The sequence below is a fragment of the Rana temporaria genome, chromosome 9 (genome assembly GCF_905171775.1).
Source record: "Rana temporaria chromosome 9, aRanTem1.1, whole genome shotgun sequence".
Lineage (NCBI taxonomy): Eukaryota > Metazoa > Chordata > Amphibia > Anura > Ranidae > Rana > Rana temporaria.
Window position 1 is genome coordinate 152495648 of NC_053497.1, and position 72089 is coordinate 152567736.

Here is a 72089-nt window from a genome sequence, read left to right on the forward strand (position 1 = left end):
GTAGGGCCCCTGGATGAGGATCAATGGGAGGAGGCCCTGCAGTCGGTTACTATATGCTCCCTTAATGTGACACAGCGGCTGACGCAACTATATACACTCCTAAGAGTATACTACACACCCCACAGATTGTATGATATGGGACTGCGGCCCACACCGACCTGTGCAAGATGTAAAAGGGACCATGGGGACCTGATACATATGCTCTGGCGCTGCCCCAAGTTGCATGCCTATTGGAAGGGGTTGACAGACACACTAAACGCAGTATTCCAGGTTTCAGTCCCATTAGATCCTAAACAATGTCTCCTGAATATTTTAGATGAGCTGGAATGGGAACCTCATATTAAGGAAGCCCTCACTAGGGCCCTTTTTATGGTTAGAAAACTGATTATGCAGCATTGGAAGTCTGAGTCGCCCCCCCCCCCCCCCCCACGGTCAGGGAATGCACCACTGCACTTGGTAATGCACTGAGAACGGAGGTTATATACCAACATAGGGGATGCTCTGGAAAATTTGAAAAACTATTGAACCTGTGGTTGGGAACGCTGGGGCTTGCCCCGGACAACCTAATCATGGACAGACTTTTGAGCTAAATGTGGGTCAAATATTCTGCTTAAGAGGGGCCATCACTGGTGTATGGGGGGCGGGTTGACCTGGCACAGATAGGGGCCAGGGGGTGGTGTGGTGGTTGGCTGCGGCTGTATGACCCCTCAGAATGACGATCCCTGTTTTATTACAGTTCTTGTATTGTTAATGGTCTATTGTTTGCTATACAGGTCCTTCTCAAAAAATTAGCATATTGTGATAAAGTTCATTATTTTCTGTAATGTACTGATAAACATTAGACTTTCATATATTTTAGATTCATTACACACAACTGAAGTAGTTCAAGCATTTTATTGTTTTAATATTGATGATTTTGGCATACAGCTCATGAAAACCCCAAATTCCTAGCTCAAAAAATTAGCATATTTCATCCGACCAATAAAAGAAAAGTGTTTTTAATAAAAAAAAAAGTCAACCTTCAAATAATTATGTTCAGTTATGCACTCAATACTTGGTCGGGAATCCTTTTGCAGAAATTACTGCTTCAATGCGGCGTGGCATGGAGGCAATCAGCCTGTGGCACTGCTGAGGTGTTATGGAGGCCCAGGGTGCTTCGGTAGCGGCCTTAAACTCATCCAGAGTGTTGGGTCTTGCGTCTCTCAACTTTCTCTTCCCAATATCCCACAGATTCTCTATGGGGTTCAGGTCAGGAGAGTTGGCAGGCCAATTGAGCACAGTAATACCATGGTCAGTAAACCATTTACCAGTGGTTTTGGCACTGTGAGCAGGTGCCAGGTCGTGCTGAAAAATGAAATCTTCGGGAGGCGCATGCGCGGCAGCTTCCAAGATGGCCGCCGGCTTCTGAGGCTCCGCTCCACCACGGCCTAATACCGCTCACCGGAGCTAACTGAACGCCCCCTCAGCCGCCTAACCGGACCCACCGTGTGGGGGAACGTCCCCGGTCCCCGCGGATGTCACTCACGCCGGCCAGACGTAACTTAACGGCGCAGATGGCGGCGAATCCCGGCCCCCTCAGCTATGCCAACATGGCGGCGCAACGAGGCCTACATGCAGAGGCGCAGCCTGGGGATTCGATTGCAGACCAGGACCAGCCCTCACCGCCGTCGCCAGGTACTGATTTTCCCCCCTTGGCAGCTGCAGCTTCTCCCTCCTCCACCGAATCCCTGCTAGAACGGATGGGAGCTGGATTCCCCACTACCCCCATGACAGATCCTCACACAGGCATGCTGCTGTCTGTGTGTGCAGTACAAGAGGAGGCCCCTGTCCCCGCTGACTTTCCCTCAATGATGGCTGCTTTCTCCCAAATGCTCTCCAAAAGCCTGGCATTAAATGCAGCACAAATTACATCATCCATCCATGCAGATTTGCTGCAGTTGGGGATGAGGATGGACACTATGGAACAAAAAGCGGATCAGGCAGTGGCGCGTATTAATCAGAATTCCACCAGGTTACAAGAGGTCCAGGATCAATTGGAGACGGCATTTGCTAAGATCGACGACCTCGAGAATCGTTCGAGACGCTATAATTTTAGGGTACGGGGGCTCCCGGAATCGGATAAGGAGGTACAAGTGGCGGTGAAATCCCTAATTAAAAGCCTCATCCCGGATATCGCTGAGCACCGTCTTGAGCTTGACAAAGCACACAGAGCCTTGCAATCCCCCCGATCGGATGGCCTGCCCAGGGATATCATTGTAAAACCGCACTACTATGCTGTCAAAGAGGAGGTGATGAGGAGAGCTAGGAGATCGGATAATCTCACTTTAAACGGCCACAATATCCAAATATTTGCGGATCTGTCACCTTACACAGTGCAGAAGAGGCGCGCACTCAAACCGCTGCTGCAGGTCCTTATGGGAAAATAAATCACTTATAGATGGTCCTTCCCGCTCCGGGTGAATTTTTCCTACAGAAACAAACATTTTATCTTCTCATCATTCCCAGAGGGGGAACGCCTGCTAATTCAATTAGGACTGATTGTTCTGGAACCGCCATCTTCACAGTCCGGCAGGGGGACACCTGGATCCACGAAGAGAACGCCGCGCGCAAGCCCGCTGCAGAAGACTTGGCTGACACAGAACCACAAGCGTTCCAAGGAGAACTCTTTCACATGAGGATCATCATCTGAAGTACTACCAGTCCTGACTGGACCGGACCATTGAAGAATTATCCATCCCGTACTGGGATGGGGGGCCCCTGTTTCCCCCTCGGTCCCAACGATTGCCCTTGTGGGAACTGTTTTCCTATAACACGATCTGGTTGCAATTTTGAGGCCTATCGGAAATCTGATATGCATTTTTGTTCTTTTTTTTTTTATTATAGGGACTGGGGCTATTGTCTGGGACTCTGGGGGGGGGGTACGATTTCGGGAGCTCTGGGGCTCCTGGGGGGGCTATATTCTTCAACATGGTCACTGGGGATTGTTTACTTAAAAGCAACTAAGCCTTGCATAGGAGGCTAGGGGAAAGTAAAGGTCACAGTTATGCCGAGCGAGGGAGGGGGGAATAGTTTTGGCTCTTTTATGGATAACGTACTAATGTAAAAGGGGTGGGTTTTACATAGCCCACTGGCTCCGCAGGCTTGCTCTTATTGTTATTGGTTAAGTCACTTGTTACCGGCCTTGTTTTCTTTTCTCCCTCCTCAGGTTAGGGTTTTTGGGGTCTCAGTTTCATTTTGTGGGCCTTGGCCTGCACGGAAGGGGCGTTCAGTTTTTGGGTATCATAGGCTCCCGGTTAGCCCTAAGTGATAGTTTAGTGATGACGAGGCTGTGGTGGACTCAGTGCACCTCCTTTGGATCAGGATCACCTCTGGTGAAGCCAGATCCGTTCCCGGTCGCCCGGTTTTAGGGTCATACCGGTGCCCTAAAGTTATTGGGGTGGGGGCAGTTTCGCCCACTTCACCCCGGGGTGGGGGGGGGTCTGGGGACCCCCGGAATAAGGTTATGAAATGTTTGCTAGTATGAGATCGAATTTACTCTACGGCAGCTACGTACTAATGTTGTTTTCTCTTCTCCCATCTTTCTCTGTTTCACCTCTTTTACTTCTGACTTCTCCACATTTCTCTAGGAGTGCTCCTCGGTTCCATGGTGGATTCCAGTCCCTCAACCCAGGCCCTACGATGCTACGAGAGCCCGAACTACGTGGGGAATACTCTCGACGGGACACAGGTAGGCTACATTGGTCTAGTAGGGCTCCCACACCTTTGATCCATGGCTGACACACATCCCCCCCCACCAACTCTCAAGATCATCTCCCAATTCTCCCGTTAAACGCAGGAAGCTCCTCCAGTTATACCACTCTATGCACGCAGACGTCCTTCTGCTGCAGGAGACACATTTCCTGTCCACCTACAGACCCACGTTCCTCCATCACCGATATCCCCAATTTTATCTGGCTTCGGCTGATAACAAAACGAAGGGGGTGGCCATATGTTTCGCCAGACACATCAACCTCTCCCTGATGGAATCGATAGTGGACCCACTGGGCCGCTATGTCCTGGTCTCGGGCCATTTCGACGGGGAACTATACACCTTCGTCTCCTATTACACCCCGAATAAGGGTCAAAGACCCTTTTTTGACTCACTGTTACGCAAACTACAACCACACCTGAGGGGCACTGTCTTCCTGGGGGGAGACTCGAACACAGCGTTTGACTTCTCACTGGATAAGTCGGCAAACGGCACATCTAAACCTAAACGCCCTTCCAAACAGAGCTCTAATATAGCCAAGCTCCTCCACTCAGTAGGGTTAATAGATGTTTGGCGAGAAGCGAACCCACGCACAAAAGATTACACCCACTTTTCTGCCCCCCACAACTCCTATGCCAGGATTGACCACATTTTCACCCACGCCACGTCACTTCCGTTACTGTGTAACTCCAGGATTGTAGACACCCCCCTGTCAGACCACTCTATGGTTACCCTGCTTACTAGGAGGCCAACGGGCTCTAGAAATCCGCCTCGCTGGCGCCTGAATGAGTCGCTTTTAAGCGACCCGGTACAATGTTCCCTGTTAGAAGAGGACATTAAGGAATACTTCCTTATCAATGCAACGACCGAAGTTTCCCCTTCCACGGTCTGGGCGGCGCACAAAACGGTCATCAGGGGAAAACTGATACAGGTAGCGGCTAAACTTAAAAGGGAACATAGGGCTGACAATATCAGGCTTACAGAGACCTTTCACATGCTGAAAAAAGCACACAAACGCCAACCCACGGCTGATTCACTTGCCCGACTGGACGAAGCTAGAGCCCTCCTTAACTTATCCCTGACGACTGCGGCCGAGAAGCACCTTAGGTGGTCCGGGGCTAAGTTTTACTCCCAAACTGACAGGATAGGCTCCCGTCTGGCCACCAAACTGAGCCCCAAACAGCGGGCGCTAGCTTTCCCAAAAATCCGGGTTTCCACAGGGGAGCTGACACAGAACCCAACCAAAATAATGGACTCATTCTTACAATTTTATTTGGAGCTATACAAGCCTGCCCAAACACCCCCTTCCCCGGCAGGGAAGGATTTTCTGGACGATCTCCCATTGCCGTCCCTGACTGGGGAACATAGGGACATCATGGAATCCTCTTTCACTCAAGAGGAAGTACTGTCCACAATTAAGGCCCTCAAGCTGGGCTCATCTCCGGGTCCGGATGGCTTCTCGACCGGTTATTATAGGAAATTTGGAACGTGCCTAGCCCCTCACCTGACGCGACTGTTCAACTCTCTCAGGGATGGAGCCCAACTGGGGACAGACCTAAACTCTGCCTATATCTCGGTCATTCCGAAACCAGATAAGGACCCTAGCGAGGTGTGTAATTACCGCCCCATTTCACTCATTAACAACGATATTAAAATCATGACAAAAATACTAGCGAACAGGCTGTCCAGCTTCATATCCTCATATGTACACAAAGACCAGGTGGGCTTCATCCCGGGGAGACAGGGAACAGACCAGATCAGACGGTCTATAGACATCATCTCCCTTCTTAAATCACAGTGGGACGGTGGACCGCGGCAGGAGGGTTTCTTGTTATCTATAGACCTTCATAAGGCCTTTGACTCTATAGACTGGGCGTACTTGACGGGTGTCCTGAAAAGGTGGGGGTTTGGACCCAACTTCCTGAGCCTCATTGGGTCACTCTATTCCAGCCCCTCCGCCCAGGTGCGCCTTATGGGCAGATATTCTGGATCCTTCCCCATTGGCAGAGGGACCAGACAGGGGTGCCCGCTCTCCCCGCTCCTGTTTGCAGTGGCCATCGAAACGCTGGCCGTGGCACTGAGATCGAATCCTAACATCAAGGGGGTATTCTGTGGGCCAAGGGAACACAAATGTGCCCTGTATGCGGATGACCTCCTGCTTTTCGTCACATCTCCCCTTATTTCCACGCCAAATATACTCCAGACTCTACGGGTTTTCAGTGAGGTGTCTGGCTTGCGAGTTAATATGGGCAAATCCCTGGCTATCAATATCTCTGTTCCCCCGGACCTACTCAAACAGCTTTCAGATACCTTCGACTTCCAATGGGCTCCCTCACAAATTACGTATCTAGGCATCAAGCTTACACCCCATATTGATGGCCTCTTTAAAGCAAACTACCCCCCTATGATCAGTAAGTGTAGAGGGGATATCGGGAGGTGGGCCAAATGTGGGCTGTCCTGGCTGGGCCGGGTGAACGTGGTAAAAATGACCCTCTTACCACGTCTGCTATACTTATTTTGCGCTCTCCCGATCTCGGTACCGAAACATTTCCTTAATAAATTCCAAGCAGAGATTATCCGGTTCGTGTGGGGTAAAAAGGGGTATAGGTGTCCCTCAGGGGTTCTCTATCATTTAAAAACACAGGGGGGTATGGGGCTTCCTAATCTGTGGGGATATTATCAAGCGGCCCAACTGACACAACTTTCGACGGTCTTCTTCCAGGGATCGAAACGTGACTGGCTTGCAATGGAAAGACAGGCCATCCCATCTCATACCATTGATTATATCTTGGGGTGTGATTCCAAACGCAGACCAGCCATTTTATCGCCCACGTTATCTCACTCTGTAGCCCTCTGCTCCAAACTATTCTCGCGTCCCGGTCTGATTTCCCCCCTGAAACCCCTCTCACACATATTCCATAACCCAGACTTTCCTCCAGGGATGGATATCAAGGCTTTTCGGTGGTGGACGGATAAGGGCCTGTACAGGATAGGTCACTTTCTCGCCCTGGAGGGCCCACTATCACTGTCTCACTGCAGAAAACATCTGGACATGCCCACCGATGTATTTTTTAGGTTCTCCCAAATTTCCCACTATCTCCACACTATTTGGAAGGACAAGTCGGCCCCTCCCAGGATAACGCCCTATGAAAACTGGTGCGCAAACTCTAGGGATCAGAGGGGTGGGATCTCGTTAATTTATGTGTCCCTGATGTCTAAGACTGATAAGCCTTCTTACGCCTGGGCCTGGGAGGAGGAACTGAACACATCATGGAGCACTGCAGTATGGCACCGAGCGACAGATCGAGCATATAAAAGGTATTCTCAATACATGCCTCATAGAAGCTAGTCTTAAACTAATGTTTAGGTGGTATTACGTCCCCTCCAGACTGGCGAGAATGTTCCCAGGGTCCTCTCCATTATGTTTTGGGATGCGAATTGGAGGTTAACATGTCACATACTTGGTGGTCCTGCCCCGCATTAGATCCTTCTGGAAAAGAGTTTTCCGCAACATGGGTTCCTTGCTAGGGAAAAGGGTACCTCCCCAGCCTAACACGGTGCTGCTAAATCAGTGCATCCCAGGCCTACCTAAACACTCCAGGATTTTATCTTTTTACATATTATTGGGGGCCAGGATTACCATAGCTAAAGCGTGGAAGAAACCCGCAGTTTCTTTCCAGATGTTTAGGAGAAAAGTCTCCTGGATAATGACACAAGAACAAATAGTGGCCAAGTGGGCGGACCAGAGCGACAAATTCAGATCCATATGGGAACCCTGGGCTTCCTTCTGCAACGTGTCTCTCCTACCTGGGGTACCGCCTGGAAACGGGAACACTCCATCCTGATCTTCACTATGTCTCTCTGTCACTTTCATCTTTACCACGTTTCTCTTTCTCTTTCCCTCTCTCCCCCTGTTGGCACCTCCCTTGGTGCTAGGCCCTGCTGTCGGGTATGATATAAAGTTTCAGGTTATGCCCCACTTTGAGGGGTTAACTCGGGAGCAGGCAAACTACCTCCCCCGAGGGGGCAGAGCGAGGCTGATCTATGACGGCCCTGGCCCCTGGCCCTGGTTCTCGGGACGCAGCGTGATCCCTTTTAGGGGCGTCTGAAGTGCCATGGGTTATGGGCCTTGAGCGGTACTAATGTATAAGTAGGAGCTTTGAAATGGCGCTCACACGACTGGTTTTAACATTATTGTTTGCCTGCTCTGGAGGATTTCACTGAATACGTTATGTGGGGATAGGGGAGTTTTTCTCCCGGCTCGGGTATGTTAGATGGAATTGACTCATCTTTTGCATGTACCATTGATCAATGTCATGTTGTTATTTGGAAAATCTTTCAATAAAAACCTTTAAATAAAAAAAAAAAATAAAAAAAAAAATAAACATGATATACTATTAAAAAAAAAAAAAAAAATGAAATCTTCATCTCCATAAGGTATTTCAGCAGATGGAAGCATGAAGTGCTCCAAAATCTCCTGATAGCTAGCTGCATTCACCCTGCCCTTGATAAAACACAGTGGACCATCACCAGCAGCTGACATGGCACCCCAGACCATCACTGACTGTGGGTACTTGACACTGAAATTCAGGCATTTTGGCATTTACCTCTCCCCAGTCTTTCTCCAGACTCTGGCACCTTGATTACCGAATGACATGCAAAATTTGCTTTCATCCGAAAAAAGTACTTTGGACCACTGAGCAACAGTCCAGTGTTGCTTCTCTGTAGCCCAGGTCAGGTCCTTCTGCCGCTGTTTATGGTTCAAAAGTGGCTTGACCTGGGGAATGCGGCACCTGTAGCCCATTTCCTGCACATGCCTGTACACGGTGGCTCTGGATGTTTCTACTCCAGACTCAGTCCACTGCTTCCGCAGGTCCCCCAAGGTCTGGAATCGGTCCTTCTCCACAATCTTCCTCAGGGTCCCGTCACCTCTTCTCGTTGTGCAGCGTTTTCTGCCACACTTTTTCCTTCCCACAGACTTCCCACTGAGGTGCCTTGATACAGCACTCTGGGAACAGCCTATTCCTTCCGAAATTTCTTTCTGTGTCTTACCCTCTTGCTTGAGGGTGTCAATGATGGCCTTCTGGACAGCAGTCAGGTCGGCAGTCTTACCCATGATTGCGGTTTGGAGTAATGAACCAGGCTGGGAGTTTTTAAAAGCCTCAGGAATCTTTTGCAGGTGTTTAGAGTTAATTAGTTGATTCAGATGATTATGTTAAGAGCTCGTTTAGAGAACCTTTTCAGGATATGCTAATTTTTTGAGATAGGAATTTTGGGTTTTCATGAGCTGTATGCCAAAATCATCAATATTAAAACAATAAAAGGCTTGAACTACTTCAGTTGTGTGTAATGAATCTAAAATATATGAAAGTCTAAGGCCGGGTACACACGGACAAACATGTATGGTGAAAGCGGTCCGTCGGACCGTTTTCACCATACATGTCTGCCAGAGGGCTTCTGTACGATGGTTGTACACACCATCGTACAGAAGTCCGCGCGTAAACAATACGCGGGGCGTGTCCGCGGTGTCGCCGCGTCGATGACGCGGTGTCGCCGCGACAATGACGCGGCGACGTGGGCGGCCCGCCTTTAAAATGCTTCCACGCATGCTTCGAAGTCATTCGACGCATGCGAGGGACGGCGGGCGCCTGGACATGTACGGTAGGTCTGTACTGACGACCGTACATGTCCGAGCGGGCAGAATTCCAGCGGACTGTTTTAAAACAAGTCCAGGAATATTTGTCTGCTGGGAAAAGGCCCGGCGGGCAAATGTTTGCTGGAATTCGGCCCGCTCGCGCCCACACACGACCAAACATGTCTGCTGAAACTGGCCTGCGGGCCAGTTTCAGCAGACATGTTTGGTCGTGAGTATGGGGCCTAATGTTTATCAGTACATTACAGAAAATAATGAACTTTATCACAATATGCTAATTTTTTTAGAAGGACCTGTATTTGACAAGATTGTGGTACTTTGGACTGTATGTGTTAAATTTTAATTAATAAACTTGCTTTTTGGACAAAAAAAAAAAACAATATGTTTTTTTAGGAACAAATTGTAGAATCACAATGGATTACAATTTTTAAATAACATCCACAACTGCATCTAATAACTAGAGAAACGTGGTGTATGTATGGTGGGCAAAGTAAATAATCTTGAACAAACTGAGACAAATTGTCTGACATGCTCACTTGAAATTTTAAATGTTCCATGGTTTTTGTGTTTTGAGCATTAACCACTTAACAACCGGCCCATAGCCGAATGACAGCTACAGGGCAATTCGATAACGCTGGGAGGGTGTACATTGACGTCCTCCCAGAAAACCGCTCCCACACGCCCCCTGGGGCACGCACGCGGGAACATCCGTGCTCACCGGGTTCATGGGACATTGGCCCTTTACCACGTGAATGACGGAGCGATCACAAATGTAAACAAAGCAGTGAAAGCAGGGTATCAGGAGTAGACATGTGCACTGCCAAAAAAAATTGTTTTTTTCGTTTATGTTATTTTTATTTATTTTTTTTTTCCCGGAAATTCGGGAAAATCAAAAAAATTATTTTTCGTTTTTGTTTCATTCGTTTGTTTTTTTTCGGAAATTCGGGAAAATCGAATATTTTTTTTTTCCGTTTTATTTGTTTTTTTTGCTTTTTTCGTAAATTCGTAAATTCGGAAAATTCGAAAATTCCGAATTTTCGGATTTCCGAAAAAGCAAAAAACAAATAAAACGAAAAAAACGAAATTTCCGAAAAAAACGAATGAAACGAAAATTAAAAAAAATATTTTCGGAAATTAAAAAATTCGGAAGTACGAACAAATTTTAATTCGAAATTTCTAAGATTCGAAAATTAAAAAAAAAAAAATAATTCCACAATTTCGGAAACTGCACAATTTCGAAAATTCAGATTTTTTTATTTTTTGAATTTTTCAAAAAACGAAATTTCGAAAATGAAAAATTCCAAAAATCGAAATTTCGAAAATGAAAATTTCGAAAATGAAAAATTTGAAATTTCGAAAATGGAAAATTCGAAATTTCTACAATTGAAAGATTCGAAAATAAAAAATGAAAAATTGGAAATTTCGAAAATTCGGAATTTCTAAAATAAAAAATGAAAATTCGGAAATGTAAAAATTCGGAAATTTTGAAAATCGAAAATGAAAAATTCGGAAATAAAAAAAAATGAAAAATGCGAAGTTTCTAAAATTGAAAAAATTCGAAATTTCAAAAATTCAGGATTTTCAAATAAAAAAAAACGATAAATTTTCGTATTTCCGAATTTCCGAAAATCCGAATTTCCGAAATTCGGGAATACGAAAATTCGGAAATTTAAAAATTCGGAAATACGAAAATTCGGAAATTAAAAAATTTGGAAACTCGAAATTTCGGAAGTCCGAAAATTCGGAAATTGAAAAATTCGGAAATACGAAAATTCGGAAATTCGATTTTTCGGAAATCCAAAAAAATCGGAAATTCGAAAAGCGGGGAGCTCTCCTAGTGTCCGTCCGATTTTGCCTATGTTACAAGCAGTGGGTCTGATACAGAATAGGAAGAGGAACGTGTGCCCGTGAAAAGAAGGTGTTCTGGCGTAGAGCAGAAGCCTACTACCAGCAGCGCAGGGCCATCTACCTCGAGTGCAGTGCCGTCCACCTCGAGCGCAGTGCCGTCCACCTCGAGCGCAGTGCCGTCCACCTCGAGCGCAGTGCCGTCCACCTCGAGCGCAGTGCCACTGCAACAAAGGCCAGGCACCAGTAGGGTGTCATCTCAGCCTCAAAGGGATAGGGGCCATGCCCTTCAAAACCCCCTGTGGCTTCCCCCTAATTCCGGAGCAGAAAATATCCCCCCTTTCACCACCCAGCCAGGTGTCCAGGTGAACACAGATGATTTTGTCATGCTTGATTTTTTTAATTTGATTTTCAACAAAGACTTACTATCATCCATTGTGGCCCAGTGCAACCTCTATGCACAGCAGTACATAGCAAGCAATCATGGTTCTAGTTACGCCCGTACCTTTGAGTGGAGAGAACTTACCGTAGAGGGATGACATTTTTTTTACACCTAACTTTTACAATGGGACTCACAAAAAAAAAAAACGAATTGTACTTCTATTGGTCTACCAACCCCATCCACCACATGCCACTCTTCTCATCGATTATGCCAAGATCAAGATACCTTATGATTTTGCGATTCCTCCACTATAATGAAAAACATCCAGTGCCCTCCCCGAAATGACCCAGCTTTTGACAAATTATTTAAAATTCAGCCATTCCTAAATTATTTCTCTGAAAAATGTCCCCAGTTATATGCCTCCAAAATAGAATATCTCTGTGGATGAGTACCTTGTAAAATTCTCAGGCAGGCTGTGCATCAAACAGTTTATCCCCAGCAAAAGGACCCAATATGGGGTTAAGATGTACAAACTTTGTGACCGAGACACGGGGTACATCTACGCCTTCCTGGTGTACGAAGGGAAGGACTCCAAACTGCATCCCCCTGAATGCCCAGAGTACATCTGAGCCAGCGGAAGAGTGGTATGGGAGCTTGTCTATCCACTCCTTGGAAAGGGATACCATCTTTATGTGGATCATTTTTATACTAGCTTGCCCCTCTTCCACAATCTTCACCGGAGGGACACCCCAGCATGTGGTACAGTAAGAGCCAATATAAAGGGCTTCCCGCAAAAACTTGTCAATGAAAGGCTACATCGAGGGGAGATGGCATCTTTGCAGAACCATTGGCTGTCAAGTGGAGGGACAGACGAAACGCCCACATGCTCACATCAATCCATAACGACACCTACGTGGAAGTCCCCAAAAGAAACGGCCCAATCCAGAAACCAGCTTGTGTCCAGGACTATAATTTGTTTATGGGGGAGTGGACTTCAATGATCAGATGATTAAACCCTACCTCCCCACAAGAAAATCCCCGCCATTGGTGTAAAAAAGTGTCCAGTTATTTTGTTCAGTTTGGCCATGTATAACACTTATGGTATTTACCAAAAATCTACAGAGAACCCTGTATCCTATCTGCACTACCAAGAACAAGTTATCTCCATCCTTTTGTACCCTGAAAGCCCACCAGAAAATATTTGCTCCGATTCCTTGAGCAGACTCCACTAACGCCACTTTCCTAAGAAAACCCCCCCCCCCCCCCCCCCCTGCGGGAAACAGGCCGCAGACGCCAATGTCCTTTCCAACCAGGCCTCTGTATAGGTGACTGTTTCACCGTTACCACACTTCTCTACATTATTAGGAAAGTGTGGTAAATGTAATTCTCATTTCCTGTCATTTTCCTCCACACCCCTTATGCCACTGCACTGAACTGTACATACCTCTGCCTTCTCCGGAACCGACCCTGGCCTGTTATACGACCAAGCTTCTGCCAAACGATAAACATACCTCTGCCTTCTCTGGGCCTGACCCGGCCTGTTATACGACCACGCTTCTGCCTAACGCTAAACTATACCTACCTCTGCCTGCTCTGGAACTGATCCTGGACTGTTTGACTATGTTTTTTGCCTGCCTCTTGAATTGATCTTTTACCTTGCTATGCTAGTGGGAACACAGGCATCTCACATATGTAAGGGGCTCCAGAATAGTTTTTTTGGTTGAAAAAAAAAAGAATTTTTTAGTTTTCTCATTCCCGGATAAGCGTCTGGAGACTTGGAGGCTTCAAAGAGATTTGGGTGGGAGAAGCCTCTACCCCTGTCCCCATTCTTTCCTGGCTTGCTACTTGGACCATGTTCCTGCTTACTACCAGGACCAATATTTTGGCACTGTTGGCAATGTCTCTACTTGCACTGACCTTGGACTGTATATGGACAGTATCCCTGCCTGTACTGATTATGGACAATATTCCTGCCTGCTGAAGTGAGAGATGCTGCCTCTAAAAACTGATGATCCCTTGGCTTTGCTTCCGTCCCATTAAACCAAAAAGGTGCTGGCTATGCACAGGTGCATTGGATAGAAGAAGATCCTGGACTGCCGCACTGCTTAAAACAATGGGGCAGATTCATCAATAGATACGCCGGCGGATCTCCTGATCCGCCGTCGTATCTGTGAGACCCGACGGTCGGATCTGTGAGATCCCACCGTCGGAGCTATGCGACTGATTCAGAAGAATCAGAATCAGTTCCGCATAGATCTCCCTTGGATCCGACTGGTGTAAGTGACTTACACCAGTCGAATCTTAGGCTGTAATCTCCCGCCGGCCGCTAGGTGTCGTCGCAATTTTTTACCCGTCGCATATGCAAATGAGGAAAACCGCCGTTTGTGTTCGGGTTTTTCTGGCGGATAGCTACCCCTGCTTCTATGAAGGGTAGCTAATGTTAAGTATGGCCGACGTTCCCGCGCCGATTTTTAAATTTTCTACGTCGTTTGCGTACCGCGATCGGGAATACCGATGGCCGCAAACGACGTACCCGCCGCAAACAATGACGTCGTAGCGACGTCATTTGGAGCATGCGCACTGGGCTTTTTCGCCCCGGCGCATGCGCAGTTAAATCGGCGCGGGAACGCGCCCGATTTAAATTGTACACTCCCCCTAGCCGCGGAATTTGCATTCCGCCGGGGGGAGTTAGGATCCGACGGTGCAGTTTGCGAGGTAAGTGCTTTATGAATCATGCACTTGCCTCGCTAAATTGCACCGGCGGATCGTAAACCAGGTAGATCTAGCGGATCTAAAGATCCGCAGATCTATATGAATCTGCCCCAATGTCTTTATTGTACAAATAAAATCCAAAAAACAAATAAAGGGATGCAGTCAAAATGAAGTGAACAACAGGAAAATGGTGGCTGACATGTTTCACATCATGTGATGCTTACTCGAGTAAGCATCACATGATGTGAAACATGTCAGCCACCTTTTTCCTGTTGTTCACTTCATTTTGACTGCATTGCTTTGGTTGTTTTTTGGATTTTATTTGTACAATAAAGACATTGTTTTAACCACTTGCCGCCCGCCTTATAACAAAATGACGGCGGCAAATATGATATGATGTCCTCAGGATATTGAGCCGCTGCGTGCCCCCAGGGGCTCACATTTCAGCGATCGTTGTTGCAGGGTGTCAGTCTGACACCCCGCAACACCGATCTAGGTAAAGAGTCTCTGACAGAGACTCTTTACCACGTGATCAGTCGTGTCCAATCACGGCTGATCACGATGTAAACAGGAATAGCCGGTAATCGGCTTTTCCTCACTCTCATCTGTCAGATGCGAGTAGAGGAGAGCCGATCGGCTGCACCTCTGACACACTGGACCACACTGGACCACCAGGGATGTCCACCACAAGTATGCCACCCTAGACCACCAAAGATGACAATCAGTGCCTACAATGGATGCCAATCAGTGCCCACAATGGGCATCACTGATTGGCAGTCATTGTTTGTCACTGATTGGCATCCATTAGTACAACACACTACATTACATTAGTTTCACCTATCAGTGTCCATCCCCGCCACCTATCAGTGCCCATCCATGCCACCTATCAGTGCCCATTCTTGCCACCTATCAGTGCCGCATATTAGTGCCCATCACCAGAGCCCATCAATGCCACCTCATCAGTGCACCCTCATCGGTGCCCATCAGTGCTGCTTATCAGTGCCCGTCGGTGCAGTACCATCAGTGCCCATCAGTAAAGGAGAAAAACTTAGTTATTTACAATGTTTTGTAACTGAAACAAAAAAAACGCTCGGCTGACAGACCTCCAAAGGGAATACAACCTGCCCAAGAACCGCCTAATCTGTGACATGCCCACCAGATGGAACTCTACATTGGCCATGCTGCAGTGGCTGCACACGCAGCAGAGGGCCATCAATGAGTACCTGTGCCAATATGGCAGCAGAACTGGGTCAGGGGAGCTTGTTTTTTTTCCCCACGCCAGTGGGCCTTGATCAGGGATGCATGCACTGTCCTGTCACCATTTGAGGAGACCACGAGGATGGTGAGCAGTGACAGTGCATGCATCAGTGAGACTGTCCCTCTTATTCCCATGTTGAAGCACACGCTACGTGGAATAATGGACAGGGCCTTTGAGGCAGAACAGAGGTAGGAAGAGGAGGACTTCCTTACCTCTCAAGGCCCCCTTTATCCAGACAGTGCTCCTGCTTGCCCGCCTAGCACACAGGAAGAGGATGAGGAGGAGGTGGGGGAGGATGATTGTATCAGCAGCGTGGAGGTGGAGCCTAGCACTCAGCATCAGCAGCAGCAGTCTTCAAGGGATCACTTACAGTCCCAAGGAACCTGTGGACTTTTACGTGGCTGGGGTGAGGTGGCTGCGGATCCTGTCGTCCTCAGTGACCCAGAGGACTGTGCCCCGAATGCCTCAGCAAACCTACGCTGTATGGCCTCCCTGAGCCTGAAAAGCCTGTGTAAGGATCCTTGTGTTTGTGATATCAAGGAGAGGGACCATTACTGGCTGGCAACTCTCCTTGATCCACGTTATAAGGGTAAGGTTGCAGAGCTTATCTTGACGTCGCAGATGGAGCAGAACATGAAACATCTTCGGGAGGCCTTGCAGAAGGGTCTGTGCAATGCGTTCCCAGAACCTGGGGGATTACCAAATCCTGGTCCTGGACAACGTGTTGCTGAGGCTTCGGTGAGTCACAGAAGGAGCGGTGGAGAAGGTGGCCGTCTGACCGATGCGTTCAGACAATTTTTTAGTCCGCAGCCCCAAGGTTCCAGCAACCATCTCCAGCGTTTGGTTTACATGGTGCGGGAATACCTAGGGGCAAGAACAGACTTGGACACCTTCCCCTCCGAAAATCCTCTGGCTTACTGGGTCTTGAGGATGGATCACTGGCCAGAGCTTGCACAGTACGCAATTGAGCTACTGGCTTGCCCTGCATCCAGCGTTCTTTCAGAACGCACATTCAGTGCTGCTGGAGGCTTTGTGACCGATCACAGGGTGCGCCTCTCCACCGACTCCGTCGATCGACTGACCTTCATAAAAATGAATCAGGCTTGGATCAACAACAACAGCTACCAAGCACCTGATGCTGATGTAACTGAATAATTTTTTTGAAATGTCAGATCCCTTGGAGACTGCCTATGCTGATGCTGAGTGACTGTCCTGTTATGCTGCTGACTAAATATCCTTTTCCTCCTCATTGATCTTGCTGATAGCTAGTAAGAACATTTTTGTTTCTGGGCTCCGCCACCAGTGCCTAAGGCCCAATTTTTCTGCCCCTGTTTAACAGGAGCGTCTAATAAAAAATTTTGATGCAATACTTTGCATGTGGCTCTTTGCTGAGCTCCAATTACAGTATCTGTGAAGGGTTGCAGTGTTGTGTTGTGCCTAAGGCCCAATTTTTCTGCCCCTATTTAACAGGAGCATCTAATAACAATTTTTGATGCAATACTTGGCATGTGGCTCTTTGCTGAGCTCCAATTACATTATCTGTGAGGGGTTGCAGTGTTGTGGCACCGCCACCAGTGCCTAAGGCCCAATTTTTCTGCCCCTGTTCTAGTATTTTTCTTTGTTTGATTCTTTTTTAATTTGTGTTCATTCTAGCTTTCTCCTACGTTATCATAGTGTCATGTTTATTTTCCTGTACTAAATACTCATCATTGTCAATGTAAACACCACACATCTAGATTTGTTCTTTTAGGCAGCATTGATATAATAGGAAGCCAGACATTGTTGAGTATCCAAAAATATTTATTGTATCACACAAAAAATATCTTAATAGAAATTCTTTAATTTTTTCTTTTTTTTTTGTCAGGAAATATATTTTTGCTTTGAAATACTTGCCTACATCTATTTTGATTTTTTAAAACCCTCCCCAGCACATCAATCAGATTCTTTAGTTTTTGGTCCACCTTTTGGTTTTCCTTTTTAAGCTTCTCTAAGGTGAGGTTTATGTCCTCTATTTCTGCCCTACAGGACAATATCTCCCCAATTAAGACCTGGGCACTGTAGGTGTCCAATCCGCCCCCAACAGCTCGAACACCTCCTGAAATTTGGAAAAAATGTATTACATGTATTACAATGTATTACAATTATGCAGGCCTACATGTATTTCCTGAAGCTGTGCTGTATGACACTGACCTGATGTGGTGGCATTTTCCACTTCCTGCACATCCGGCGAGGGTGGGGCTTGCCTCTGTGTGGGGTTAGTCAGCTTCACTGCTGTAGGTTGATTGCACCCTATGAGATTGTAAAAAAAGGGATACATGAATCAAAAAGATTAGAGGTCTGAAAGAGGAATATCAATCATTCTTTTTATAAAGTGTGGTACAATTGTCTGTTTTTACAATCCTTCTAAGCTTAACACCTTTATTAATTAATTAATTTATTACCAAAGATGCTGCATTTCTCTATCTTTGGCCAAGTTTCCTACATGGAAAAACAACAAGTATCCACTGGATCACCTCTGTGTGACACCCTAACTAGGTTGCTCTTGTGGCCAACACTCAGTGCCGATCCTGCCCTCCCTGGGGCCCTAAGCAAAATGACATGGCACATTAAAAATGAGAAGCGGGAGGCGCTGACGACAGTGACATGTCACATTAAAGAAAGTTGAGAAGTGGGGGGAGGGGGTGTTCTGCTGTCAGAAATGACATCTTACATTAAATTGAGAAGCAAGGGGTGCTGACTTCTTGCCTCTTCTCCCATACAGACAGCGAGTTGAGAAGCGGGGTGAGGGGGCGAAAATGACTTCTTACCAGGCGGGGCCTCTAGTAATTTGTGGGGCCCTTCGCAGCTTTGCGGGGCCCTAAGCGGCTTGCATAGTGAGCCTATAGGGCGGATCGGCCATGCCAACACTTCTGCTACTGAGTCCATATGTGTAACCAACTGCTGAGCATACTCTCCTTTTACTGTATATTGACTTAATTTTTATTTAAATCTAGTTAATAACACATCTACATTAAATAAAAAATTGGTCTCACAGAAAAAGATCAGAAATAGAATGAACAACCAATTATTATGCCCACAAACATGAACCTTGAATTCTTGAACTGTATATATACACAACCTGGAATAAAAATGCCGCAAAATACACATGAAAATTACTTACGTCTTCTAAAGACTCTTCGAATCCTCTCCATCTGCTCCGGCTCTCTGATTTTTAAATCAGACCATCTCTTGCGCAACTGCTCCCTGGACCTCTGCACCCCGAATTTTGCATGGATAGTCCTCCGTACCTTCTCCATGATCTGGGCCTTGACTTTATTTGGGTTCTTGTAAGGCCCTTTTTTGCAGTCGTAGTCCTCCTTTTTAAGAATAGCCACCATCTCAACCATCTCGTCGAAGGTCATGTTGGTGGCTTTGTACCTCATGCTCCTCCTGGTGTGTGCCTGGCCTCTCTCCTGCCTGGTTGCAGCTTGCTGTCTCTCCTCCATCATGTCTTCACCGCCTTGCATTGACCGAGTGAAAAGGGGCGTGGCTTATCTTGTTTGCACCGCCTGTATACTGCTGTTCAAAGTATATAGGGCCAAAAGGTCTTGTCAGGGCCGATCCTCGCTATAGGCTCACTATGCAAGCCGCTTAGGGCCCCGCAAAGCTGCAAAGGGCCCCCAAATTACTAGAGGCCCCGTCTGGTGAGAAGTCATTTTCGCACCCTCACCCCGCTTCTAAACTCGCTGGCTGAGTTATTTACGACAGCAGAACACCCCCTCCCCCCGCTTCTCAACTTTCTTTAATGTGACATGTCACTGTCATCAGCGCCCCCCCCATTTTCTCATTTTTAATGTGCCATGTCATTTTGTTTAGGGCCTCAGGGAGGTCAGGATCAGCACTGGGTCTTGTAATGACCTGGGGGAAGAGGTGGCGGGGAAACTCATGCTATTTTTTTCAATGATTTTTATCCATATTGCAGGGACCAAACATTACATTAAAGCCGCAAGCAGTATTAAATTACTTTTTTCTGAGAGTAATCTCATGTTGTGCAGGGACATTTCTAAACATGTGCCACTACTATAGACACCCAGCAGGTACGATATTTAAAGGAATTTTTCTTTTCTTTTTTTCACTTTAAGCATCATTAAAATCGCTGCTCCAGAAAAAAATACAGTTTTTAAAACTTTTTTTTTCCATTGATACATGTTCCCTGGGGCAAGACCCGGGTTCTCAAAGATGTTTTCCAACAATAACTTGAATATTGGGCTTTAAAATTAGCACCTTTGAATTCGAACGTTCGAGTCCCATAGACTTCAATGGGGTTCTAAATGTTCGCGCGAACGTTCGGTCTGTTCGAACGTTCTGGTGCGAACCGAACGCATGGGTGTTCGGCTCATCCCTACTCAATTGAATATAGATGCTGTTTCTTGGGTCTCTCTCAGGACAGAGGGTGGGGGGAGGGACCAGTGATCCGGTAGGGCCCCCAGACAAAGAGAGGGATCAGTGCGGTGGGGCAATTACAGGAACAGTGCACTGTGCTGTTCTCCCTGCAGCAGCTGAAAGACAGTTTCTCCCCCTTTGCCTCCAGCCAGCTTTCAGCTGCTGAAGGGAGAGGCAGACACTGCATAGTTCCTGTAGTTGCACCCTCCCCCGCCCCGCCAAATCCCCCTCCCTGTCCTGCCCACATCTGATCCCCCTGTAAACCCCACTGTGTGCTCTATAATCCCTAAGCCCAACTATAGTAATACAAAGTGGGATAATTTTTAAGACTATCTTTCTGCTAAATGTCAACATAAAACTCCTTGCTAAAATCTTGGTTAAATCAGGTTATAGAAAGACTTGTTTCTTAGGACTAAGTTCGTTTCATGCCATCCAGAAAGCCAGTGATAACTGTCTCTTCTCATCGAAGCCTCCAAACAAAGAAACATTTAATTCATGCTTTTATCATTGGATATTTAAATCCAGTGAAACACACTTTTTATTTGGTATCCTGGCTGTTTCTTTTTTTTTCTTATACTCTAGAAAAATGGGGTTTTGGCCCTTAGTTTTGCATAAAATGTATTGGTTTTAAAACTTTCCTATCTTGCATGGCACCCTTCTGGGTAGAGTTGGGTGAACAGTTCAAGCCAAGCAAAAGTTCTGCCCAAACATCGCCTGTTCCCTGCTCTGCGAACACCCGAAATTAAACATCCCATGAGCACCCCACAATTCATTGAACAGTGCATTCTAAGCCCACAGTGAATAGCTGGTTATTAAGGAGTAGGCCGATGCGTCCTTAACAACTGATGATGAGTTATCAGCTGTCAACAGGCTTCCCTACTGACAGCTGTATAAAAAAAAACACCATTGCCGGCAATAGAAAAAAGTGAAGAAAAATAGGGTGGGGGCCTCCCCCCAATCCATACCAGACCCCAAGCCAAAATAAAAGAAAAACGGCGTGGGCCCACCAAAATCTGTACCAGACCCTTATTCACACATGCAGCCTGGCTGGACAGGAAATGGGGGGGAGGGGGCAAGCACCCCCCCTCCTGAACCATATCATGCCACATGCCCTCAACATGGGCAGGGTGCTTCGAGGGAGGGGAGCTCTTCCCAACAACCCTGGATGGTGGTTGTGGGGGGTCTGCAGGCAGGGGCTTATTGGAATCTGGAAGCCCCCTTTAACAAGGAGCTTCCAGGGGCTTCCCTCAAACTCGGTCCATCCATGTGAATGAGTATGGGCTACATTGTACAAAAAAAGTGTCAACAAATATTTCTCCTTTATACTTGGGCTATTCACATCCAATCATGGCCGGGGTGTATTGCTGCAGTGAAGATGACATGTCTTTCCAAACTGCTTTATCTATTTCATGTTCAACCCATGATTATTCCGGCCCTTGTCATGCACACCTTTCAAAGCCATGTCTGCACTTTGTATGGCAGAACTGCAAACCAAGGCTCTCTAAACATATTATGCTTCAAACCAGACCTAAATGGAGGTCTTGGTGTTTCAAATTCTTTTGAGTTATGATCAGGCTTTGCAACGTCTCAACTTGAAAGATTAATATCTGGAGACTTGCTCTCCCAATATTTACACCTTCTGTTATACACAATCCCTCGTTCATCCCAGGCTACAACGCACCTAGCGCCTTTAGACACTGGATCTACTCAAAAGTAACTCAATTATTAGAAACTCTTCCCCAACTCTTATGCCCTGCACACACGATCGGATATCTGATGGAATCTAATCCGATGGATTTTTTCATTGGATATCCGATGAAGCTGACTTTCATCAGTATTGCCTACACACCAGTGTTTAAAAATCCGATCGTGTCTAACGCGGTGACGTAAAACACTATGACGTGCTGAGAAAAATGAAGTTCAAGGCTTCAGAGCATGCGTCGACTTGATTGTGAGCATGCATGGATTTTTGACCGATGGATTTCCCCACAGACGATCGTTTTTTCCTATCGTTTTTTTAACCATAAGAAAAATTTAAAACAGGTTCTATTTTTTTTTCACCGATGGATAAAAAACTGATGGGGCCCACACACGATCGGTTCGTCCGATGCGGTCTATCGGTCCATTTTCATTGGACGAACCCATCGGTCCATTTTCATCAGACGAACCGATCGTGTGTACAGGGCTTAAGTTGTTCCATTACTTACAGGTTGAACATTATGTCCTAGCCAGTGCTCACACAGTGAAATATTATCTATTACTCCATTTGAATCGTAATGCAAAGACGATACACATTCTCCAGGGCAGATCTCCTTCTATACTGCACTTAGCCATGTAAATATACTCTTACACCTTGAAATTGCATTTAAAAATGCAAACTAGACCTAGGTACAGAGCAAGAACATGATGAGTAGGCCCAATTCTGCGGCACCACAAAATCATGTTCATGCAATACTTCAGCGAAATAAATGAGTTATAGGTGGTGCATGGTGCCTACTTAAAGTGGAGGTTCACCCTCAAAACAATTTTTGACATCACACAGAGCCGCGCCATGCTACCGACAGAATGCCAGTGTTTTTTTTTTTTCTCAGCACATACCTCTTAATCACGATTTTGACCTCACGGCGATACCGCGGGAGTGGGCGTTCCCAAGCACTGCCTGTGATTGACAGGCTTCAGAACGGCGCAAACCTGAACGTCGGTGCGGCTCTATACGGCGCCTGCACACCGACGTTCAGGTTCTGTCGGCAACCTGTGACGCGCAGTATGCGCCATTCAGAAGCCTGTCAATCACAGGCAGTGCTTGGGAACGCCCAGTCCCGCGGGTTCGCCATGAGGTCAAAATCCTGATTAAGAGGTATGTGCTGAGAAAAAAAAAAACACACCGGCATTCTGTCGGTAGGATGGCGCGGCTCCGTGTGATGTCAAAAATTGTTTTAAAGGGTGAACCTCCACTTTAATTAGTACACTCTGGAAACTCTTCCATTTGCTGGTGTGATTGTTCAGACATTTCTGCAAACCTCTGCATTCTCTTCCAACAGTTGCTTACTGTAAACCCATATTTAGCACTCCTAACTAGAAACCTCCTATTAAAAGCACCAATTGACACTCATGACTCATATTTTGACAGCCATGAAGCAGATCATAGCAAAGGCATGAATATCATAGAATTAATATTTTACAAAAAGGTTAAGTCTTGGTTACAATAGACATTACTGAACTTATTTACTTAAGAAAATATCCAAGTAAGCTACAAGGCTCCATGCCTAAGTTCTGTAAGGTCTGGGGACCGTGGGTTGCTAATTTCTTACCAGCTGATTTCGACCATCCCCTTCTTAGACTAGGATATATGCTATCCTCAGCCATCAAGGTATAGAATAGCTGAGACACAAAACTCCACCCCCCCCACAGTATTCTTTTCTCCTTACAATTCTTCTTCTTCTACCCTTCATTCCCCCTGTCTTCCTGTTTTTTTACTATGGTTTCCTCCTATGACACCAGGGCTCAATTCCTGCGGGAACGCATGGGAACGGAGTTCCTGCACTTTTTTCACAGCAGGAACGCAGTTCCCTTTGCAGGACTAGAGCAGCTGAGAGCAGCCGAGCCGCCCGAGCCAATCCTTCACTAAGCGGCGATGCCCAGCTCGAGTCACTGTCAGGGGCAGGCGAACCTTAGTAATCCTTTATGTTACTTGCCGCTTCCTGTATATGGATTCATTGGGTAGTGTGCGGGTATTCCGTCACTTCCTCGATGCCGCAATGTCTCCTGGGAGCTTTTGTCATTGTTCCCAGGAGACATTGCGGAGGTCTGTCGCGAGTTATCGCGGGATTTAGAAAGAACTTGCGGTTTAGTAATTATGCATATGAGTGTATAATTTTTGGATCTTGGGTGGGAGTTCCCACACTTTTTTCCCCAGGACTTGACCCCTGTATGACACTCTACTCACCATGTGTGATCTAATGTATTATCCATTGCCTTTATGACTGTAATGTTTATATGCAAAACGTGTATGCAACCTTTCTATTTTCTTCTTGAAAGCTTTCCAAAAAAAGAATGAACAAGGAAAAAGCAGCTCTAGCTATAATACTTACCTCCTCGCCAGCCTTTCCCCAAAGACTTTCAGCTTCAGATATCCAGTGTTGGCCCTCTTCCAGGGGTGTGGCACCATGTAGACCTAGTCTCACAATAGAAAACCTCAGAGAGCATCCCTGATGTTGTACTACTCGTATTAGCTCCATTCTTTGCAGCATAGGAGACTACAGCCCCTAGTAGAAGAGGCCCCAGCAAATTCACTTAAAGGGGTTGCAAAGGTAATTGTTTTAAATAGCTTCCTTTACCTTAGTGCAGTCCTCCTTCACTTACCTCATCCTTCGATTTTGCTTTTAAATGTCCAAATGTCCTTATTTCTTCTGAGAAATCCTCACTTCCTGTTCTTCTGTCTGTAACTACACAGTAATGCGACACTTTCTCCCTGGTGTGGAGAAAGCCTCTTAAGGGGGGAGGGGCGAGCAGGAGTGTCAGGATGCCCACTAACACACAGCTCCTTTTTCTATCTGCAAAGTAGATAGCGTCCTGACCTTCCTGCTCACCCCTTTCCCCCTCAAGAGGCTTTCTCCACACCAGGGAGAACGTGTTGCATTACTGTGTGTAGTTACAGACAGAAGAACAGGAAGTGAGAATTTCTCAGAGGAAATAAGGACATTTAAAAGCAAAAATCGAAGCATGAGGTAAGTGGAGGAGGACTGCACTAAGGTAAAGGAAGCTATTTAAGGGGGAAAAAAAAAACATTTACCTTTACAACCCCTTTAATTGGCCATAATATTATACTATTTTAGGTACTGTATGTATAGGGGTTGTAAAGTTTGGGGAACCAGCTGGATCGCAGGACACAGGCTTTTCAATCAAAAAGGAGGTTTATTAAACTTAAATGGCTTCACAGCAGCAACAACAAAAGAAATAACAGTCTCACCGACTTGTAGAGCTCAGAACTGCTATCGCAGCTAAACAGTCCTTACTTTATGTTGCAGGTAAGTTCCCCAGCTAGCAGGCTTCCAGGCAGGACACTGCCAAGTGCTTTCTCAGCTTTTCACTGTCCACTATACTCCTCCACACCTACCTACAACTTCCTGTCTTGCTTTAAGCCACTTCCTTGGACAGGTGCATTAACCCTTTTTGTTCCCTTAAAGGGACCACAGTCCAAACAGAGGGGAAATCTAGCGTCCTTCAAGGACCCAGCCATGGCGTCCTGTACAGGGTATTTAGAAAAAACAAAGGGGGTAGAGCTTTATAAGCCAAAGTCCTGCTTTAAATCCAGCCAACAAATTACAACTGCTATTGAACTGCTAATACATTTACTTAGAGTATTTGTACTGGCTTTTCTACCTCACAGCTAGTGGGAAGTCTACAAATACAAATGTTCCCAAAATAACTTGTAAAACCATTATAAATGTACTCACTGAAAATATACTTTAGTTTCCTTTTAAATGAACCTGTTTAAAATAGACTGTGAGAAAGGAAATATATACAGACCCAACACAAAAGTGTTATAATTTTGTGCATTTAAGTTGATAAACCCCAAAAACTGTGCCACTGTGAACTAAATTCTCAAGACTGTCAATGCATACCACATCCTTGAAAATGTGTTTTTCATGCATTTATAGTGTGGGGAACGCAGATTAACCATTCAAATTCCTTAAAACCTTGTCAGCACTTTAATGGCATCCAAAATGAATGTGACTGCATGCATTTAGAATACCCACAAACAGCTACTGTTAGTGAACTAATATGGACTATGAAGGGAAGAAGAAGAGGGTGTAATATTATATTGTACATTTTTACCATTTCATGCTCTGCTATAAGAATAGCAACAAGCATGCAAATACTTTCTATGATTGGGTATGTATTGTGCTAAGGAAAATTAGCGTGAAACGTTTTTACCCTTGCTAGCGTTCAGAACTGGGAAATTATAACACGGATACAGTCTAGCATTATAGATCAATATACATTTTTTAAGCTTGAATATAGCTTGACCTGACCTACATACACTGACCTTATTACACTGACATGACCTACATACACTGACCTGACCTACATACACTGACCTAATTACACTGACATGACCTACATACACTGACCTGCCTGACCTACATACACTAACCTAATTACACTGACATGATCTACATACACTTAATGACCTACATACACTGACCTGCCTGACCTACATACACTGACCTAATTACACTGACATGACCTACATACACTTAATGACCTACATACACTGACCTGCCTGACCTACATACACTGACCTAATTACACTGACATGACCTACATACACTTAATGACCTACATACACTGACCTGCCTGACCTACATACACTGACCTGCCTGACCTACATACACTTAATGACCTACATATACTGACCTGCCTGACCTACATACACTGACCTGACCTACATACACTGACCTGCCTGACCTACATACACTGACATGACCTACATACACTGACATGACCTACATACACTGACCTGCCTGACCTACATACACTGACCTGACCTACATACACTGACCTGCCTGACCTACATACACTGACATGACCTACATACACTGACATGACCTACATACACTGACCTGCCTGACCTACATACACTGACCTGACCTACATACACTGACCTGACCTACATACACTGACATGACCTACATACACTGACCTGCCTGACCTACATACACTGACCTGACCTACATACACTGACATGACCTACACACACTGACCTGCCTGACCTACACACACTGACCTGCCTGACCTACATACACTGACCTGCCCGACCTACATACCGTATTTATCGGCGTATACCGCGCACTATTTTGCCCTGAAAATCAGGGCAAAATCGTGGGTGCGCGATATACGCCGATACCCGCTTTCCCGCCATGAGTTTGAATACTGCGCCCGCATATAGCGAGCGCAGTACACTCGTGAATCTTCGGCCAGTCTCGGCGCCTCTCGTACTGACGTCCTGACGTCCTGAGCGTACAGGACGTCAGTGCGAGAGGCGCCCGAGCCTGCCCGAAGATTCACGAGTGTACTGCGCTCGCTATATGCGGGCGCAGTATTCAAAGTCGTGGCGGGAAACGAGCGGGAGGACGCCGCCGAAGGACGCCGAACCCGCCGAAGATGGACACCGGACCCGCCGAAGATGGACACCGGACCCGCCGAAGATGGACACCGGACCCGCCGAAGATGGACGCCCGACCCGCCGAAGATGGACGCCCGACCCGCCGAAGACGGACGCCCGACCCGCCGAAGAGGACACCCGAAGCCGCAGAAGGACGCCGGACCCGACGAGGCCGCAGATGGACGCCGCGCAAGACATCAAAACTGTAAGTACAAAAAAACAAAAAAACTTTTTTTCCCACAGGATTGGGGGCCACTTTGGGGGTGCGCGGTATACGCCAGAGCGCGTTATACCGCGATAAATACGGTACTCTGACCTGCCTGACCTACATACACTGACCTGACCTACATACACTGACATGACCTACATACACTGACCTGCCTGACCTACATACACTGACCTGACCTACATACACTGACATGACCTATATACACTGACCTGCCTGACCTACATACACTGACATGACCTACATACGAGGAGGAGAGGAGAGCCGCCGAAACGAGTGCCGAGCAGGGAGTGGGGATGTGGCATGGCGGCGGCATTGTAATTCCCACCTTCTGGAGCTTGCAGCGCCTATGATGGACGTCACACGTCCCGTGGTCCCGGCATTGGACCAGTGGGACATCCATCATAGGGGCTGCAGGCTTCAGAAGGCGAGACCAGCTATGTCACTCAGCCACACTCGGCGGCGCGTGGCTCTCGGGATCAGAATGGTCCCTGCTTGGCGGTGTTCGGGGCTAACAATTAAATACTGCATGCCTGAGATTCAGGGCTTTTCTGGGACCCATTCGGGGCTCCAGCCCCCCTCTAACGATGCCCCTGCCCAGGGCGGATCCTATATCTGGAACCCCCCACGTTAAAATGTAAAAACGCCACACCGTGCCCCTTGCATACCTCTTCAATATATCTTTGGACCTCTTTACATAACACAGCACCCTGCACCTCTGGACCTCTTTACATTACACAGCACCCTGCATCTCTGCACCCCTTTAAATTACACATCCCCCTGCACTTCTTTACATTACACAATACCCCGCCCTTCTGGACCCCTTTACATTGCACATCACCCTGCACCTCTGGACCCCTTTACATTACACAGCACCCTGCACCTCTGGACCCCTTTACATTACACAGCAACCTGCATCTCTGGACACCTTTATATTACACAGCAACCTGCATCTCTGTACCCCTTTACATTACACAGCACCCTGCACCTCTGGACCCCTTTACATTACACAGCACCATGCACCTCTGGACCCCTTTACATTACACAGCACCCTGCACCTCTGGTCCCCTTTACATTGCACAGCACCCTGCATCACTGGACCCCTTTACTTTACACAGCACACTGCATCATTGGCCCTCTTTACATTACACAGTACCCTGCATCTCTGGACCCCTTTACATTACACAGCACCCTGCACCTCTGGACCCCTTTACATCACGCAGCACCCTGCACTTCTGGACCCCTTTACATTACACAGCACCTTGCACCTCTGGTCTGGGCCCCTTTACATTACACAGAACCCTGCACCTCTGGACCCTTTTTAATTGAACAGCACCCTGCATCTCTGGACCCTTTACATTACACAGCACCCGGCACCTCTGGGCCCCTTTACATTACCCAGTACCCGGAACCTCTGGACCCCTTTACAATATACAGTCCCCAGCTTTGGACTCCTTTACATTATACAACCCCCCACAGCTCTGGACCCCCTGCATGTTACACAGATCCCCTTCGGTGCAGACCCCCTCCCTTCAGTGCAGACCCCCATTCAGTGCAGACCCCCTCCCTTCAGTGCAGACCCCCTATTCAGTACAGACACCCTATTCAGTACAGACCCCCCATGCAGTGCAGACCCCCCTTCAGTGCATACCCTCCTTCAATGTAAACCCCCCTTCAGTGCAGACCCCCTCCCTTCAGTGTAGACCCCCCTTCACAGTGCAGACCCCCTCCCTTCAGTGCAGAACCCCTCCTTTTAGTGCCGACCCCCTCCCTTCAGTGAAGACCCACCATTTAGTACCTCAGATCAGCACGGCACATGCACAGCAGGTCCAGTTCCATTGTGTACACATAAACAGAGAGGGGGAGGCGGCTTCACTCTGCTTGGCTGTGCATGTGTGAGACATCCAGGACCGCTCATACAGCCAGCGGCCATGAGAGAAGAGAGTCGTTGGTGTGGTGGTGTCATCCTGCACCCCCACCCCCCCTTGCATTGCCACTACAGCTTGCCTCTCCCTGCTCTAACCTGCCTGTCACCGCGTCGCTGCCTAAACCCACCCCGTGCGCTGTCATCACTTTGGTCGCAGAGGGGGGAGCGCCAGCCTGACAGCACTCCAGTATGTGACACCCAGGGCGGCCCCATTCTGAAGCTTCCCTCCAACCACTTTGCATATTATTTTTTATATACTGTAAATTCTGTACTTGCCAAAATATGCTGCCGAAATCTCCCTCCACTAAGTCTGGCTGCATCCATTTTAAATGTGGGCAGCTGAAGACACAGAGGCACATCTCCAGCTTTGTAGCTTTCATTGGCCCTTTTATGACTCTTCCCCCCTCCCTTCCTGGCAAACTCTCACGAGAGTGCATGATGTCATAAGCCTAGGCTTTTTACCAGACAAGAAACAGGAAGTGGGCTGCATAAGGTATTTACTGGCGCTTTCAGTACGGGCGCTATCCAAAAGTTAGTGGGGAATGGGAGGCTTAGTTTTACTCCCATTCACAAATTATGGAAATTTAGGCTGCTGTCCATTCCAGAATTTGTCCTGTAGGTCAGTCTGCGCTCCATGGGTGCGTTGACATCCCTGGGCAGCAATTGGAACTAGAGGGATTCTGGCAGACCCACCTGCTCCCAGCAGCCAATCAGAGGAGTCTTCCCTCATTGGGCATGTTGGGGGGGGGATATATCTGGGGCAGCCGCATTTGGCGGGTTCTGTTTTGCGGGGCCCGAGTTCCAGGTGCGGTACCCACCTTCAGGGTACGCGCATCCATGGGCCCCGCCACCGTGTCCTGCCATGCTGAGGCCGGGTACCATGCGGAGCCTCTTCCTACTATTGAAAGGGGCCCCAGCGACTTGCTGGGTCCCTACCTTCTGCTGAGAGGATCCTAAGCTGGGAGCTGTGCGATGGGGCATTGGCCCGGGAGAACCTAGAACCAGAGGTTGTCCAGGTGGCCCAGACGAACCATCGGGGATTCGGTCACCACACCGTATGACAGGTATGCTCAAGCTGTCAGTGGGTGACATTGATTGAACTGACTGGGAGGATTTGCTCAAATTGTTTATCACAAATCCAAAATTATCCAGCCTGTGGCAGAGGCCCTGTTTGCTCCCAGTGATTTATAAGTGATGCTCCGGCTGCCAGGCCTGAGATAGCTGCCTGTCCGGGGGCACTTTACCCACCCGGATTGGGGTGGCGATGAATTGAGCTACACTATTGCTGAGAGCAGGCTTGCTCTCTCTCTGAATATCCAAGGCCTGATACTAAAAGTTCCTCTACGCTCATCAACCTTCTCTATCGTGTGTCATGTTGATGTTGGCCAGGTTGGGCCTTGGAATAAAGCATTGAAAAACTGAATTTGTGTCTGGACACTTGCTCTTTGCTCACACTCACAGAAATCACCCCTAAGTCAAGAAGGTAACTTAGAAAGCCGGTCCCAAAACTAATCAGCGGCTCCTTCGGGGGTGAGCGCTACACAAAGTAAAAACAACAAGGGCAGAATATTTAATGGATGGAAAGTAAAAAAAATTACTGAAGGTAATGCTACCATTATACACTATTATATAGCAAAACAAACATTCCTTTGGCAATCAAGATAACAGTTTCTGCTTATAAAGACTCTCCATCTTAAGCTAAAACATGGAACTAAGGGCCAGATTCACGTAGGTGAGCGGCGGCGTAATGTATCGTAGATACGTTACACCGCCGCAAGTTTTCATCGCAAGTGCCTGATTCACAGAGCACTTGCAATGAAAACCTACGCCGGCGGCCTCCGGCGCAAGGCGGGCCAATTCAAATGGGCGTGTGCCATTTAAATTAGGCGCGCTCCGGCGCCGGACCTACTGTGCATGCTCAGTTTCGCAATTCCCTTTGTGCTTTGCGCGCCGTGACGTCATTTTTTCGAACGGCAACGCGCGTAGCGTACTTCCGTATTCCCGGACGTGTTACGCAAACGACGTTTAATTTTAAATTTCGACGCGGGAACGACGGCCATACTTTAAACAGCAATGCGATTGCTGAGTAAAGTTAGGGCAGGTCAAACGACGACTAACTTTGCGACGGGAAACTAGACTAGCAGCGACGTAGCGAATATCCCTCGGGAATCGGCGTAACTCCTAATTTGCATACCCGACGCTGGTTTACGACGCAAACTCCCCCCAGCGGCGGCCGCGGTACTGCATCCTAAGATCCGACAGTGTAAAACATTACACCTGTCGGATCTTATGGATATCTATGTGTAACTGATTCTATGAATCAGTCGCATAGATAGAAACAGAGATACGGCGGCGTATCAGGAGAAACGCCGTCGTATCTCTTTGGTGAATCTGGCCCTAAATACATTATATAAAAATCATTTAAATATATATATGAATCATTTTTGCAACCTAATGCAAATCAGTTTACATTTGTCACATTCCAGCCACAGCTGCATTTTACATGGCAGACTTCATCTTCACTGTAAAGTGATTCTGTGTTACATGGGAATCTTGTTTTATTTATCGCAGGGAGATAACACAATTTCATTTGGAACCAGGTGGCCCTCTAATTTCCATCTGTTATTCCTGCGTCTGCGCCGGTAGCAGACCTTAGAAGTGAGCAGTAGCAAGCAGCATGTGTGATGCTGAGTAACATCTGTTCCTATCAGCATGTTACACTAACTTTTTTTTTCTTTTTCCCAGTTTATTTTTAAACGCTGTAAAAGGCACTATTTATTGAATTGTTGCCTGCATAGTAAAAGTCCATATTATTTATCTGTTTGGTCCATTCAAAAACAGTTAAAGTAGATCTAAATATATCTATCTATATATAGATAGAAATATATAGTCATATGGGGGCCGAAGATCAGCAGCAGCTGAGATGATTGTAAAATAAACAGTCTATATTGGATTCTCCAAAACAGGAAAACACAAATAGATTTCATCAGCAAAAATAAAGCAAAGTGTTCATAGTCCTGGTATATAAACTACAGGCTCACCGACAGTCTCTGAGGTCCCACACTGAGGTTAGGACTCCTCATTTAAGGGTGCCACAAAAGCAGCAGGGGTTCAGCAACAAGCATTTAGGTGCTTATCTAATAGTTTCTTTAAACTATCGATGCTCCCCACTGAGACCACCACCTGTGGAAGGGAATTCCACATCCTTGCCACTCCTACAGTAAAGAACCCTCTACGTAGTTTAAGGTTAAACCTATTTTCTTTTCATTTTAATGAGTGGCCACGTGTATTGTTAAACACTCTTCCGCGAAAAAGATTTATCCCTATTGTGGGGTCACCTGTACGGTATTTGTAAATTTAAATCAAATCCCCTTTCAAGTGTCTCTTCTCCAGAGAGAATAAGTTCAGTGCTTTCCTTTCCTGACCCTTCTGATTACTTCCCGTTTATCACTACCCTCTGAACTCGCCCTTGTAGCCAGTGTTCAATCCATGTACTCACCCTATGGTCAATGCCAACAGACCTTATTTTGTACAGTAAATGTTTATAGGGAACTGTGTCAAATGCTTTTGCAAAATCCAGATACACCACGTCTACCGCGTTCCTTTACCTAGATGGCAAAATCTCTTGCACGGCTGTCCTTAGAATAGTCTTCATTGGAAGCATTTCCCTCTACCCCTGTTTGGGTGACAACTCACAATTTTTTGACTCAAAGACAGGGCTCACTAAGAAAATAACATGTTAGTGACATCTTGACTATTTTTCCAGGATCCCCATAATACAAATCAACATTACACTGATGTTAGTAAGTACAAACTTAAACAGGGCAAATCAGATTCACTTTACTCAGATATGATTTAATAAAAAGTGCAATGTAATTAATTAGAAGCTATGGAATTTTTTTATTTTTCTCCATACCTCCCAACTTTTGTAGATGTGAAAAGGGGACATCTTTCGGCCGAAGTATTTAGGCAATAAGGGCCAGATTCACATAGAACTGCGGCGGCGTAACGTATCGTAGATACGTTACACCGCTGCAAGTTTTCATCGCAAGTGCCTGATTCACAAAGCACTTGCGATGAAAACTACGCCGGCGCAAGGTGGGCCAATTCAAATGGGCGTGTGCCATTTAAATTAGGCGCGCTCCCGCGCCGGACCTACTGCGCATGCTCCGTTTCCTAACTCCCAGGGTGCTTTGCGCGCCGTGACGTCATTTTTTCGAACAGCGACGCGCGTAGCGTACTTCCGTATTCCCGGACGTGTTACGCAAACGACGTTAAATTTTAAATTTCCACGCGTGAACGATGGCCATACTTTAGACAGCAATACGATTGCTGACTAAAGTTAGGGCAGGTCAAATAACGACTAAAATTGCGACGGGAAACTTGACTACGGACGACGTAGCGAACGCGAAAATCCGTCGGGGATCCGCCGTAACTGCTAATTTGCATACCCGACGCTGGTTTACGACGCAAACTCCACTCAGCGGCGGCCGCGGTATTGCATCCTAAGATCCGACAGTGTAAAACAATTACACCTGTCGGATCTTATGGATATCTATGCGTAACTGATTCTATGAATCAGTCGCATAGATAGAAACAGAGATACGACGGCGTATCAGGAGAAACGCCGTCGTATCTCTTTGGTGAATCTGGCCCTAAGTATTTAGACACTAATAGCTAGATTCACGTACGGCGGCGCTTCTTTAGGTCGGCGTAGCGCATCCCATTTGCACTACGCCGACGTAAGATAGTGAGGCAAGTACTGTATTCACAAAGCACTTGCCTCCTAAGTTACGTCAGCGTAGCGCAAATGGCCCAGTGTAACCCCGCCTAATTCAAAATAGGCAGGTAGGGGGCGTGTTGTATGGTAATGAATTCACAATTTATTACCATACATGTAAATGAAGCGCCGATCGTACGGCGCATGCGTGCGCATGCTCAGTATCACGTCGCAAATACTCCTTGCTTTCGACGTGAACGTAACATACGCCCAGCCCCATTCTGAATCGGCTTACGCAAACGACGTAAACGACGTGAAATTCGACAGCTGTCCCGACGTCCATACTTAACTGCGCCATCTTTTTGGTGGTTTATCTTTACGCCTGAAAAACGCCTTACGTAAACGGCGTAGCTTACTGCGACGGGCGTACGTACGTTCGTGAATAGGCGTATCTTGCTCATTTACATATTCTCGGCGTAAATCGCCGTACATGCCCCTAGCGGCCAGCGTAAATATGCAGCTAAGATACGACGGTGTAGGAGACTTACGCCGGTCGTATCTTAGCAAGATTTAAGCGTATCTCAGTTTGAGAATACGCTTAAAGATACGACGGCGCGGATTCGGACTTACAACGGCGTATCTAGTGATACGCCGACGTAAGTGTTTCTGAATCTAGCTATAAATATTTAGGCAATGGACACCTGCCACATCCCCAGTTAGGCAGATCAAGTAGTATAATAATTTTTATTATTATTTAATGATAATTAAAATATGAAAAATTTATTTGCTAAACACGCTTTTCCATAACATTTCCTTTACACTGGGGTTAATTTACTAAAACCGGAGAGTGAAAAATCTGTCAGTCAACGGTAGTCAATCAGCATGGTAGCCAATCAGCTTCTAACTTTAGCTTGTTCAAAAAAGCTTTGACAAAAACAATCTGTGAGGCCTCGTACACACGACAGAGTTTCTCGGCAGAATTCACCGAGAAACTCGGTCAAAACCCGGATTCTGCAGAGAAACTCTGTCGTCTGTACACTTTTGGCTCGATGGAGCCGCCGAGGAACTCGTCGAGAAAATAGAGAACATGTTCTCTATTTTCTCGTTGTTCTATGGGAGAAGGCGGCCCGCCGAGCTCCTCGGCGGCTTCATCCCAGAACTCAACGAGGAACTCGACGTGTTTGGCACGTCGAGTTCCTCGGCCGTGTGTACGGGGCCTGAGCCGTCTAGAATTTATGCAGTGCTGCACCAGACTCTCCAGTTGTAGTAAATCAACTTCAGTGGCTTTTTCAATCGCAGTCGCAGCCCAAGGACCACAGCTGTGGAACGCTCTACCTACAGACATTCGGATGGAAGAAAACCATCAGGCCTTCAGAAAAAAACTTAAGACCCATCTATTCTGAAGCGTGGCTGGACGACGACATTGGATACAGCGCCTTGAGGCGATTTAGTTTGCATTTGTAGCGCTATATAAGTTACTCACAAATGCAATTATTTAGAAGTTGACTAACATTTATATGTAACACTTTTGGTAGTTAAACAGTGCATTTGTTCAGAGAATTTATAGACTTTTATGAAAAAAATTGTTTAACTATCAAAAGTGAAGAAAATTGAAGAAGAAAAAGTGAGAGAGGAATTTTGTTTCAAAAGATTGTCAACCTGCAGAGAGGGTAGTGTTAGATGGACTAATAGATTTAGATGGACATTTCATAAGTAAGCAACAAATTAAGTGAATAATAATTTTTCTTTTGCGATAAAGCTTTTAACTGAATAAATAATTATAAGCACCCCTGTCAGTGATAAGTGGATTGTCTCAACCCTCTATCTGCCACTTTTGCTGGCCAGCTTGGTTTGTTAAACAAAGCTGAAAAATAACCAGGTAATAAAACTATGTAACAGGGGGAACGCAGAAAAACAAGACTATCATGTTAATGCTAGTGACATACTGTATTATGTATGTCATTTTTTGTCTATAGTTTAACTCGAAGAATTCCTAAAACTCACACACATGCATGTGCTGTATTCTACCTGTGAGTATTTTGATAAAATGTATTCAATGCAGGAGACAGTTGGAAAACAATGATAAATCTTTCCTCTATGCACTGGGGGCCAGATTCACGAACAATTACGGCGGCGTAACATATCCCCTTTACGTTACTCCGCCGCAAGTTTTCATCGTAAGTGCTTGATTCACAAAGCACTTGCGTGTAAACTTGCGGCGGCGTAGCGTAAAGCCGTCCGGCGCAAGCCCGCCTAATTCAAATGGGGCGTGTACCATTTAAATTAGGCGCGTTCCCGCGACAAACATTCTGCGCATGCTCCGTTAGGAAATTTCCTGCCGTGCTTTGCGCAAAATTACGGCCCCCAGACGTGTTTTTTGAATGGCGACGTGCGTTACGTCCTTTCGTATTACCGAAAAAATTTGAAATACGACGCGGGAACAACGGCCATACTTTAACATGGCTCGTCTAAATCTAAGCCATGAAATAGCAGGCTTAAGTTTGCGACGGGAAAAACCGACTAGCGACGACGTAAGAGAATGCGACGAACGCGCGTACCTTCGTGGATCGCCGTAAACAGCTAATTTGCATACCCGACGTGGAAAACGACGCGAACTCCACCCAGCGGTCGCCGAAGTATTGCATCCTAAGATCCGAAGGCGTACGAAGCCGTACGCCTGTCGGATCTTAGCCAAAAGCCGTCGTATCTTTGTTTGTGAATTACAAATAAAGATACGACGCGGCAAATTTTAAAGTACGCCGGAGTATCAGCAGATACTCCGGCATACTTTTTCTGTGAATCTGGCCCAGCTAGGGTCCCTACTGTGGAGACTTATGGATACCACTTTTTCTTCCAACCTGTTATAATATATCTTGAAATACGTTTTTAGGTAATACTGGCTTACTTACTATGCCAGATAGCTTTTCATTTGCTCTTTCTCATGTTGCCCACCCTTAAGTGATATCCAAGGCGAGGCTATGTAATCAACTTTTAAAATGGTTCTAAAGGCTGTTTTTTTTTTACCTTTATGCAAACAATGCATTAAGGTAAAACATCTTCTTCTGTGTTGAGCTCTCTTTTTTTTTTATCTTTGCCTGTTCAGCCCCTCCCCCCCAATTTCCTGCAGAAAAAAAATAATCAGCAGCATCATTTTTATATTAGGGCACTTACCAGTCCATGAATCCATTCAATCAGCTATCGGGTGCTGCTGTTGCCATCTCCAAAAAGGGAAACCAGCAGTGAAGTCTTGTGGCTTCACAGACAGTTCCCTACTGCGCATGCGCAAAGTGCACTGCCCTCTATGAATGAGCCAGCTGTGGTAGAAGGAAGTGGGGGGAGGGGCGGAGTTCTGGGTGACTACTCTCAATTAAAGCAGAAAAATGATACCGCTCTGAAAACTGCTGATCCCTCAGATTGCTCCCGCCCTACTGAAACCAATAGGTGCTGGCTCTGCACAGGTGCATGGGATAAAAAAAAAAGAAAAAAGTCAAAATAGAAGGTGAACAACAGGAAAAGGGTGGCTAACGCGTTTCACATTATGAGATGCTTATTCAGAGCTATGAATAAGCATCTCACGATGTGAAACACATTAGCCACCCTTTTCCTATTGTACACCTTCTATTTTGACTGTATAGTTTTGGACCATGTTTTGATTTTATTTAATAAAGACATCATTCAATGAAGTGCGGCAGTCCAGGACATTTTCTTATCTCAATTAAAGCAGATCTCCACCCAAAAGGGGAAGTTCCACTTGTCTGCCCCCCCCCCAAAAAAAAGGTGCCAAATGTGGCAGGGGAGGAGGCAGACAAGCGGTGGAGCTCTGATTTAAATGAGAACCACTTACCCCCCAGACCATATTGCTGCCCAAAGACCAGAGTACTTTTTGCGATTCGGGACTGTGTCGCTTTAACAGACAATTGCCCGGACGTGCGACGTGGCTCCCAAACAAAATTGGCGTCCTTTTTTTTCCCACAAATAGAGCTTTCTTTTGGTGGTATTTGATCACCTCTGCGGTTTTTAGTTTTTGCGCTATAAACAAAAATAGAGCGACAATTTTGAAAAAAATTAATATTTTTTACATTTTGCTATAATAAATATCCCCCAAAAATATATAAAAAAAACATTTTTTTTCCTCAGTTTAGGCCGATACGTTTTCTTCTACATATTTTTCGTGAAAAATAAATCGCAATAAGCGTTTATTGATTGGTTTGCGCAAAAGTTATAGCGTTTACAAAATAGGGGGTATTTTTATGTCATTTTTATTATTATTTTTTTACTAGTAATGGCGGCGATCAGCGATTTTTTTTTTCGGTACTGCGACATTATGGCGGACACTTCGGACACTTTTGACACATTTTTGGGACCATTGGCATTTTTATAGCGATCAGTGCTATAAAAATGCATTGGATTACTATAAAAATGCCACTGGCAGTGAAGGGGTTAACACTAGGGGGCGGGGAAGGGGTTAAGTATGCCTGGGTGTGTTCTTACTGTGGGGGGGGGGGTGGCCTCACTAGGGGAAACACTGATCCTCGGTTCATACATTGTATGAACCGAAGATCAGCATTTCCCCTGCTGACAGGACCGGGAGCTGTGTGTTTACACACACAGCTCCCAGTCCCCGCTCTGTACCGAGCGATCGCGTGTGCCCGGCGGCGATCGCGCCCGCCGGGCACACGCACGGGAGTCGGGGGCGAGCGGGGGGCGCGCGCGCGCCTCCGGCGGCGCGCGCGCCCCTAGTGGCGGCTGGGAGAGAGGACGTCATATTACGTGCTCTCGCCCAGCCGAGCCACCTTGTGGACGTATAACGGCGGTGCGCGGTCGGCAAGTGGTTAATAGAGTAGTGATGTTGCGCTACTGTATATATTGTGAAAGAGAAAATTATGACTTCTCTAATTGTATGAGGATGTAAACAATATTTGTTCAAATTAAGTGAAATAGTGCAAAAAAAAAATCTGAAGACTTAAATAAATTATAAGTATGTACATCACTTAAAGTGCAAATGGCCATGAACAAATAATATTGGAAAGTGGTGCAAATATCACAAGCTCACTACAGTGATTAGATACAGGACGTTATCATAGTAGTGGATAGGTATATATAATAGATCCAAGATACAAGTAAACACATTTGTGGAGGTTCAAATAATAGCCTCTGGTGATCCTTTGAATATTGGTGACTGAATGAATAAATGGATGGATTTAATCTTCTCTTTTCAGTGTAAATACATCTATGTGCTCACTAGCCTCTCACCTTAATGCTGTAAGGCATGGGTGCTCAACCGGTGGCTCTCCAGCTGTTGAGCAGCCTTCAGCTGTTTTTAGAACTACAAGTCCCATGAGGCATTGCAGGCCGCTGAGAGTTACAAGCCTGACTCCCAAAGGTAGAGGCATGATGTGATTTGTAGTTCCACAACAGCTGGAAGGCCACGGGTTGAGCACCCATGCTGTAAGGGAACAGCATATAATAATTGTCACAGCCTAGTGGTCCTTGTGCCTCTGCTCGCCTCTAGGTGTCCTCTAGTGTTCCTCCCATTCCAGGCTAAATAGGTCTCTATAGTAGATAGGTCTCCACTATGGTGAGCATGTGGTGTATCAATGTGAAGATCAAAGGAGGTATTTGGCCCAATTATTACTCTAATAATCAATTATAGAATGGGAGAAGGGGAGCAGAGAAAGGTCCAAGTATTATTGATACATGAATCTGGATGGAGAACTAGAGTGAAATTACATATGGTTAAAAGTCGTTAATGAAGCAATTAAGATCTAATTCTATATTTAACCCGTGTGGCGTAAGGGTAGGGTATCCATAAAAAAATCTATTTTGACTCCAAGTTTTCCTAACTTTGTGACTTCCTCGCCAATCTTTTTTATATGGTTCAAAGCTCCAAAATTTGTGTGGGGTCTTTGTTATGAATTTTTGTGAAGTGTTTAGATACACTGGGGCAGATCCACGTACCTTTGCGCCGGGCGCAGCGTATCTAAGATACACTACGCCTCCGTAACTTATCTTTTTTTTTTTTAATCCACAAAGAATTTGCGCCATAAGTAACGGCGGCGTAGTGTATCTCTTGCGGCGTAAGGGCGCGGAATTCAAATGGATGTGATGGGGGGCGTGTTTTATGTAAATACGTCGTGACCCGACGTAAACAACGTTTTTTTTTAACTGCGCATGCGCCGTCCGTGGGGGTATCCCAGTGCGCATGCTTGAAATAAACCGGAACCAGCCAATGCTTACGACGGTGACGTCATTCTACGCAAATTCCTATTCGCGAACGACTTACGCAAACAACGTAAAAAAATCTAAATTGTACGCAGGAACGACAGCCATACTTAACATTAAGTACGCCTCAGAACAGCAGCTTTAACTATACGCCGGAAAAAGCCGAACGCAAACGACGTAAAAAAATGCGCCGGCCGGACGTACGTTCGTGGATCGCCGTAAATAGCTAATTTGCATACTCAACGCTGAATTCGACGGGAACGCCACCTAGCGGCCGCCGAAAAATTGCAGCTTAGATCCGACAGCGTACTAAGACGTACGCCTGTCGGATCTAGCCGAGATGCCGTCGTATCTTGTTTTGTGGATACCAAAACAAAGATACGACGCGGGAAATTTGAAATTACGCAGCGTATCAAGAGATACGCCGGCGTAATTTCTTTGTGGATCTGCCCCACTATGTTTATCATATCCTTTTTGGATATGCTGCACATGCTCCTTAATTATTGTTTTTAGAGGTCTCTTGGTCCATCCTATATATTGTAATGTGCAACTGCATTCCAGGGCATGCACCGGCTCCTCTGTATTGCATCCTATGAAATATTTTATGTTGTATCATATGTAGTGCCTGTGCAGGTGGATTGGAAAATTAATTTCTTCTTATTGGGACATATGGTACTTAAACATATGTAGCATTTTTTGCAGGGATAGAAGCCTTTGCCTGGAGGATCTAATATGTTTTTTACCACTTTATCTCAAAGGGTGGGTGCTTTTTTGCACACACATTTGGGTTTACTTGGTAATATGGTTTGAAGATGTTTATCTGTTTGCAGTATGTGCCAATGACATTGTATGATTTTTTCTGTTTGTTTGCATTGTATATTATGGAATGATGGGTACTAGGTCTGTTTGTTGGTTTTGTTGGGCCCTAGCTGTGCTATGTGTGTACATTGACACAGAGAGCCTGCCTCGGGATTAAGCCTGCATGAGAGGCCCAATAGCAATTGGCTTACTATGGGGTGCTCAGAGGTTAGAGGAGCCAAGATAACTGGCAGGGGACCTCAGAGGAGGAGTATCAGGGCTGCTCTGTGCAAAAGCACCTAAAGGACCTGCCAACATTATTTCATATATCAGGTGTTCTTAAACTTCCCAATCTGAGGACTTAGAAGAGAAGAATGGACTTTTTTTTTCAGAATCATACTTTTTGACACCAGATCTCTCCATAAAGAGGACCTGACATCTTTATTCCTATTACAAGGGATGTTTAAATTCCTTAAAATTGGACTAAAAGTAATAAAAAAAAAATTAAATAAGAAAACAAAAAGTTTCAGTGCCACTATCCCTATATACTTATAATATACAGTGGGGATCAAAAGTTTGGGCACCCCAGGTAAAAATTTGTATTAATGCGCATAACGAAGCCAAGGAAAGATGGAAAAATCTCCAAAAGGCATCAAATTACAGATTAAACATTCTTATTATATGTCAAAAAAAGTTTGATTTTAATTTCCATCATTTACACTTTCAAAATTACAGGGAAAAAAAATGATGTCTGCAAAAGTTTGGGCACCCTGCAGAATTTATAGCATGCACTGCCCCCTTTGCAAAGCTGAACCTGCCAGTGTCATGGATTGTTCTCAATCATCGTCTGGGAAGACCAGGTGATGTCAATCTGAAAGGTTTTAAATGCCCAGACTCATCTGACCTTGCCCAACAATCAGCACCATGGGTTCTTCTAAGCAGTTGTCTAGAAAACTGAAACTGAAAATAGTTGACGCTCACAAAGCTGGAGAAGGATATAAGAAGATAGCAAAGCGTTTTCAGATGTCAATATCCTCTGTTCGGAATGTAATTAAGAAATGGCAGTCATCAGGAACAGTGGAAGTTAAAGCAGGATCTGGAAGACCAAGAAAAATATCAGACAGAACAGCTCGCAGGATTGTGAGAAAAGCAATTCAAAACCAACGTTTGACTGCACGATCCCTCCAGAAAGATCTGGCAGACACTGGAGTTGTGGTACACTATTCCACTATAAAGAGATACTTGTACAAATATGGTCTTCATGGAAGAGTCATCAGAAGAAAACCTCTTCTATGTCCTCACCACAAAAATCAGCGTTTGAACTTTGCAAATGAACATATAGACAAGCCTGATGCATTTTGGAAACAAGTTCTGTGGACCGATGAGGTTAAAATAGAACTTTTTGGCCAGAATGAGCAAAGGTACGTTTGGAGAAGAAAGGGCACAGAATTTAAGGAAAAGAACCTCTGTCCAACTGTTAAGCATGGGGGTGGATCAATCATGCTTTGGGGTTGTATTGCAGCCAGTGGCACAGGGAACATTTCACGAGTAGAAGGAAAAACGGATTCAATAAAATTTCAGCAAATTTTGCATGGTAACTTGATGCCATCTGTGAAAAAGCTGAAGTTAAAGAGAGGATGGCTTCTACAAATGGATAATGATACTCAACACACCTCAAAATCCACGGGTGATTACATCAAGAGGCGTAAAATGAAGGTTTTTCCATGGCCTTCACAATCTCCTGACCTCAACATAATTGAAAATCTATGGATAGACCTTAAAAGAGCAGTGCGTGACAGACAGCCCAGAAATCTCAAAGAACGAAGACTTTTGTAAGGAAGAATGGGCAAAGATACCTCAAACAAGAATTGGAAGACTCTTGGCTGGCTACAAAAAGTGTTTACAAGCTGTGATACTTGCCAAAGGGGGCAGTACAAGATATTAAAACTGCAGGGTTCCCAAACTTTTGCAGAAGCTATTTTTTTGTTTTCTGTAAATTTGAAAGTGTCAATGATGGAAATAAAATCTAACTTTTTTTTACATATTATAAGAATGTCTAATCTGTAATTTGATGCCTTGGCTTCGTTATGCACATGAATACAAATATTTACCTGGGGTGCCCAAACTTTCGATCTGTACTTATAAGTTGGTAAAAAGTTGGTAAAACTTTTTTCCAATGTATTTCATATGTTTGAAGGTTTTTAGATAAAAAATAATACAATAATATGTGTTAAAAAAGGAATAGTCTCATGAAATAGGCTTTCAAAACAAATTAACATTTATTATTAATAAAGTGTTACAAATGTAATATTATTAAAGAAGCATCAAATGTAAATGTAAACAAGAAAAAAAAATGCCTCTTTCTCAGCTAAAAAATCAAACTGAAACACACACATGTAATATACAGTATATCTGTAAAGAACATAGAACACAGAATGTACTAACATTTTTTTTAAGCCTGTTAGGAAAGTGATTTGCCCCCTTAATGACCAGGCCATTTTTTTGCAATACGGCACTGCGTCGATTTAACTGACAATTGCACAGTCATGCGACGTTGTACCCAAACAAACTTGGCGTCTTTTTTTTCCCTACAAATAAAGTTTTGGTGGTATTTGCTCATCTCTGCGGTTTTTATTTGAGCTATAAACAAAATAAGAGCTACAATTTTGAAAAAAATATATATATTTTTTTTACTTTTTGCTATAATAAATATCCCCCCAAAAATATGTAAAAAAATAATTTCTTCATTAGTTTAGGCCAATATGTATTCTTCTGCATATTTTTGGTAAGCAAAATCGCAATAAGCGCATATTGATGGTACTTAGTAGGAACACACAATCTGTCTCTCCTCCCCTGTCAGAACAGGGATTTGTGTGTTTACACACACAAATCCTCGTTCTGGCTCTTGTGCCCGCGATCGCATGTGCACGCCTACCTATAGCTCTTACTAGTATGACCATTTGCGCAGCAGTGCCACTCTGCCGCTTAAAAATTGGCGTGAGCCGGTCGGCAAGTGGTTAAAGTGTGAACTTTTGAAGATAGATTCCCCACATCAGTAGATACGCCGTCGTAACTCTGAATCTAAGCCGTCGTATCTTTAAGTGTATTCTCAAAATGAGATACACTTAAATGTAGCTAAGATACGACGGCGCAGGCCGTCGTATCTTAGCTTTCTACTTAGGCCGGCCGCTAGGGGCGTGAACGCTGATTTACGCCTAGAATGCGTAAATCAGCGAGATACGCCTATTCACGAACGTACGCTTGTCCGTCGCAGTAAGGCATAAGGCGTTTTCAGGCGTAAAGTTAGTCCAACAAAAAGCTGGCCTAGCCAATGTTAAGTATGGACGTCGTTCCAGTGTCGAATTTTGAAAATTTTACGTTGTTTGCGTAAGTCGTCCGTGAATGGGGCTGGATGTAATTTACGTTCACGTTCGAAACCAATAAGTCCTTGCGGCGTACTTTGGAGCAATGCACACTGGTATATGTCCACGGACGGTGCATGCGTCATTCGTTAAAAACGTCAATCACGTCGGGTCACGAATCATTAACATAAAACACGCCCCCCTGTTTCTCATTTGAATTAGGCGCGCTTAGGCCGGCCCATTTACGCTACGCCGCCGTAACTTAGGAGGCAAGTGCTTTGTGAATACAGCACTTGCCTCTCTGACTTACAGCGGCGTAGAGTAAATACGATACGATACGCCGGCTGAAACATACGCCGCCCTACGTGAATCCAGCTAATAGTCTAACATTGAATGTCCAATATCTCAAAAACTGAACAAACAAAGTTTGTTTTTGTGGTACAAATCCGCACAAATGCAGTACAAATAAATTGTATAATTGTTTTTAAAATGTAATAACATGTGGTGCAAAGTGGGAGAGGTTTCATCAACTATAATGCACAATATCTTCTAAACCAAACCAGCACATACGTTCCTTTTTGCATCACTAATCGGCACAGATGCAGTGCAAACAAATGCTATCTTTGTTTTAAAATTTTAATAATATTGGGTGCAAAGTGGGCGGGGCTTGATGTAACATAATTTGAATTTAAATTCCAATATCTCAAAAACAAACCGGCTGAAACATAAATTTTGTGGCACAAAATAATTTTTAAGCTTAACAGCCGGCGATCCCTCACCTTGCATCTTGGTTGTGTTCTGCCGCATGCAGTAAGCGCAAACTTTGTGTGCGCACAAGTGAGTTGTTTCAATAGACATATGTCCATTTATTAAAAATATATTATTCTGCAAATAAAATAAAAATTTTGGATGGTATGTTAAGCAACATTGAAAGCATGTCAATGATAATTTGTTCAACATTCACTCTAAGGCCACGTACACACGGTCGAACATGTCCGCTGAAACTGGTCCGCGGACCAGTTTCCGCGGACATGTCCGACCGTGTGTACGGCCTAGCGGACAGGTTTCCAGCGGACAAAAGTTTCTTAGCAAGCTAAGAAACTTGTCCGCTGGAAACATGTCCGTCGGACATGTCCGATGGTTAGTACACCTAATCGGACATGTCCGCTGGTTATGACGTATAACCAGCGTCCCGAAATCCCGCGCATTCGGCGAATTGATTCGACGCATGCGTGGAAGCATTGCACTTCCGTGTTTGAGAACGTCGGTGTCTTCTACGTCACCGCGTTCTCTGTCCGCGGGGATTTTGGTCTGATGGTGTGTACACACATCAGACCAAAAGCTCCCAGGAGACATGTCCGATGAAAACTGTCCTCGGACATGTCTCCTCGTGTGTACGGGGCCTTACCGTTCAATGGCATTGCATGACTTGGAAAATTTCTTGTCACTGGTGGTGCTCTTTGGTCCTGATGGGCCTCAAACGTATGGGAACTGCCTTGTGCAGGCTTTCAAAGTTCCAAAAGACGTCAAACGCTTTCAAACATACAGCATCAAAACTCATGCGGTTTCACTTTGGGAAACATATGCGTCTTGTAATTTCAGTCAAATGTAAATGTAACTCAATTAGAATATGGAAATGCACATACCTTAAGTTTTGTCTAGATTACTCAATATTATGCATTCTTTTTGTAAATGTAAAAGATGTGTTTATAGAACTAATGAAAATTAAGTAAGGTACTTAAAATATCAAAGTAAATTTACATTTATTTTTATTTTGAAAATTATAAAATGTTTATGTTAAAATTACAGGCCAACCGAATATTTTTTCTCAGTGCAGAAGTACTCATGGTAAGACAGGGGACCAAGAGATAAGTTGGATTTATTCAGTTTTGCAACAGCTGGAGGGACGCTAGTTTTGGACCCCTGCTTTAAACAATGCATCACACTGTTACACTGTAGTTCAGTCTGGATCAATCTGAAAAACTGAAAGACAGATCTGGACTGAATGCCTGTGTGAAAGGGCTCTAACTTTATTGAAATATCACAAGATTGTGTGGTGTATGCTGGGCCGGCGCTAGTGCAAGGCAACTAGGGCACTTGCCTTATGGCGCCAGCGCCGCCAGGGGAACAGGGCGGAAAACTGAGCGGGTCACCACTGTCCACTGGCCCGGGACAGTCGCCCGCCCGATCGTAGAGCGGTAGTCAGCAGTGACTCAGTGTCTGTGCGGGCAGCGGGCGGCATCTGAAGGAACTGTCAGCGCGGCTCTCACACACAGCTCAGCCTCAGATCCGTGCTGACAGTTCTGCTCTCGCCCCCCACGGACTACTCCTCCTCTGCCAGCCATAGGTATCTGTCTGCCCAGTGAAGTAAGGGGGGGAGCTGCGGGTCGCTGTCAGGATGTCTCTCCCTCCCCCTTTCTCATGTCGGGCATGTCTGCAGCACAGGACAGGAGAGAAGAAAGCTTCCCGCTTGTTCTTCTTCCCTTCCAATTGGCCACAGCGGAGAGAGAGAGCCACGCTGTCCAGGACCACCAGAGAGAGCAGGTTAGTTTCACTGGGCAGTGTGGGCACAATAGGAGACAGATAGTACTAGCATTGTTCTCTATCTATCGATCTAGATATATCATGTGGTATCTCTCTGTATAGTGTTGGTGTGTGTGTGTGTGTGCGCCGGGGGGGGGGGGGCTGCAAAATGCACCTTCCCCAGAGTTGGCAAAAATCCTTGCACCGGCCCTGACGGCGGTGACCTGCTCAGTTTTCCGCCATGTTCCCCTGGCGCCGCTGGCGCCATAAGGCAAGTGCCCTGGTTGCCTTGCACTAGCGCCGGCCCTGGTAATGTGTCCTGGGTTTTTTGGTCTATCACTCATGTTGCATGCTTGGGATCTGCAGAAATTAATATTACAGAAGAACTATCTGAATAGTCTATTTTTAGAGATCACTGCATTTTTTTTTTTACTACAACTTTTTACAGCAACCCACACTGATACTTCTAATATCTACCACATCCCTTGCATTTCCCAGTGTACTTTCACATGAACCACAAATGTCAATTGGTTATGGGGTTATGACAAGTTTTGAAAATGTAATCGTCCCACATTCTATCTGGGTTTTGCTCATTTGAATATAAACAACCTTTTAAAAAATTACTTTATTTTGTCATAGATGACGCATCATGATCAATATAATTTCCAGTAATTAAAACCATTTTTAAAAATACTGGGCCAGATCCACAAAAGAGATACGACGGAGTAACTGCTGTTACTCCATCGTATCCCTTGTCCTAACTTTGGAACAGATCCACAGAAGCAGTTTTCCAAAGTTAGGCAGAAGATCCGCTGCAGTGTCATATTCTGCTCCCTATCACAGAATGCAGCCTAAGTCACGTGGCAGCGAACTACGCATGCGCAATGCGTTCCAATGCCAAATGTGATGCGTTCCAGGGGATTCACGACACTACCCCTCAGTGAACCCATCACAATTTGTCACGGAAGTGACGAGGAACCATAACGAGGAGGCATACACAGAGCGGGGGGGGGGCCGGGACAGAACATGCAGATCCAATGAGAAACCTACAAAGAGCGGGGGGGGGGGGGAGGGGAGACGGAGGAGAAAGAGACATGCAGATACATTAGGCTGCATTCTGTGATAGGGAGCAAACGGTGACACAGCCCCGCCTCCAGCCCCGCCCCCAAAGCAGAGGCTTATTGAGGTCCGTAAAAAACATAGACTCTCTGGCTTTTAAAGCATCCCCCATGTATAATAAAATGTCACATTGTTTTGGTGTGCGCAATAAAGACTGTGAAGAAAATGTGTATGTAGGAGGAGCTTCTGAATACCAACAAACACATTTCCATTTTATTCCTCATTTCAATGGGAAAGTTTAAGGTGGAACTTTAGGTTTGATTTATCTTTGAAGTGAAATGTTACCCAAAAAGTAAAGTTCCGCTCTTCTGTAATTTTTTAGGCTCCATGTACACGGGACCATCCTCACCCCCCCCCCCCCCCACCGCCATCCTCCCAGCTGTACGAATCACCCCCCCCCCCCCACCACCATCCTCCCAGCTGTACGAATCACCCCCCCCCCACCACCATCCTCCCAGCTGTGCGAATCACCCCCCCCCCCCCCACCACCATCCTCCCAGCTGTACGAATCACCCCCCCCCCACCACCATCCTCCCAGCTGTGCGAATCACCCCCCCCCCCACCGCCATCCTCCCAGCTGTACGAATCACCCCCCCCCCCACCGCCATCCTCCCAGCTGTACGAATCACCCCCCCCCCCACCGCCATCCTCCCAGCTGTGCGAATCACCCCCCCCCCACCGCCATCCTCCCAGCTGTGAGAATCACCCCCCCCCCACCGCCATCCTCCCAGCTGTACGAATCACCCCCCCCCCACCGCCATCCTCCCAGCTGTACGAATCACCCCCCCCCACCGCCATCCTCCCAGCTGTACGAATCACCCCCCCCCCCCCCCCCCTCCTCCCAGCTGTACGAATCACCCCCCCCCCCCACCATCCTCCCAGCTGTACGAATCCCCCCCCCCCACCACCGCCATCCTCCCAGCTGTGAGAATCACCCCCCCCCCACCGCCATCCTCCCAGCTGTACGAATCACCCCCCCCCCACCGCCATCCTCCCAGCTGTACGAATCACCCCCCCCCACCGCCATCCTCCCAGCTGTACGAATCACCCCCCCCCCACCACCATCCTCCCAGCTGTACGAATCACCCCCCCCCACCACCATCCTCCCAGCTGTACGAATCACCCCCCCCCCCCCCCATCCTCCCAGCTGTGCGAATCACCCCCCCCCCCCACCACCATCCTCCCAGCTGTGCGAATCACCCCCCCCCACCACCATCCTCCCAGCTGTACGAATCACCCCCCCCCACCACCATCCTCCCAGCTGTACGAATCACCCCCCCCCCACCACCGCCATCCTCCCAGCTGTGAGAATCACCCCCCCCCCACCGCCATCCTCCCAGCTGTACGAATCACCCCCCCCCACCGCCATCCTCCCAGCTGTACGAATCACCCCCCCCCCACCACCATCCTCCCAGCTGTACGAATCCCCCCCCCCCACCACCATCCTCCCAGCTGTACGAATCACCCCCCCCCACCACCGCCATCCTCCCAGCTGTGAGAATCACCCCCCCCCCACCGCCATCCTCCCAGCTGTACGAATCACCCCCCCCCCACCGCCATCCTCCCAGCTGTACGAATCACCCCCCCCCACCGCCATCCTCCCAGCTGTACGAATCACCCCCCCCCCCCCCACCATCCTCCCAGCTGTACGAATCACCCCCCCCCACCACCATCCTCCCAGCTGTACGAATCACCCCCCCCCCCCACCATCCTCCCAGCTGTGCGAATCACCCCCCCCCCCACCACCATCCTCCCAGCTGTGCGAATCACCCCCCCCCACCACCATCCTCCCAGCTGTACGAATCACCCCCCCCCACCACCATCCTCCCAGCTGTGCGAATCACCCCCCCCCACCACCACCATCCTCCCAGCTGTGCGAATCACCCCCCCCCCCACCGCCATCCTCCCAGCTGTGCGAATCACCCCCCCACCGCCATCCTCCCAGCTGTGCGAATCACCCCCCCCCCCACCGCCATCCTCCCAGCTGTGAGAATCACCCCCCCCCCACCGCCATCCTCCCAGCTGTACGAATCACCCCCCCCCCACCGCCATCCTCCCAGCTGTACGAATCACCCCCCCCCACCGCCATCCTCCCAGCTGTACGAATCACCCCCCCCCCCACCACCATCCTCCCAGCTGTACGAATCACCCCCCCCCACCACCATCCTCCCAGCTGTACGAATCACCCCCCCCCACCACCATCCTCCCAGCTGTGTGAATCACCCCCCCCCCCCCCCCCCCACCCTCCCAGCTGTGCGAATCACCCCCCCCCCCCACCACCATCCTCCCAGCTGTACGAATCACCCCCCCCCCACCACCATCCTCCCAGCTGTGCGAATCACCCCCCCCACCACCACCATCCTCCCAGCTGTGCGAATCACCCCCCCCCCACCGCCATCCTCCCAGCTGTGCGAATCACCCCCCCCCCCACCGCCATCCTCCCAGCTGTGCGAATCACCCCCCCACCACCATCCTCCCAGCTGTGCGAATCACCCCTCCCCCCCCACCGCCATCCTCCCAGCTGTACGAATCACCCCCCCCCCACCGCCATCCTCCCAGCTGTACGAATCACCCCCCCCCACCGCCATCCTCCCAGCTGTGCGAATCACCCCCCCCCCCCCGCCATCCTCCCAGCTGTGCGAATCACCCCCCCCCCCCCACCGCCATCCTCCCAGCTGTGCGAATCACCCCCCCCCCACCGCCATCCTCCCAGCTGTACGAATTACCCCCCCCCCACCGCCATCCTCCCAGCTGTACGAATCACCCCCCCCCACCACCATCCTCCCAGCTGTACGAATCACCCCCCCCCCCCCACCACCATCCTCCCAGCTGTGTGAATCACCCCCCCCACCGCCATCCTCCCAGCTGTGCGAATCACCCCCCCCCCACCACCCTCCTCCCAGCTGTGCGAATCACCCCCCCCACCGCCATCCTCCCAGCTGTACGAATCACCCCCCCACCACCACCATCCTCCCAGCTGTGCGAATCACCCCCCCCACCGCCATCCTCCCAGCTGTGCGAATCACCCCCACCGCCATCCTCCCAGCTGTACGAATCAGCCCCCCCCCCACCACCATCCTCCCAGCTGTACGAATCACCCCCCCCCCACCACCATCCTCCCAGCTGTACGAATCACCCCCCCCCCCACCACCATCCTCCCAGCTGTACGAATCACCCCCCCCACCACCATCCTCCCAGCTGTACGAATCACCCCCCCCCCCACCACCATCCTCCCAGCTGTACGAATCACCCCCCCCCCCTACCACCATCCTCCCAGCTGTACGAATATTTTTGTCCCAGTCCAGCCCTGGTGTCTCTGTCCTCCAGGAGAGAGAATGGTGTCCTCGTCCTTGGGGGAGAGAATGGTGTCCTCCGGGGGAAAGAAGGGTGTCCTCCGGGGGAGAGAAGGGTGTCCTCGTCCTCCGGGGGGAGAGAAGGGTGTCCCCGTGAAGGGTGTCCCCGTCCTCCGAGGGAGAGAAGGGTGTCCCCGTCCTCCGAGGGAGAGAAGGGTGTCCCCGTCCTCCGGGGGAGAGAAGGGTGTCCCCGTCCTCCGGGGGAGAGAAGGGTGTCCCCGTCCTCCGGGGGAGAGAATGGTGTCCTCGTCCTCTGAGGGAGAGAAGGGTGTCCCCGTCCTCCGAGGGAGAGAAGGGTGTCCCTGTCCTCCGGGGGAGAGAATGGTGTCCTCGTCCTCGGGGGGAGAGAAGGGTGTCCCCGTCCTCTGAGGGAGAGAAGAGTGTCCCCGTCCTCCGAGGGAGAGAAGGGTGTCCCCGTCCTCCGGGGGAGAGAAGGGTGTCCCCGTCCTCCGGGGGAGAGAAGGGTGTCCCCGTCCTCCGGGGGAGAGAATGGTGTCCTCGTCCTCGGGGGGAGAGAAGGGTGTCCCCGTCCTCTGAGGGAGAGAAGGGTGTCCCCGTCCTCCGAGGGAGAGAAGGGTGTCCCCGTCCTCCGAGGGAGAGAATGGTGTCCTCGTCCTCCGGGGGTGAGAAGGGTGTCTATTAGGGTTGTCCCGATACCACTTTTTTAGGACTGAGTACAAGTACCGATACTTTTTTTCAAGTAGTCGCCGATACCGAATACCGATACTTTTTTTAAAATGTTACATAGTTACATAGTTAGTCAGGTTGAAAAAAGACACAAGTCCATCCAGTTCAACCACAAAAAACAAAATAAAAAAAAAAATGTGTCCCCAAATGCAGCGATGTCCCCCCACAGATGCAGCCATGTATCCCCCCATCCAGCCATTGTCTCCCCCCATGCAGCCATTGTCTCCCCCCATGCAGCCATTGTCTCCCCCCATGCAGCCATTGTCTCCCCCCATGCAGCCATTGTCACCCCCCATGCAGCCATTGTCACCCCCCATGCAGCCATTGTCTCCCCCCATGCAGCCATTGTCTCCCCCCATGCAGCCATGTATCCCCCCATCCAGCCATTGTCACCCGCCATCCAGCAATGTATTCCCCCAGCCATTGTCACCCCCCATCCAGCCAGCGTCACCCCCCATCCAGCCAGCGTCACCCCCCCATCCAGCCAGCGTCACCCCCCATCCAGCCAGCGTCACCCCCCATCCAGCCATTGTCTCCCCCCATGCAGCAATGTATCCCCCCATCCAGCCATTGTCACCCCCCATCCAGCAATGTATTCCCCCAGCCATTGTCACCCCCCATCCAGCCAGCGTCACCCCCCATCCAGCCAGCGTCACCCCCCATCCAGCCAGCGTCGCCCCCCATCCAGCCAGCGTCACCCCCCATCCAGCCATTGTCTCCCCCCATGCAGCAATGTATCCCCCCATCCAGCCATTGTCACCCCCCATCCAGCAATGTATTCCCCCAGCCATTGTCACCCCCCATGCAGCCATTGTCTCCCCCCATGCAGCCATTGTCTCCCCCCATGCAGCCATGTATCCCCCCCATCCAGCCATTGTCTCCCCCCATGCAGCCATTGTCTCCCCCCATCCAGCAATGTATTCCCCCAGCCATTGTCACCCCCCATGCAGCCATTGTCACCCCCCATCCAGCCAGCGTCACCCCCCATCCAGCCAGCGTCACCCCCCATCCAGCCAGCGTCACCCCCCATCCAGCCAGCGTCACCCCCATCCAGCCAGCGTCTCCCCCCAACCAGCCATTGTCTCCCCCCATCCAGCCAGCGTCACCCCCCATCCAGCAATGTATTCCCCCAGCCATTGTCTCCCCCCATGCAGCAATGTATCCCCCCATCCAGCCATTGTCACCCCCCATCCAGCAATGTATTCCCCCAGCCATTGTCACCCCCCATGCAGCCATTGTCACCCCCCATCCAGCCATTGTCACCCCCCATCCAGCAATGTATTCCCCCAGCCATTGTCACCCCCCATGCAGCCAGCGTCACCCCCCATGCAGCCAGCGTCACCCCCCATGCAGCCAGCGTCACCCCCCATGCAGCCATTGTCACCCCCCATGCAGCCAGCGTCACCCCCCATGCAGCCAGCGTCACCCCCCATGCAGCCAGCGTCACCCCCCATCCAGCCAGCGTCACCCCCCATCCAGCAATGTATCTCCCCATCCAGCCATTGTCACCCCCCATCCAGCAATGTATTCCCCCAGCCATTGTCACCCCCCATGCAGCCATTGTCACCCTCCATGCAGCCAGCGTCACCCCCCATGCAGCCAGCGTCACCCCCCATGCAGCCAGCGTCACCCCCCATGCAGCCAGCGTCACCCCCCATCCAGCCAGCGTCACCCCCCATACAGCCAGCGTCACCCCCCATCCAGCCAGCGTCCCCCCATGCAGCCAGCGTCACCCCCCATCCAGCCAGCGTCCCCCCATCCAGCCAGCGTCTCCCCCCATCCAGCGTCTCCCCCCATCCAGCCATGTCACGCTTACCTGCATCCCCGCTGCCGCCGACTGTGTAATACGGGCGGGAACATTACAACTTTGAATCTCTGTTATGATTGGCGCCGCGCTGCGTATAGACACTCCCCCTCGCTCGGGATTGGACAGTTCACCCGAGCGAGGGGGAGTGTCTATGCGTGGTGCGAATCATTACAGCTATTCAAAGCTGTAATGCTCCCGCCCTTATTACACAGTCGGCGGCAGCGGGGATGCGGCGAATGGCGGCGGATTACGGCGTTTCGTGGCGACGGGCGGCGTTCAGCGGCGTTCGGCGGCGGTCGGCGGCGGCGGTCGGCGGCAAGTATTCTATTTATGTATCGGGGCGGGGTATCGGCGTCTGAGTACCGCCGAAAAAACTCGGAATCGGTCCCGATACCGATACTAGTATCGGTATCGGGACAACCCTAGTGTCTATCCCCATCCTCCGGGGGAGAGAATGGTGTCCCCTACCCAGGGCCGATCCGCCCCATAGGCTCACTATGCAAGCCGCTTAGGGCCCCGCAAAGCTGCGGAGGGCCCCCCAAATTACTAGAGCCTCCGCTTCTCACTTTAATGTAAGATGTCATTTCCGACAGCAGAACACCCCCTCCCCCGCTTCTCAACTTTAATCTTTAACCTTTGTGACACCATGTGACATGTCATTTTCGGCCCCCCCCCCCCCCCCTCCTCCTCCGGGGGAGAGAAGGGTGTCCTCCGGGGGAGAGAAGGGTGTCCTCGTCCTCCGGGGGGAGAGAATGGTGTCCCCGTCCTCGGGGGAGAGAATGGTGTCCTCGTCCTCGGGGGAGAGAATGGTGTCCTCGTCCTCTGGGGGAGAGAATGGTGTCCCCGTCCTTTGGGGAAAAGAATGGTGTCCCCGTCCTCTGGGGGAGAGAAGGGTGTCCTCGTCCTCTGGGGAGAGAAGGGTGTCCCCGTCCTCGGGGGAGAGAATGGTGTCCCCGTCCTCTGGGGGAGAGAATGGTGTCCCCGTCCTCTGAGGGAGAGAAGGGTGTCCCCGTCCTCTGGGGGAGAGAATGGTGTCCCCGTCCTCGGGGGAGAGAAGGGTGTCCCCGTCCTCTGGGGGATAGAATGGTGTCCTCGTCCTCCGGGGGTGAGAAGGGTGTCTATCCCCGTCCTCCGGGGGAGAGAGAAGTGTCCCCTTTAATCTTTGTGACACCATGTGACATGTCATTTTCGGCACCCCCCCCCCCCCCCGCTTCTTAACTTTAATGTCATTTTGCTTAGGGCCCCAGGGAGGTCAGGATAGGCACTAATGTATGTGATGTGGGCCCCAGGCAGAGCATTCTGTGATCGTACTGTGGTACTAGTCCTGACTCCTGGTGGGGTGATACTAAAATCTGGGGGCCACAGGTCACCCTATCACCACTCTAGGTCTGTCCCTCTTATGTGGTCAGGCGCTCTCCAAGGGGATTGGTGAAGAGTTATGGGTGCCGGCATCACGGGTCAGGTAGAGGGCCCCTTAGCAAATTTTGCTTAGGGCCCCCGGTTAGGTCAGGATCGGCACTGCCCCTACCTCTGGGGAGAGACTGGTGTCCCCGTCCTCCGTGGGAGAGAATGGTGTCCCCGTCCTCTGGGGGAGAGAAGGGTGTCCTCGTCCTCCGGGGGAGAGAAGGGTGTCTGTCCCCGTCCTAAGGGGAGAAGTGTGGCACCCTCTCCTCCTCCAACCACCCAAGGATCAGCTCTTCCAATTTTGGCCAACACTGGGGCCCATCTGCTTCTCCTTCAAACAGCCAGGGGCCCACTCCTTCTCTGCCAACCACCCAGGTTCTCTCTCCTTCTCCCCCGGCCACCCAGGGGCCCTCTTCTTCACTAAATGGCCACCCAGGGGCCCTCTCCTCCTCTAAACACCCAGGTGCCCTCTCCTTCTCCCACGGACACCCAGGGGCCCTCTCCTTCTCCCACGGACACCCAGGGGCCCTCTCCTCCTCCAAACACCCAGGTGCCCTCTCCTTCTGCCACGGACACCCAGGGGCCCTCTCCTTCTCCCTAAGCCACCAGTGACCCCAAAGCGGGACACACATGCGCTCTGCCCTCCCGTGACCTGATACCCACCGTCCTGGGATGCCATGATGATGGTGTACAAGTCTCCAGTGTGAGGGCTATAGGTAAACTCGCACTCAGCTTCTTTGGCCCGATTGGAGGAAAAGCAGCAGAGGTGATCCAGACCCCAGCACTTGACAGAGATCAAAGACCAGTGGTGGCCCCTGCATGGTTGCATGGTGGGCCCACAATGCATGGGCACCGCCCCCATCACCTCTGCCGCCCTCCCTATTCATGTGCCCGCCCCTGTCAGGATGCCGGACACATGAAATACTATGGCGGGAATAGGCGGGGTGTGTATTTCGAAGCACGTGATAAGAGCCAGAAGCTATTTTCACACTAAAGTTCCTCCTTGCCAATCAGCAGGCAGGTCAGTAAAACCTGTCTCCCGATTGGCCAAAGCTTTAGGCGATCCTATTGGATGCCTAACGCATTGGCGGAAAAGGAGACATGACGGAGGAAGCCTGAGGAGCCAAGCGGACACAGGAGCCACAGCCGCCGCTACAGAAGAAGAAGGAAGTGACGCGTATGACGGGTACAAGTGACTGCATATAGTGGGCACAATGGCTGCGTATGATGGGCACACGTGGCTGCAAATAGTGGGCACACTGGCTGCGTATGATGGGCACAAGTGGCTGCATATAGTGGGCACAATGGCTGCGTATGATGGGCACAAGTGGCTGCATATAGTGGGCACAATGGCTGCGTATGATGGGCACAAGTGGCTGCATATAGTGGGCACAATGGCTGCGTATGATGGGCACAAGTGGCTGCATATAGTGGGCACAATGGCTGCGTATGATGGGCACAAGTGGCTGCATATAGTGGGCACAATGGCTGCGTATGACGGGCACAAGTGGCTGCAAATAGTGGGCACAATGGCTGCGTATGATGGGCACAAGTGGCTGCAAATAGTGGGCACACTGGCTGCGTATGATGGGCACAAGTGGCTGCATATAGTGGGCACAATCGCTGCGTATGATGGGCACAAGTGGCTGCATATAGTGGGCACAATGGCTGCGTATGACGGGCACAAGTGGCTGCAAATAGTGGGCACAATGTCTGCGTATGATGGGCACAAGTGACCTACCCCAGTCTAGGATATTCACGGACCAAAGAAAAAGCAGCTGCGCATGCGCCGTGGACCCGCGATCAGCTGTGCTCCTGGCATACGAGCACCGGAAGTGACGCGGTACGATTTTTTCACAGGTCCGAGGATTTTTTACTACAGATCTGATCCCTACAGCTGGAAGGATGGTGGTGGGGGGGGGATGATCCCTACAGCTGGGAGGATGGTGGTGGGGGGGGGGGGTGATTCGTACAGCTGGGAGGATGGCGGTGGGGGGGGGGGGGTGATTCGTACAGTTGGGAGGATGGTGGTGGGGGGGGGGTGATTCGTACAGCTGGGAGGATGGCGGTGGGGGGGGGGGTGATTCGTACAGCTGGGAGGATGGTGGTGGGGGGGGGGGGTGATTTGTACAGCTGGGAGGATGGTGGTGGTGGGGGGGTGATTCGTACAGCTGGGAGGATGGTAGTGGGGGGGGGGTGATTCGTACAGCTGGGAGGATGGCGGTGGGGGGGGGGCGATTCGTACAGCTGGGAGGATGGTGGTGGGGGGGGGGGTGATTCGTACAGCTGGGAGGATGGCGGGGGGGGGGGGGTGATTCGTACAGCTGGGAGGATGGTGGTGGGGGGGGGGTGATTCGTACAGCTGGGAGGATGGTGGTGGGGGGGGGGTGATTCGTACAGCTGGGAGGATGGTGGTGGGGGGGGGGTGATTCGCACAGCTGGGAGGATGGCGGTGGGGGGGGGGGTGATTCGTACAGCTGGGAGGATGGCGGTGGAGGGGGGGGGGTGATTCGTACAGCTGGGAGGATGGTGGTGGGGGGGGGGGTGATTCGTACAGCTGGGAGGATGGCGGTGGAGGGGGGGGGGGGTGATTCGTACAGCTGGGAGGATGGTGGAGGGGGGGGTGATTCGTACAGCTGGGAGGATGGTGGTGGGGGGGGGGGTGATCCCTGCAGCTGGGAGGATGGCGGTGGAGGGGGGTGATCCCTGCAGCTGGGAGGATGGCGGTGGGGGGGGTGATCCCTGCAGCTGGGAGGATGGCGGTGGGGGGGGTGATCCCTGCAGCTGGGAGGATGGTGGTGGGGGGGGTGATCCCTGCAGCTGGGAGGATGGCGGTGGGGGGGGGGGTGATTCGTACAGCTGGGAGGATGGCGGTGGAGGGGGGGGGGTGATTCCTGCAGCTGGGAGGATGGTGGTGGGGGGGGGGGGTGATTCGCACAGCTGGGAGGATGGCGGTGGAGGGGGGTGATCCCTGCAGCTGGGAGGATGGTGGTGGGGGGGGGGGGGTGATTCGTACAGCTGGGAGGATGGCGGTGGGGGGGGGGGTGAGGATGGTCCCGTGTACATGGAGCCTAAAAAATTACAGAAGAGCGGAACTTTACTTTTTGGGTAACATTTCACTTCAAAGATAAATCAAACCTAAAGTTCCACCTTAAACTTTCCCATTGAAATGAGGAATAAAATGGAAATGTGTTTGTTGGTATTCAGAAGCTCTCCTCCTACATACACATTTTCTTCACAGTCTTTATTGCGCACACCAAAACAATGTGACATTTTATTATACATGGGGGATGCTTTAAAAGCCAGAGAGTCTATGTTTTTTACGGACCTCAATAAGCCTCTGCTTTGGGGGCGGGGCTGGAGGCGGGGCTGTGTCACCGTTTGCTCCCTATCACAGAATGCAGCCTAATGTATCTGCATGTCTCTTTCTCCTCCGTCTCCCCTCCCCCCCCCCGCTCTTTGTAGGTTTCTCATTGGATCTGCATGTTCTGTCCCGGCCCCCCCCCGCTCTGTGTATGCCTCCTCGTTATGGTTCCTCGTCACTTCCGTGACAAATTGTGATGGGTTCACTGAGGGGTAGTGTCGTGAATCCCCTGGAACGCATCACATTTGGCATTGGAACGCATTGCGCATGCGTAGTTCGCTGCCACGTGACTTAGGCTGCATTCTGTGATAGGGAGCAGAATATGACACTGCAGCGGCATGTGTAATTGAATTACACTGCCGAATCTTAGGATGCAGTACCGCATCCGCCGCTGGGGGCATTTCGAGTCGAAATGCCGCTTTTAGTATGCAAATTAGCACTTAGGGCGATCTACAAAGCTTTTCAGCTTCGTTTTTTCGCCGTAAGTTTTAGTTTGCAAGTGTAAAACTAGGGCTGGTTTTACAAAGTGGAAAGTTAGTCACACCATGTAAAAGCCCATTCAAGCGACGGCATTTGGTATGCATTCCTGAGGGAGAACTCCACGGCAATTTGTAAAATCAAAACCGGCATGGGTTCCCCCCCCAGGAGCATACCAGGCCCTTAGGTCTGGTATGGGTTGTAAGGAGACCCCCCCTACGCCGAAAAATCGACGTAGGGGGTCCCCCTACAATCCATAGCAGACCCGTATCCAAAGCACGCTACCCGGCCGGCCAGGAATGGGAGTGGGGACGAGCGAGCGCCCCCCCCTCCTGAGCCATGCCAGGCCGCATGCCCTCAACATGGGGGGGTTGGGTGCTCTGGGGCAGGGGGGCGCACTACGGGCCCCCCCACCCCAGAGCACCCTGTCCCCATGTTGATGAGGACAGGACCTCTTCCCGACAACCCTGGCCGTTGGTTGTCGGGGTCTGCGGGCGGGGTGCTTATCGGAATCTGGGAGTCCCCTCAAATAAGGGGGCCCCCAGATACCGGCCCCCCACCCTAAGTGAATGGATATGGGGTACATCGTACCCCTACCCATTCACCTGGAGGCAAAGTGATAGTTATTAAACACACAACACAAGGGTTTTTAAAATAATTTATTAGTCTGCTCCGGAGGCCCCCCCTGTCTTCTTTAGCTCTAATACCAGGGGGGGCTTCTTCTTCCGCTCTCCGGGGGTCTTCTCCGCTCTCCGGGGGTCTTCTCCACTCTCCGGGGGGGGTTTCTTCTTCCGCTCTCCGGGGGGGGGGTCTTCTCCGCTCTCCGGGGGTCTTCTTGTATCTTCGCCGCTCTCCGCTGTTGACTCGGCGCACCCCGGTTCTTCTCCAGGTGTCCGGTGCCTTCTCCTTCAGCGCTGGCTGCCTGCTATCTTTGTGTGTTAGCTCAATTACTAGCAGGCAGCCAGCGCGATCTTCTGTGACGTCATGTTCTTCTCCCCTCTTCCGATGTTGACTCGACGCCTCTTCTCACTGCAATGATGGAAGCGCGCCTTGCATCCCATTTATATAGGCCTCACCGTCCCATCATGCTCCGGTAGGTACCCACTTGAATAGGAACGCCCTGCGCCGGCCGGATTTAAGTTACACAGCCTGAAATTTCTAGGTAAGTGCTTTGTGGATCGGGCACTTAGGTAGAAATTTTAAGGCAATGTAACTTAAATGGGATTTTTTAAGTTGCGCCAGGTTTTTGTGGATCTGGCCCACTGTACGACATTATTAGAAAAACAAAATCACCAAACACTGTATATTTCAAACTTAGAGCATGCTTTTAGAAGCATTTTGATATACATAAATCATTTTTACTCAATACTTTTCCCAAAAAGCAAGCAGTATATTGTTCTGTATAATAAAATCCTTTCTGATTGCAATAGTGAATGTGTATTTACAGAGCAATTTCAGGTAGCAATTAAAACTGTAACAAGCAAACATTGTACCCAGGCAATCAGAAAATCTTTTTCATTTAAGAGAATCTGTACCCACATCAGTTGAGGTGAACTGGTATAAGAAGGTGCCTGCTCACGTCTTTAGTTATCTAAATCTTCTCCAGGGCATTTTAATTTATGTTAACAAGTTGGTTCTGCTTTGTCCAACCTCCTGTTGGTCCCTCAATGCCATGCACATGTCTGTACAAGGTGCTTTCCTCCCACTGTATTGTGTAACTAAGGTCCTACCCTGTTATTTAATAAAATTTACTTCCAAATATGAAAAAAGGATACTTGGTATTGAGTGGACAATGTAGTGATATAGAGGCGAGGATAATTATGATTATAATTCAAATAATTATTGTTATAGCAAGAGTTCGCTAGCCAGTATGTAATACAAAACGCCTCTTATCCAAAAAGTGAATTATTCCTGCAGCAACTAGATCTACCCAGAGAGATGCATTTATTGAGTCCCAGCACAGAACAATGTGCGTTGTAATCTAGATCTGTGGGATAAGGGATAAATTGGTTGCGCCATTTCGCATGAGCTCATCCTTCTGGGGAGGTTGAGAGGGCTCAGGAAATGAAAAGAAGGTGGGCAGCATACTAGGGGGGCAAAGAAACAAACCTCTCTGTACGCCTTTCCCGTAAACATCTGTCTATAAAGATGGCTACTTGCATGGCTTAATTCAATGACTTTGGTTCAGGGTAGTATACTAAGGAGTCTTTTATGGAGTCTAAAAAGCCTAACCTGAACTAGCTTCTTAGAGCTGGGTCATTCCACCCTGAGTCAGGTGCCCGGCAGCGGAAAACAGAACAGAATTGTTCAGCAGTGCATTTATCCTAATGTAATGACCTAAGGTTAGCTTCAGCTGAATGGGCACAGTCAGGGTCATCATACAGTAAACCTAATATCTTGAAAAAAGCTTCAAATGACCCTCTTGCTGGATCATCTGCGTGGAGACTAAATTACCAAGACTGAGCATCCCCCTGCAACCATGTAATAATCAGGTTAACCCGCTTGTGACAGGGGTCAATTTGGGTGGGGGGTTTGTGGAACTCAGCTTGCCTTGGAGAGCTCTGGAGGCTCTGTGTCCAGCTTCCCCAGGCCCTTTTATGTGTACATCACCCTGTGTCTCTAATAGGGGAACAGGGTGAATGAGAACCCCACTATGATCTGTGCTAGTCAGACTCAATGGTGTATATATGTATATATTGCGTGTTGTCTCATTTTGTTATGTACTCTTTGCTGTGATGGTTTGGGGTGTGACTGTATTCTATTGTTCTATTGTGGCTGTCTGCCTTAACTATTATGGGATGTGTAAGTGTGTTTGCTGTGAGGAAAGAGGGAGGGGGATTCCTCCAGCAGCCCTCTGCTGATAAGACTGTTTACTGATGGGAAGTTTGAACACACCTGACCTGTGTGCCCATTGTCATTGGACAGTTTAACCCGCCCTGTTTTCCAAGGGTGGAGGGAAGTGTTTTGAAGTGAGATATCTGTGTAACATGTACTTGAACAAAGTAGTCTGCTGGTTTTTACCCTACAATGAAGTATGTCTGGTGACTGGGGGGGGCTAAAAAGTATTGGATAATGCTGGTTCTGGACAAAGGAAGCATTGACGGCGGACATAATCCTGGGTTCGTCACACCGCTGCGTTTTAAAGCCAGGAGTGTGGCTTAAGCATAAAGTATATCATACAACTATTTTTAAAGTTGGAAAACACATGAGGCTCACCAGCAAAATGATCAAGTGGGTTAACTTTGGGCTCTGGTTCCTGCGTTACTGCTGGAGGTGTGTTTACATGCACAGACAGTTCCTGGACTTGGCGTGTCAGTTTGAAAATTTCCTGACAGAATCTTTTTTTGTTAAAGGCTTGTGATAATAGTTTGCGTAACGCTTTACAATATAAAAGGAGGCAATACAGCAACAATACAATCCAATACAAGAGGGTTAGAGCCCATTCACACAGGGACAACTTTGGATCCAAATTCAAGGCCCCCTCAAGTCTCCTCTAGTCGCCTCAAGTCGCGCCGCATGAGAAAATCAATGTAAGTGAATGGAGCCGTCTTAATGCACACTACTGCAGTCGCTCTGACTTCAAAAAAGGTTCCTGTACTACTTCAATCCCACTTCTAGGCGACTTGTAGGCAAATTGTACCCATTGATTTCAATGGAAGTCGCCTCAGAAGTCGGATCACTGTCTTAACTGAAGCAACAATACAGGAAGAGAACATGCATTTCTCAGGCAAACCCCTCTCTCCCACTGAGCTGATTGTTGTTTGATTGGCCACTGGAAAGCGTCCTGTCCTGGAGGCGACTTGAAGTTGCCTTGTAAGTTGCCTGATGATTCGTACTCAGGTCGTGTCCAAGTTGCCTCCCAAAGTCGTGCTGGAAGTTGTGTTGCCCAGGCCCGTTGGAACAGGAGAGGCAATGCAAGCAATTGCTTGGGGCCCCCAGCTGGAAGGGGGCCCCCAACTAGGGTGCCCACGTTCATTGTCCCTGAATAAAAAGAACACTGGGAACATGATTCAGGAAATCATGGGACTGAGCCACCATAGCTTTGGCTCTGGCTCCGCCTCCACCTGACTATACACCAAATCACTGGTTGCTATAGCCGCCTAGCATCTGGCAACCAGTGACGTCACTGCCCTGCTTGAAGGTGGAGGAGGATTTCACTTCCTCCTCCTCTGCGGCGCGCTAGTGCTTGGTTTTGAATCTGCTCAAGACCCGATCAAATAGTGGCAGCCCTGTAGCACCAATCCTCCTCTCCCTTACTATCAGCTTTTGACCAATAAGGGATGGGGGCACATATTTCTCCCCGCCTCCACCCTCCCCCTTGTGCAGAGCCCGGGATCGTTTGTCCACACTTGGTGAAGGGAGAGAAGAAGTTTCAGCACACAGCATGGAGAACACAGAAGCAGCAGTGACAGACAGCCCAGAGCTGCAGACATCGGAGCTGTGCAGGAATTCTTCCTCCTCATAACTGTGAGTCTCCCCCCCTCCTCCCCCTCTGGGGCTGCTGTGTGTATAATGACTTTCTGCATGTGTTCACAGTCACACACTTTTCACCTTCTGGGGGGGTCTGCAGTCTTCCTGGCCAGTGCTCTTTTTTTCTATTAGAGGGGGTGAGCAGGGTCCTCACATCACCCCCCTGCAGTTCTCCAAGCTAGGGGTCTTTTTTAACTGGTGGGGGAGGGAGGGGAGTTCCTATTTTCCTGGATGGGGGTCCCCTAATATCACCCCCTGCAATCCTCATAACTGGAGGGGGAAGAGAGGGGGATTCCTTTATTAGGGACCCCCTTCTTATCACCCCCCCCCCCCACACACACACACAGTCCTCCTAGCTGGGGGTCTTGTTTATCTAGAGGCAGTGTGTCCATAAGGGCGCCACCCTCCTCTCTCCAGCCACCCCCTCTATCAGACAGGGGGGGGCACAGTAGGAGCATTTGATGGAACAGTGACAGCGTTTGTCAGTGTAGGGATCAGGTAGGTTAGTGTAGGGATCAGGTAGGTTAGTGTAGGGATCAGGTAGGTTAGTGTAGGGATCAGGTAGGTTAGTGTAGGCAGTGGCGGTTCGTCCATAGAGGGCGCTGGAGCGCCGCCCCCTCTGGCTCTCACCGCCACTGAGTGAAATAACATAGATTCATGCATTGCACGAATCTATGTTATTTTCGCCGCTGCCGCTGTTATTCAGATGGTCGGCGCTCAATGTCCGGCCATCTGAATAACGCCAGCTGGTTGGCTGTAGGGAAATGTCTATCAAAGCCAACGGCTCTGATAGGCTTTCCCAATACAGCCCTCGGGTCCCGGAAGCTTATTCTCGGAGCGCACAGACTGTACGCCCCTTGAATAAGATGACAGGCGTCTCAGCCAATCACGTTGGCCGGTTCTGGCTACCTGTAACCTGATTGGCTGAGACGCCTGTCAGTCATCGAGGGCGGGAGAAGACATCGTGGGACGTGGATGCCTGACTCCAGTAAAGGTAAGTGCGGGGGGGGGGGGGGGAACGCAATTTACAGGGCACAGTGGGGACAATTGGCACAGCGGCGACCATTAAAGGGCACAGTGGCTGCGTTTAATGGCATGGCACAGTGGTGACAATGGATGGCACAGTGGCTGCGTTTAATGGCATGGCACAGTGGTGACAATGGATGGCACAGTGGTGACAATGGATGGCACAGTGGTGACAATGGATGGCGCAGTGGCTGCGTTTAATGGCATGGCACAGTGGTGACAATGGATGGCACAGTGGCTGCGTTTAATGGCATGGCACAGTGGTGACAATGGATGGCACAGTGGTGACAATGGATGGCACAGTGGTGACAATGGATGGCACAGTGGCTGCGTTTAATGGCATGGCACAGTGGTGACAATGTATGGCACAGTGGCTGCGTTTAATGGCATGGCACAGTGGTGACAATGTATGGCACAGTGGCTGCGTTTAATGGCATGGCACAGTGGTGACAATGTATGGCACAGTGGTGACAAAGGATGGCACAGTGACTGCGTTTAATGGCATGGCACAGTGGTGACAATAGATGGCACAGTGGTGACAATGGATGGCACAGTGGTGACAATGGATGGCACAGTGGCTGCGTTTAATGGCATGGCACAGTGGTGACAATGTATGGCACAGTGGCTGCGTTTAATGGCATGGCACAGTGGTGACAATGGATGGCACAGTGGTGACAATGGATGGCACAGTGGCTGCGTTTAATGGCATGGCACAGTGGTGACAATGGATGGCACAGTGGCTGCGTTTAATGGCATGGCACAGTGGTGACAATGGATGGCACAGTGGTGACAATGGATGGCACAGTGGTGACAATGGATGGCACAGTGGCTGCGTTTAATGGCATGGCACAGTGGTGACAATGTATGGCACAGTGGCTGCGTTTAATGGCATGGCACAGTGGTGACAATGGATGGCACAGTGACTGCGTTTAATGGCATGGCACAGTGGTGCGAATTGATGGCACAGTGACTGCGTTTAATGGCATGGCACAGTGGTGCGAATTGATGGCACAGTGGTGCGAATTGATGGCACAGTGGTGCGAATTGATGGCACAGTGGCTGCATTTGATGGCATGTAACAGTGGCTGCGTTTGGGCACAGTGAGACTGCAATTTTTTTTTCCTTTGCGCCCCCCCAAAAATTTTGAGCACCAGCCGCCACTGAGTGTAGGGATCAGGTAGGTTAGTGTAGGGATCAGGTAGGTTAGTGTAGGGATCAGGTAGGTTAGTGTAGGGATCAGGTAGGTTAGTGTAGGGATCAGGTAGGTTAGTGTAGGGATCAGTGTAGGGGTCAGGTAGGTCATGCTGGCATCTTTATGCTTCCCACATTGCTTTTATTTATATTTTACCATTGTGTGATCACTTTTTTTGGCCATATTTACACTGATTTGTAAGATATTTTTATAAACAAAATTCATTGGTTGATCTACACCATATGCAGCCCTCTTTTATATGTCATGCTATGTTGGGGCACTAGTGATTCATCTTGCCCCACCATCACCCCTTCCATCCACCCGGCTGTTGGTTTTCTGCTTGCTGTGGTTCTGCGCTGTGCGTGCGGGGGGCCTCCATGTCCATTTTGCTTGGGGCCCCCTAATTCCTTCAAACGGCCCTGGTGTTGCCCCTGTGTGAATGGGCTCTAAGGAGGGCTTTATCTAAAGCATCAAAAACTTTGTGGTTCTCTCGTCTTTCTTTATTAAAAGATATTGGGCAGCAGGAAAAACAAGTGCAATACAGACTTCCTACTAAATTTAAAAGCTAAAACTGTATTGGGTTCATATTGTAAAAAGGGTCATAATGAATAAACATAAGCCAATGTATGCAGTCAATAAAAGAATGTATCAAAAGAAGCAAATGCAAATGGCTGAGGAGAATAAGAAACTGAGATTCCTCTGGGTACTGGAGTTCAGGGAACAGTGGGTGTATACAGTGACTTGCAAAAGTATTCACCCCCTTGGCTTTTTACTAGGGATGCACCGAAATGGAAATTTCAGAACCGAAACAAAACCAAAATAAAAAAAAAAATCAGTCCGAAACCGAAACCGAAAATGACTTTTCTTTGTTTTCCCCCTATTTCAATTTTTTGGTGGCAATCGATGTGGCGATAATAATTGATGGTTACAGTGGCTGCGTTTGATGGCACAGTGGCTGCGTTTGATGGGCACAGTGGCGACGTGTGTTGGCACAGTGGCTGCATGTGATGGGCACAGTGGCTGCGTTTGATGGGCACAGTGGCTGCGTTTGATGGGCACAGTGGCGACGTGTGTGGGCACAGTGGCTGCGTTTGATGGGCACAGTGGCTGCGTTTGATGGGCACAGTGGCTGTATGTGATGGCACAGTGAGGCTGCAATTAATGTTTTTTTTGGTAGTCAGAGAAGGCAAGCATGGTTCAATAACACAAACGTTTTTTTAAAAAAAAGTTTGTGTGTTATTGAGCCATGCTTGCCTTCTCTGACTACCAAAAAAAATATCAATTGCAGCCTCACTGTGCCACTGTGAAAAAATGGCAGATACATTTTTTTTTTTATCTGCCATTTTTTCATTAAGAAAGTGCTGGTCACCTCAGTTAGTTAACCACTAACCCCCCCCCCCCCGCCCCCGAATCCAGCCATATAACATTAACAAAGTTCAAACTTCATTCCTTACAGGTTCTGTGCTTACTTTTTTAGCAGAGTTCATTTGCTAGGTTCCTCCTAGGCAGGCAGTATGATTAGCCTGTGTCACAGGCTCCGACACAGCTCCATGCCCAGCACTCCGAGTCCTCCCTCGCCTCCGGCCGTGACGTCACACGGCTCACGCCGCTGGACTAAACCAAGAGACTCCCCCCATGGGGGGAGTCCAAAAATCAGGAAATAGGAGCTAGGAGGACTCCGGTGGAGCGCGATCGGCAGTCGGCACACAATTTGTACAGTACCACTGCCGCTGCTCGCGCTATGTACAGGTCTGGCGGCCAGCGTGTGTGTCTGGCAGTCTGCGTCTGCATAAGAACTGCGCCCCCCTCGTAAACTAAATGGTACCGCCCACGGCTTCATTATCGGCAATTTTACTGTGTTTCGGCAGGGACCAAAAAATGCTATTTTCGGCCGATATGTTTCGGCCGCGGATATATCGGTGCATCCCTACTTTTTACCTATTTTTTTTATTACAGCCTTTAGTTCAATGTTTTTTTAATCTGAATTATATGTGATGGATCAGAACACAATAGTCTAAGTTGGTGAAGTAAAATTAGAAACATATGTACAGTACATAAAACTATTTTTCGAAATAAAAAAAAATGATAATTGGCATGTGTGTATGTATTCACCCCCTTTGTTATGAAGCCCATAAAAAGCTCTGGTGCAACCAATTACCTTCATAAGTCACACAATTAGTGAAATGATGTCCACCCGTGTGCAATCTAAGTGTCACATGATCTGTCATTACATATACACAACTTTTTGAAAGGCCCCAGAGGCTGCAAGCTGTGGTTAGTGGTTGTGGTTTCAAAAAGTTTGGTTAGTGGTGCAAGAGGCACCACTAACCAAACACTGCCATAAGGACCAAGGAACTCTCCAAACAAGTAAGGGACAATGTAAGGAACATGGCACAACAGCAAACCTGCCAAGAGATGGCCACACACCAAAACTCACTGGCCGGGCAAGGAGGGCGTTAGTCAGAGAGGCAGCACAGAGACCTGAATTAAACCTGGAGGAGCTGCAGAGTTCCACAGCAGAGACTGGAGTATCTGTACATAGGACGACAAAAAGTCGAATGCTCCATAGAGTTGGGCTTTATGGCAGAGTGGAAAGAAGAAAGCCATTACTTTCAGCACAAAACTGTAACAGGCGCTCCTCGCGCCGTCTCCTGACTGTAGTGTGTTCCACGCTGGAACGCATTAAGGCGACCTCGCAATGACGTCATCGCCCGGTGCCGTGTGCGTTCCACCGTGAAACGCGGAAGTGCGCTGTGAATCAGCGGTTCTCTTGAATTAGTGCTATGCACTACAGCTGTCCCCTGTCTATAAAGGCATTCACAGGCCTATGAACCTTGTTCTATTATTGTCGGCCATAGCCGGCTTGGCTGACAAATCCTCAGCCTGCAACCTATGCCATCCTGGATGCCTGCCATAAGGAACTACAGGTACCATCAATCCCAGGCTGGAAACCATCCTCTCCTGCATCTGCGCTGCAGACCCTAAAAATATCTTCCTTCTTGGATCCCTACACTACGGAATCCCTACTTGCTACACTGAAGCCCTGCAAACGGATAAGTAGGCATAGTGTCACTTGTAGTGCTATAGAAAGATCTTCTGTATGCTTTCCACCTAAAACAATTGCTGTTATTCATTATGGCTTGTGGCTATCAACATACTACTTGGGATAGACTGTTGTGCCTATGACTGTTTGCTAAGGAATATCTTAAAGGGACATCTACACTCAAATTACCTGACCTATATTCGCCTCTCATATGCAACTATTAGTTGTCTCTACAACTCCTATTTACTACGTGCTTGACTTAAGTGCTACTTGTTTATGAGCCTAGGCCCTAAGTTGCGGAACATGTTCGCCTAAACTTTTCTATGCTAAAGGTTGACATATTTCATACCTTCTCCCTTAGTGGCCTAATGCACAACGCTATGTAATACTGATAATCGCTTGCATACAGTTGTACATTCGAATCTTTAAAGTGTATACTATAATTTTAAATGCTAAGCTCTTGTCGCATGTTGTAATGTGTCCATCCTTAGTAGCTCAACGCCTTTCTTTATGTGAGAGAGAGAGATGATGTAGCGAACCCCCAAACTCCTGTTTGTGTGGAGTGACGCCTGGGGTCCAATACTGAATTCTCACATAAGTGCATTGAAATCCTTGCTAACCGCAGTTGTGGTTCACTCCGTTCACCAGTGCCGTTACAAAAACAAAATTACACATTTTGAGTTTGCGAAAAGGCATGTGGGAGGCTCCCAAAATTTATAGAGGAAGGTGCTCTGGTCTGATGAGACTAAAATTGAACTTTTTGGCCATTAAAGAAAACACTATGTCTGGCGCAAACCCAACACATCACATCACCCAAAGAACATCATCCCCACAGTGAAACATGGTGGTGGCAGCATCATGCTGTGGGGATAGTTTTTAGCTGTCAGGACTGGGAAACTGGTAAGAGTTGGGGGAAAGATTGATGGTGCTAAATAGAGGGATATTCTTGAGCAAAACCTGTACCACTCTGTGTGTGATTTGAGGCTAGGATGGAGGTTCACTTTCCAGCAGGACAATGACCCCAACCACACTGCTAAAGAAACACTTGAGTGGATTAAGGGAAAACATGTAAATGTGTTGGAATGGCCTAGTCAAAGCCCAGACCTCAATCCAATAGAAAATCTGTGGTCAGACTTAAAGATTGCTGTTCACAAGCGCAAACCATCCAACTTGAAGGAGCTGGAGTAGTTTTGCAAGGAGGAATGGGCAAAAATCCCAGTGGTAAGATGTGGCAATCTCATAGAGACTTTTCCAAAGCCACTTGGAGCTGTAATAGCTGCAAAAGGTGGCTCAACAAAGTATTGACTTTAGGGGGGTGAATAGTTATGCACATTGACTTTTTCTGTTATTTTGTCCTATTGTTTGCTTCACAATAAAAAAAAAATAATATTCAAAGTTGTGGGCATGTTCTGTAAATTAAATTATGCAAATCCTCAAACAATTCATGTTAATTTCAGGTTGTGAGACAACCAAACACGAAAAATGCCAAGGGGGTGAATACTTTTACAAGGCACTGTATATGTGCAATGGAGTACTGGGACACTTGGGAAGGAGTGAGCCACAAGAGTAAGATGATGCATGTGTGGTGACCGGGGAGGGTGAGCCCCACGGCCACGCACATGCGCTTGATGGTTAGCTACTTGGTTCTTGGGGCTAGGAGCCCAGGGTCTGGTGGTATTAACCCTTAGTGAGGGTCGGATGGTATTAACCCTCTCTGTCACGTGACGCCACTGTAGTCTTGGTATACCCCGGGAAACTACAGCTCCCGGGACCTCCGTATCCCCGCTAGCTAGGATGGTAATAACACAGTCCACAACAGGGGTCAATATAATGAAGGCTTTACTGGCATGAAGACAGGTGTCAAAATCTTCACAGCGTTCACACAGAGTGTCGCCAAGGTTCCACAGACAGTCTCTAGAGGACCACACAGCTGGTAATGCTTGGGCTTGGCTTATCATATATCCTCGGCTGCTGCGGCCGGATTAGTAATACTGGGCCTATGCTTGACTAGGCTGAAGAATAGATGCACTTACTGAGGTGTCGGTAGACTTGAGACTTTTCGCCGGAATAACGGATTGATCCGATAATTGCGCTGAAGTACTGATTCTGTAGTATTTAGGGATACTCCACGCTTTGCTGTACTTTCTCCTGAACTGGAGGCCTCTGGCCTGCACTGCTTCTCCTCTGACTGTACTCTGCTCTGCTATGCCAGGAACTGTGTGTAGCACTAGACTGCACTAAACAGGAACTACAACCCCTTATAAGGGCATGATGAGACTGAAGCCCATTGGTTGAGAGCTGTGGATCATAGAGACTTATCTGTATTCCCCTTGGAACTTACATTTAAAGTTTGTTACAAGTTAAAGTATAATACAACACAATAAGGTCTTGTCTAGCACTTAGTCCTCCTGACTCTCATACACTCTGGCTAAACATAAAATGACTGACTAAACCTCTTAAAGCTATACACACCTAATAAATGTATTATCAACCATAACAGTATAAATCACATCATGACTAGCTGAGTCCCTGCAGGGGAGGCCCCACAAGCCGAGGGTCTCAATCTGACAGGGCCTACAGCAAATACCTGTACTGGGACACCACACATGCAGTGAATGAGAGTCTTGAAGACAGCAGACAGCACAGTGTAGAGTGGACAATGGGAGAGAACCAAAGGTCCTGAAGAAAGCAATCAATGTAATGAAGTGTGGATGCAGACTAAAGCCTGTCACAAGGATCGAAGTTTGTCTGATTTGGCAGGGACTGGAAAAATTTGGATCAATGTATGGTTGAGCTGTTTGTACACAAGCCGATCTATCGATTGACTTGTATACAAACAGCCTATAACTGGCAGCACTGATCATTGTATTCTGAATGAATGGAATGCTCTCCGTCGGAAGAATACAATATAGTATAGTATAGTTCAGCAGTTACATTTTTTTGTTCAACCTACTGGTTGAACAAAAAAAACAAAAAAAATTAAAACGTTCATGGCCAGCCTAAAGGATACATGTGTCAGATCTCACTGGCCACGCAATCACTGTTCACATAATTCACTGCTGATGACAGAATTCTCCAGCAGTAAACTGGAAGTTGCAGTCTGGCTTCATACTACGAAAGATCATACATAGCATAGAGGAGTGCTTTCTATATTCAATAAATCTATTTAGATATTTTGAAA

At 48.4% G+C, this 72089-nt stretch overlaps 1 long non-coding RNA gene across 1 annotated transcript; it reads right to left on the reverse strand.

Annotated features, from left to right (window-relative positions):
* Nucleotides 1-17468: 17468 nt before the first annotated feature.
* Nucleotides 17469-25124, reverse strand: LOC120914486. The gene is made up of 3 exons (XR_005743691.1): nt 25036-25124; nt 17789-17887; nt 17469-17693 (listed from the first exon to the last, which is right to left on the reverse strand). It is a non-coding gene; the product is annotated as an uncharacterized LOC120914486 (long non-coding RNA).
* Between the last annotated feature and the right edge of the window lie 46965 nt (nt 25125-72089).